The 72,089-nt window shown below is 45.1% G+C and overlaps 1 protein-coding gene and 1 long non-coding RNA gene across 2 annotated transcripts in view; both read right to left on the bottom strand.

The window, feature by feature from the left end:
* LOC134929211 (uncharacterized) overlaps positions 1-346 on the bottom strand; it is a 953-nt gene extending 607 nt beyond the window's left edge. Inside the window, exon 1 of the long non-coding RNA XR_010178385.1 lies at positions 278-346. This is a non-coding gene — a long non-coding RNA (uncharacterized LOC134929211). The remainder of the gene's footprint in view (positions 1-277) is intronic.
* A 35,576-nt stretch (positions 347-35,922) lies between these two features.
* Positions 35,923-40,197, bottom strand: SOX4 (SRY-box transcription factor 4). The gene has a single exon (XM_063923246.1). The coding sequence runs from the start codon at positions 39,736-39,738 to the stop codon at positions 38,566-38,568; it is 1,173 nt and encodes a 390-aa protein (XP_063779316.1). The 5' UTR covers positions 39,739-40,197; the 3' UTR covers positions 35,923-38,565.
* Between the last annotated feature and the right edge of the window lie 31,892 nt (positions 40,198-72,089).

Genomic DNA, 72,089 nt, shown 5'->3' with positions numbered 1-72,089 from the left:
AAGTCATACCTCTGATCTATCATCCTAGTGTGTACCCATCATAACCCAGGCTGTAAAAAACTTAAACATTATAGTTCATAACTGAGGAATATGCATGTTTGAGTCCAGCAGTTTAAATCTTATTTGAATTACTCATTTTACAAACATCTTCTTAACTATGGATAACCTTCAATAATGGACTTAAATGGCAGACATGGTTAAACTATAATCCAAAATAGATCAAAATGCATACCTTACACCCCCAGAAAACCAATAAATATTAAAATAATGTACTTACCAGCCGCTATGCGGCCTGACAACTGTTTTTCAAGGCTCTGGAGCAGTATGAGACAGGACAGCAGCATCAAAGTCCTGGTATAGGCAGTTGTTACCATTATGACATCACAGCATGATGTCACAGACAGATTGGACAGACAGACAGAAAAACACACAAACAGACCAATGCATTTTGTCTATGTATTTTCATGATTGGGGCCCTGGACCTGCAAGGGCTGGATTTTCTCACTTGAAATCCTGCCAGTATTTTAAGTTGGATAATGAAGGGTATGTGTAGCAATTTTGTTCCGGTTATAACACAGTGGGCGGTTCTGTTTCTGCTGACAGGCGTGGCTCGCTACCCCCAGGGTAGTAAGGCGAACTACTCTTTGCGCAGGTAAACCTGATTACTAAGGGCACGATATTTGCAATAATGGGGATAATTTTATACAGGAGATTGGGTGCGATATATCAATTGAATACTGCCTACTGTCTTTACTGGCATCAGACTGTAGAACAGCATACACAGGCTTAGGCCTGGACGCAGGTACAGTACATAACTGAAAAAAATAAGCAAAAAAACATAAAAATCCTAGCACTACTTCTGCTCAATACTTAGTCCATTGCAGTGGCTTGCACCAACACATGCCATGCTCTCCTGGCACGGCCAATGTCCACAGTGCCTGACACTACAAAATGTTCCCTGCTTACTGGCCTCAAACAGGCATCAGCATACAGAACTTCCCAGTGATGTGTTCCTGCTGGATCTGGGTAATCCACAAAGCCCGGAGTTATAAATCTCCATTGCAGGTGCAGAATGTACAGGTCTTGTTTTCTTCTCCCTTGGAGGGAGCTGATCCCAACAGAATGTGGGCAATTGTGGTGAGACTCAAGCCCTCTCACTACCAAGGTGTAGTCTTTCAGTTGTCACAAAAGGTTAGATAAAAATAAAAATATGTCTCATATGACACTCCCTAAATCAGTGGTGGCCAACCCGGTCCTCGAGATCTACCAACAGTTCACATTTTCCAGACAACCTAGATAGTGCACAGGTGAAGTCATTACTAACTGTCACATTTTTAAACATGTGGTGCATTAATTCCTAATGCCCCCTACACATACGGCGATCCGCTGCCGAGCTGCCCGATGGTGGATATGGCCGATGGGTGACCCGGCGGCGTGGGGGAGGAGCTGACGGGGGGAGTGAAGTTTCTTCATTACCCCCATCACCCGGCTCCATAGCAGTGCATGCTAATATGGACGAGATTGTCCATATTGGCCTGCATGCATAAGCGACCCGGCACCAACGATGAACGAGCGTGGGGCCGGACATCGTTCATCGTTGAACGAGTTCTCATTCATTAATGAACGAGAACATTCATATCGTTGGATATGTTCAGTTGGATCTTCAAGTGTGTAGGGCCCTTTACTGACACATTCTACAAATCCACAGGTTGCCTGGAAAATGTGAACTGTTGGTAGATCTCGAGGACTGGTTTGGCCACCACTGGCCTAAATAATATATATACAGGGCATCCCCATGATGAAGTCTAACTACTGACGGAATGAGTTGGAACTGCTGTACCCGAACCTCTTTATGGACAGATAAGCCTTTTTAAATTTACATTTTTGTACATTTGCATTTTTACCATTTCTTGGAAATTTATGGGAAACAGGTTATACCCTATATGGATTGATAAGCTTGAATTTCCTTTTATCTTGTACGCTTGTATTTTTACCATTTGTTTTTATATGTTGTATTAAAATTGTGTGAAAAACCTTTAAATATCCCTGATTGTGGATTTTAAATTATAGGATATGCTTGTCCTTAGAAGGTTTTTCAGATACAACTAACTTTATGGTGAAACAATGGTGTGAAAATTGTACGCGCTATGTTATTTTTGTCTTATCTTTTTTATATACCCACATTGGTCATGTGACTGAAGAAACTGTTTGCATCAGATAAGTAGTGTCCTTATACTAACACATTATATATGTTAGACACTAGAATGCGCCCTTTTCTCCACTTGTTTTATATATATATATATATATATATATATATGTATATGTATATATATATATATATATATATATATATATATATATATATATATATAGGTAGGTAAAGGATTGCGGCACTCACAGGACTTAAAACATCCAGGCATTAACCCCGCATTTTAGCAGTACACTCCATGATGCGGTGTGATAATGTCACGCCATATATTTTATATATATATATATATATATATATAAAGAACAGCCTCTGCACTCCCGAATGTTTTCTACATTTCAGGTATCTCCGCCCCTTTCGTCAGGAAATAACTCATCAACACACATCTTATATATATACAGATGTGTCCACATACATCTTTGCTACATCCCGCCATGTATGGCACAGTATATAGCATGCCCACTCAGGCACTCGCACCTGAGATGAGGAGCTAATTAAGCACAAATTACAAAAGCCCGTAAGGCACAAAAAAGCTTTCTATACACATATATATTACCCAAAAAGAAAATTATAATTAACATACACAGAGGAACTTGATGATAACAATGTTTACAATAAAGACATATTATAAGTAACAATGCAGACCCAGACTTAAGGCCCATACACACTGGGCGATTTTGAGCTGAAAGCAGCTCACTTTTGGTGTTTTGAGCTGCTTTCAGCTCAAAGCCGCCCAGTGTGTATGCCCCAGAGATGAGCGCTGATGCGCGCTCCCGCTTCATCGCTGGCGGCCGCCGTTCATCTACTGGTATTACCAGTAGATGAACGGTGGGGTGAGCGTCTTTCCATAGCGTCCTGCTATGGAAAGCCATTCACCGACATCGCTGGGCAGGGGGGAAAAGCGATCAGTGGGGGGATTTCAAATGATTGAAAAGTCGGTTGGGTGTCTGTTTTTTCCTGTCTATTAGATAGGAAAAAACAGACACCCAACTGACTTTTTAAACTTTTGAATCTCCCCCAGTGTGTATGCACCTTTACATTCAAGCCTTTAGGTGAGACTGTGTCTAACTCTGTCTCCATTTAGATTCATACTGTAGCAATAACTTATCATGGTTACCATCTTTAATAAGAGGTGGCACATGATCAGTAATCCTGTAACGAATAGCAGATTATGTTTTTGCTAGAACAGAGGATGGCAGCTCGTATAGCAGAACGATGCAATGCCACTGCCAGGTTTGCACAGGACGAGTGCCAGGGCCGTAACTAGGTGTGTGCCTGAGGTGCCTTGACCGCAGCACATATGCTCTGTGGGCGCACCATCGTGCAGCAACACCCGCAGGGCCGCTCACCACCGCCGCCGTTATCTGAAGCATGACAGCTCTGACAGGAGAGCCCCCGGCCAGCGTGTGTGCTGCTGTGCAGGAAGTGATGGTGATATACATTGTGTTTCCTGCACAGCGCCTTCCTCAAGGAAGAGATGAGGCTCTCCCTCTCCCTGTGGCTGGCAGATAGTAACAGGAGATTAGGCATGCCGTGCTGCTGGTTACTGCCCCCCGTGCAGCCCGCTGCTACACCACCACCACCAGACGCAGAGAAGCCGCTGCTGCGTGTCCCGGGCAGGTGCTAGTCACTCGCACAATGCAGTAGCGTCTGCTGGTGCTTTGTAGTACTTAGTTAGACAAGTTTTGAGAAAGTGGTATTGTTGTGTTGTCTGCTACACATGTGATAATCCCTGGAGTATCCAGTGTACATGAGCATTGTGAAGATAATTGTGAAACTTTTTTGAGTGGAAGTGTATTATCACACAGTGTAGTTAGATATATCACCTTTATTACCGAGCACTCTGCAGTTACATGCGCAATACTGCACAGCAGCTATAGTAATTGCTTTTCTCGTATGTAGTAGCAGGTGTCTGCCACCAGCTCCAAGGGCAGAGGTAAGGGGCACATAAACTGTGGGCATTAATATGTGTGTAAGCGGCAAATCTACAGTGGTCATTATGCATGCAAGCAGCACAATTACAGTGGTCATTATGTGTGTAAGCAGCACAAGTACAGTGGACATTATGTGTATAAGTGGCACAACTACAGTGGGCATTATGTGTGTAAGTTACTATACCTTATGTAACATGCATAAGGGGCTCTATTCTGTGATGTAATGTGTATAAGGGACACTACTGTGCGGTGTAATGTGAATAACAGACACTATTCTGTGGCTACGCCCTTTCTCCATAAAGCCACACCCCTATATTATTGAGCGCGCACGGCCCCTATTTTGTATAGGGGGGGCACCAATTATTAATTTGGCAAAGGGCACCAAAATGTGTAGTTACGACACTGCCTTACATACCCACTAAGCCAGCGCATGAAATGTGACGTGCCTCATGGGCTTTGCTCTGCCGACATCAAATGTAGGAGGTGGTCATAATAATGTGACTCGACCGTCTATATTTATTAAATGTATGTGCTATTGATGTAATGTGGGGATAATGAGGGCTATTAATACTTTGTAGAGGCTAATAAAGTAAATCTCTGTGCAATTGGGTTCTCTATATTAACTGTGCGAGCTATCAATTTAATGAAAGGGCTTGGCAGGGGGAAATATTTCATACATGGCCAGTATGTGGGCAGGGGCCAGTCACAGGAATGATATTTGTTACATGTGAATGCTAATAAAGTTATTAATTGAAGATAATAGTGTAGCGTGGAGGTTTTTTTTATGTAATATGGGTGCATTGTGTGACGCACGTGATGTATCAGCACCTTGGGTCTAATAATGGGGATGTAGTCAGTATCCCCGCGCTTAATCCTGGCAGCAGAATCCAGATTTTTAAAATCGTAAAGTACTGGGGTTAGGGTTGGGGACTAGGGGAAGGGTTAGGTTAAGTATGTGGGAGGGGACGATTAGGGTTAGGCTGCAGGAGGACATTGTTAGGGTCAGGGCCGGCAACAAAATCTCGGGGCCCGGTACAGTGATATCTTAAGGGCCCCCTCAGATTTTATATATATATATATATATATATATATATATATATATATGCGCAACAGAATTTGCTGTCCTATATAAGAAACTTAATAATTAAATATATATTTATTTATACACATATAAATATGTATATCTCACCTTCCTCCTCCACATACACCACTGTCTGTCTCCACACTGACTCCATGCAGCATTCCTAGCTCCCCCACTCCACCCCAAAGCCCTATATCCTCTCACCAAGCCACTTTTGCCCTGGGTGTGGGGGGAGGTGGGGGTGGGGGGTGTAGACTCACCTGCAATGCACTCCCCAGTATCCAGACCTCAACACCGCACAGCAGGTACCATGTGGCCTTTACACCCCACCAGAAGAGGCTGGCGAAGGGCACGGAATCCTGGCCAGTGGAGCTGCTGCCATGTCCCATAACTGCCTGCAGTAGAGCGGGCAAACACTCGTGCTGCACAGTCAGTGTGTGTGAGAGGCTCCTGCCACTCTGAGGCTGCGCCCACACCGCCTATAGCTTGCTGCCCTATTTGGATAAGACAGCTCACATCCCTGCCGGGCACTAAGTGGCGTATACTTGGGGACCCTCTGATCCTTGGGGCCCGGTACAGGTGTCCCCTTTGACCCCCCTGTCGCCGACCCTGGTTAGGGTTAGTCTGTAGGGGGGTGGGTTAGAATTAGGGTTGAAAAGAAATATAACCCAAAAGTGCGCAATAAATGTCACAATAGGCAGCCGTTACACATTAACAAGGGAACACCAAATCCCTAAAATACTAGAGCAGGAAAAATAATTTTTATGTGTACATAGGCGCCTTTTGTGTCAAAGATGACAAATGGCATAAGTGTTTATAAATAAAACACAATTTATTACAGAAATGACATAAAAACATATAAAACATACATGAGGTATATTGCACTGATCCCAAAAAGATATATATGTTTCTCACCCTCTTTTAAATTTGCGGTGGGCAGATAGCTTTTATAGCAAAAAAGCAATCCAGTCCCGGTGGAATTCAGATGGCACCACCGCAAATAAGCTTTTATCTTTAAGAGGTAGAGTAGGGAATCCAGCGATACACTCACAAGCAGGTATCCATATCGTCCAAACGACGCGTTTCGGAGTAATCTCCTTTTTCAAGCTTGGATGACATGGATGAGAAAGAACCAGATATATATACCCTTAACAATTAGTACAATTTAGAGCAATTTCCGCTTCCGGATTCGTCGACCGGAAGTGACGTATACATTTTGTATAGAACTTCCGGTAATTCTATTTACAATTCTCTCCTAAAGGTGCATAGTGCATATTACTTTTCACACAAAGAGAGAGAGAAAGAAGGTACATCTATACTAGTGGATGTTTCCTCAAACTCCTAGATCGATTGAAGGAGCGCTGGACTTCCGTTTTCGCTGACCGGAAGTGACGTGTGCGTTCCACCGCTGCGTTCCATATCGCGGCCATTTTGAAAGGATCTTTCCATTCATTCAGGAAGTATGACGTGCGTTCCACTAGAGATAATCGTATACGAAGGAGCACTTCCACTTTTATAGGTTATATCTTCATATATGAGTTTGATTCAAGGAGGATAATTCTGATGCCATATCTCCTCAACCTTCCTTTGCCGTACTTTATATTCCGGGCCAGTCCATCCCTAATACCGGGAGATAGGCATCTTTTGTATCTCCACAGTTATCCTCATGCATAATTAAAAAAAGGAAAAAAAGAAGTAGAAGATTAGAGCGAGTTCCACATATATGTACTAAAATGTTAATAATACAGATAAAAAGAACAAACATTTACTCTAAAAACCATCTTAACTCAAAATCTGAGTTATGTCCTTCAGGTTGCAAGGTATTCAGACTAAAAATCCACCTCATTTCACTCTGTGCAAGTTTCTTTTCTACATTTCTATATTTCCAATTGCCCTTAATCAATTGGATACCTAGGAATCTCTTGATTCCTTTTTCACATTTATTGTGAACCAAAGAGAAATGCTCTGATAATGGGTGGGTATTGAGTCCCTTTTTAATGTTATACACATGTTCTGCAGTTCTCATTTTTAGACTTCTTGTGGTCTTACCTACATAGAGTTTACCACAGTTACACTCTATCAGGTAGATCACATTACGTGAGTGACAGGTAATAAATTCTCTTATTTTATATTTTTTTCCCCCTACTTCAAATTGTGTAGTCTTTCTCTCTATCCCATTTTTCGTGGTTGATTTACACATTAAGCACGTTCCACAACGATGGAATCCAATAATTCGTTCGCTGGCCCCCTTTTCATTTTTCAGCGTACTCTGTACCAACATATTCTTAAGGGATGAAGCCTTTTTATAAATAAAACTGGGTTGGTCAGGTATAATATCGCACAAGATCGGGTCATCCTTCAAAATCCTCCAATTTTTTCTTATAATACCTTCTACCTTTTTATGATGGGCACCGTATTTAGTGATATAGGCCCATTCATATCGAGTGTCTTTTTCTGTGGGTTTGGGTTTTTCTTTTAAAAGGTCTTTTCTATCTATAGTTTGAACTTTTTGTTTTGCAGTTTCCAAAAGATGTCTAGGGTATCCTTTTTGAGCAAAGCGTGTAGTCATTTCATTTGTTTGTTCATGAAAGGTGCTTGTATTAGTGCAGTTTCTTTTTAATCTTGTAAACTGGCCCAAAGGAATATTTTCCAGCCACCTTTTGTGATGTTCACTTGATATTTCAATATATGAGTTAGAATCTGTTGGTTTTCTGTGTGTTTTAGTGCATATTAATCCATTTTCTATATATATAACCAAATCTAAAAACGATAAAGATTCTGTACTCTTATTAAAAGTTAATTCTATATTATACGTATTCTGATTAAGACTATGACAAAACGAATTAAAAGACTCTTCCCCTCCCTGCCAGATAAAAAACACATCATCTATGAACCGCCACCAGCAAACCAGGCCTGCCCCCAGAACGGATGAATGAACATCATTCATTTCCCAATAGGACATAAATAAATTAGCGTAGCTGGGGGCAAACCTGGTGCCCATGGCGGTTCCCCTGATTTGAAGATAATAACACCCGTTAAAATAAAAATAATTATTTTTAAGAATAAAATCTATAGACTCTATAATGAAATTTTGGAGATCTTCTGAATAATCACTAGTATTGAGAAAATGGGTGACGGCTTCTTTACCCCGTTCCCATTCAATAATTGTATATAGGCTAGTGACATCAGCACTAACTAAAATACAGTTTTCATTCCAGGATATTTCTTCCAACTTTCTCAACACATCTCCAGTGTCTTTTAAAAAGGAGACTGTTTTGACCACCAATGGTTGTAAAAAGAAGTCTACCATCGCTGAAAGATTGGAGGTGATACTATTCACCCCCGCGATGATAGGTCTCCCTGGTGGTTTAGTGGGGTGTTTGTGTACTTTGGGGAGTACATAGATCGTAGGAATAGTCGGATCCTGGATACATACATATTCCATTTCGTTCTTAGAAAGAATCCCCTTATTGAACGCTTTATTTACCAGTTCAAATAGCTGCTTAGTTACATTTGGGGTGGGGTCACTCCTTAATTTTTTGTATGTTTGTTGGTCTCCCAGTTGTTTATTAATTTCCTGTACATAATCTCCTTTATTCATAATGACAACCCCACCCCCCTTATCTGCTGGTTTGATGATAACTTCATCGTTATTCCGTAAAGATTCTACAGCAGTAAATTCCTTTTTAGTGAGATTTTTCTTCTTAACATTGGTGAGTTTCTTAAGTTCTTTTGTAACGATGGAATTAAAACAATCTATGTTGCCGTTTTTAACGTGTCTGGGGTAGAACTTAGATTTGGGTTTAAAAGGGGTGAGGGCTTCTGTAGTTAGAGTCTCATGATTTCCATCTTCTTTCTGTCTAAAAAACTTTTTTATACTAACCTTCCGGACATATTTCTGAAGGTCTAAAAACATCTCAAAGGGATTAATCTGAGATGTAGGGGCAAACTTAAGTCCCTTTTCTAACACTGATTGTTCATCATCTGTTAAAGGGTAATCACTCAGATTAAAAACTTTACCTGTTTCTTTGTTCCCATCTATTAAAATGGGAATTTTTTTCTTCTTTTTATGAATATGTTTATTTCCTCCCCTTTTTCCCCTATGGGTTTTTGTATGTACTACTCTCTCCTTGGTGTCCAAGGACCCCAGTTTAAAAAAGAGGGGGAGTTGGGGTTTTGTTTGTGCGGTTGGTCTTTCCTTAATGGATTAAATCTATTTCTGATGGGTACATTAAAATCACTCTCTCTCTCTCTATTACCAAACCTTGGATTTCTTCTCCAAATAGCTTGATTTCCTCCTCTCTTTCTCGGATATTCGAAACCATGATTATTCCATTCTCCTGGTTTTGAATAATCAGACCTATGGTCATTACATTCTCTTTGGTAATAATTTGTTTTGAGGTGCATATTAGGGGTTCGCTGAAGATCTCGTCTAGGGTACCTTAAATTGTTATAAGATCCGTTAGGATTATCTATCTGATAGGGACGAGAATGCTTGAAATTCATTCTAACATTCTTTTTTGCCCTATGGGTTAAGGGGGTTTTTCTGGGATTTTCCTCTATTTCACCACTTGTCCCTTTGAGGATTTCTAGATCTCTTTGAAATTTCTTTCTTTTCTTAATTTTTAAGTCTCTAGAGCTCCTCTCTAGTTTAGTGATGATTTCTTTGTCTTTTTGTTTTACTTCCTCTAAATCTATAAATGGTTCGACAAAGGATTTCAATTTTTCTATATCATAATTTATATCTTTTAGATCCTTTTGTCTTTCTTTTAGAATAAGTTCTATTAAGGATAAGGAACAATTGTGTAATATCCTACACCATTCATCCTTAAAGTCTCTTGTGGCTGTTTCAAAAGAGGCCACCTTCTGTATTTGGAGGCCCTTGGGAACCATTTTGTTTTTATAATAATGTTCCAGACTGGCAACCTCCCACCACAGGCGGTTCTCCTTCAACATCAATTTTTCAAGTTTGTTTAATATGGTACTGAGATCCTCATCCTCCATGTCTATATCATTAGATTCTTGAGAGGACAAAAAATTTGTAACCATATTCTTTCTCTGATCTCTATATGCAAACATCTTTGCTGCACTTTAAGATTAATAGGTGTAATAGACGTAGACCAGAAAAGAAATATAACCCAAAAGTGCGCAATAAATGTCACAATAGGCAGCCGTTACACATTAACAAGGGAACACCAAATCCCTAAAATACTAGAGCAGGAAAAATAATTTTTATGTGTACATAGGCGCCTTTTGTGTCAAAGATGACAAATGGCATAAGTGTTTATAAATAAAACACAATTTATTACAGAAATGACATAAAAACATATAAAACATACATGAGGTATATTGCACTGATCCCAAAAAGATATATATGTTTCTCACCCTCTTTTAAATTTGCGGTGGGCAGATAGCTTTTATAGCAAAAAAGCAATCCAGTCCCGGTGGAATTCAGATGGCACCACCGCAAATAAGCTTTTATCTTTAAGAGGTAGAGTAGGGAATCCAGCGATACACTCACAAGCAGGTATCCATATCGTCCAAACGACGCGTTTCGGAGTAATCTCCTTTTTCAAGCTTGGATGACATGGATGAGAAAGAACCAGATATATATACCCTTAACAATTCATTCATCCGTTCTGGGGGCAGGCCAGGTTTGCTGGTGGCGGTTCATAGATGATGTGTTTTTTATCTGGCAGGGAGGGGAAGAGTCTTTTAATTCGTTTTGTCATAGTCTTAATCAGAATACGTATAATATAGAATTAACTTTTAATAAGAGTACAGAATCTTTATCGTTTTTAGATTTGGTTATATATATAGAAAATGGATTAATATGCACTAAAACACACAGAAAACCAACAGATTCTAACTCATATATTGAAATATCAAGTGAACATCACAAAAGGTGGCTGGAAAATATTCCTTTGGGCCAGTTTACAAGATTAAAAAGAAACTGCACTAATACAAGCACCTTTCATGAACAAACAAATGAAATGACTACACGCTTTGCTCAAAAAGGATACCCTAGACATCTTTTGGAAACTGCAAAACAAAAAGTTCAAACTATAGATAGAAAAGACCTTTTAAAAGAAAAACCCAAACCCACAGAAAAAGACACTCGATATGAATGGGCCTATATCACTAAATACGGTGCCCATCATAAAAAGGTAGAAGGTATTATAAGAAAAAATTGGAGGATTTTGAAGGATGACCCGATCTTGTGCGATATTATACCTGACCAACCCAGTTTTATTTATAAAAAGGCTTCATCCCTTAAGAATATGTTGGTACAGAGTACGCTGAAAAATGAAAAGGGGGCCAGCGAACGAAGTATTGGATTCCATCGTTGTGGAACGTGCTTAATGTGTAAATCAACCACGAAAAATGGGATAGAGAGAAAGACTACACAATTTGAAGTAGGGGGGAAAAAATATAAAATAAGAGAATTTATTACCTGTCACTCACGTAATGTGATCTACCTGATAGAGTGTAACTGTGGTAAACTCTATGTAGGTAAGACCACAAGAAGTCTAAAAATGAGAACTGCAGAACATGTGTATAACATTAAAAAGGGACTCAATACCCACCCATTATCAGAGCATTTCTCTTTGGTTCACAATAAATGTGAAAAAGGAATCAAGAGATTCCTAGGTATCCAATTGATTAAGGGCAATTGGAAATATAGAAATGTAGAAAAGAAACTTGCACAGAGTGAAATGAGGTGGATTTTTAGTCTGAATACCTTGCAACCTGAAGGACATAACTCAGATTTTGAGTTAAGATGGTTTTTAGAGTAAATGTTTGTTCTTTTTATCTGTATTATTAACATTTTAGTACATATATGTGGAACTCGCTCTAATCTTCTACTTCTTTTTTTCCTTTTTTTAATTATGCATGAGGATAACTGTGGAGATACAAAAGATGCCTATCTCCCGGTATTAGGGATGGACTGGCCCGGAATATAAAGTACGGCAAAGGAAGGTTGAGGAGATATGGCATCAGAATTATCCTCATTGAATCAAACTCATATATGAAGATATAACCTATAAAAGTGGAAGTGCTCCTTCGTATACGATTATCTCTAGTGGAACGCACGTCATACTTCCTGAATGAATGGAAAGATCCTTTCAAAATGGCCGCGATATGGAACGCAGCGGTGGAACGCACACGTCACTTCCGGTCAGCGAAAACGGAAGTCCAGCGCTCCTTCAATCGATCTAGGAGTTTGAGGAAACATCCACTAGTATAGATGTACCTTCTTTCTCTCTCTCTTTGTGTGAAAAGTAATATGCACTATGCACCTTTAGGAGAGAATTGTAAATAGAATTACCGGAAGTTCTATACAAAATGTACACGTCACTTCCGGTCGACGAATCCGGAAGCGGAAATTGCTCTAAATTGTACTAATTGTTAAGGGTATATATATCTGGTTCTTTCTCATCCATGTCATCCAAGCTTGAAAAAGGAGATTACTCCGAAACGCGTCGTTTGGACGATATGGATACCTGCTTGTGAGTGTATCGCTGGATTCCCTACTCTACCTCTTAAAGATAAAAGCTTATTTGCGGTGGTGCCATCTGAATTCCACCGGGACTGGATTGCTTTTTTGCTATAAAAGCTATCTGCCCACCGCAAATTTAAAAGAGGGTGAGAAACATATATATCTTTTTGGGATCAGTGCAATATACCTCATGTATGTTTTATATGTTTTTATGTCATTTCTGTAATAAATTGTGTTTTATTTATAAACACTTATGCCATTTGTCATCTTTGACACAAAAGGCGCCTATGTACACATAAAAATTCTTTTTCCTGCTCTAGTATTTTAGGGATTTGGTGTTCCCTTGTTAATGTGTAACGGCTGCCTATTGTGACATTTATTGCGCACTTTTGGGTTATATTTCTTTTCTGGTCTACGTCTATTACACCTATTAATCTTAAAGTGCAGCAAAGATGTTTGCATATAGAGATCAGAGAAAGAATATGGTTACAAATTTTTTGTCCTCTCAAGAATCTAATGATATAGACATGGAGGATGAGGATCTCAGTACCATATTAAACAAACTTGAAAAATTGATGTTGAAGGAGAACCGCCTGTGGTGGGAGGTTGCCAGTCTGGAACATTATTATAAAAACAAAATGGTTCCCAAGGGCCTCCAAATACAGAAGGTGGCCTCTTTTGAAACAGCCACAAGAGACTTTAAGGATGAATGGTGTAGGATATTACACAATTGTTCCTTATCCTTAATAGAACTTATTCTAAAAGAAAGACAAAAGGATCTAAAAGATATAAATTATGATATAGAAAAATTGAAATCCTTTGTCGAACCATTTATAGATTTAGAGGAAGTAAAACAAAAAGACAAAGAAATCATCACTAAACTAGAGAGGAGCTCTAGAGACTTAAAAATTAAGAAAAGAAAGAAATTTCAAAGAGATCTAGAAATCCTCAAAGGGACAAGTGGTGAAATAGAGGAAAATCCCAGAAAAACCCCCTTAACCCATAGGGCAAAAAAGAATGTTAGAATGAATTTCAAGCATTCTCGTCCCTATCAGATAGATAATCCTAACGGATCTTATAACAATTTAAGGTACCCTAGACGAGATCTTCAGCGAACCCCTAATATGCACCTCAAAACAAATTATTACCAAAGAGAATGTAATGACCATAGGTCTGATTATTCAAAACCAGGAGAATGGAATAATCATGGTTTCGAATATCCGAGAAAGAGAGGAGGAAATCAAGCTATTTGGAGAAGAAATCCAAGGTTTGGTAATAGAGAGAGAGAGAGTGATTTTAATGTACCCATCAGAAATAGATTTAATCCATTAAGGAAAGACCAACCGCACAAACAAAACCCCAACTCCCCCTCTTTTTTAAACTGGGGTCCTTGGACACCAAGGAGAGAGTAGTACATACAAAAACCCATAGGGGAAAAAGGGGAGGAAATAAACATATTCATAAAAAGAAGAAAAAAATTCCCATTTTAATAGATGGGAACAAAGAAACAGGTAAAGTTTTTAATCTGAGTGATTACCCTTTAACAGATGATGAACAATCAGTGTTAGAAAAGGGACTTAAGTTTGCCCCTACATCTCAGATTAATCCCTTTGAGATGTTTTTAGACCTTCAGAAATATGTCCGGAAGGTTAGTATAAAAAAGTTTTTTAGACAGAAAGAAGATGGAAATCATGAGACTCTAACTACAGAAGCCCTCACCCCTTTTAAACCCAAATCTAAGTTCTACCCCAGACACGTTAAAAACGGCAACATAGATTGTTTTAATTCCATCGTTACAAAAGAACTTAAGAAACTCACCAATGTTAAGAAGAAAAATCTCACTAAAAAGGAATTTACTGCTGTAGAATCTTTACGGAATAACGATGAAGTTATCATCAAACCAGCAGATAAGGGGGGTGGGGTTGTCATTATGAATAAAGGAGATTATGTACAGGAAATTAATAAACAACTGGGAGACCAACAAACATACAAAAAATTAAGGAGTGACCCCACCCCAAATGTAACTAAGCAGCTATTTGAACTGGTAAATATAGCGTTCAATAAGGGGATTCTTTCTAAGAACGAAATGGAATATGTATGTATCCAGGATCCGACTATTCCTACGATCTATGTACTCCCCAAAGTACACAAACACCTCACTAAACCACCAGGGAGACCTATCATCGCGGGGGTGAATAGTATCACCTCCAATCTTTCAGCGATGGTAGACTTCTTTTTACAACCATTGGTGGTCAAAACAGTCTCCTTTTTAAAAGACACTGGAGATGTGTTGAGAAAGTTGGAAGAAATATCCTGGAATGAAAACTGTATTTTAGTTAGTGCTGATGTCACTAGCCTATATACAATTATTGAATGGGAACGGGGTAAAGAAGCCGTCACCCATTTTCTCAATACTAGTGATTATTCAGAAGATCTCCAAAATTTCATTATAGAGTCTATAGATTTTATTCTTAAAAATAATAATTTTTATTTTAACGGGTGTTATTATCTTCAAATCAGGGGAACCGCCATGGGCACCAGGTTTGCCCCCAGCTACGCTAATTTATTTATGTCCTATTGGGAAATGAATGATGTTCATTCATCCGTTCTGGGGGCAGGCCTGGTTTGCTGGTGGCGGTTCATAGATGATGTGTTTTTTATCTGGCAGGGAGGGGAAGAGTCTTTTAATTCGTTTTGTCATAGTCTTAATCAGAATACGTATAATATAGAATTAACTTTTAATAAGAGTACAGAATCTTTATCGTTTTTAGATTTGGTTATATATATAGAAAATGGATTAATATGCACTAAAACACACAGAAAACCAACAGATTCTAACTCATATATTGAAATATCAAGTGAACATCACAAAAGGTGGCTGGAAAATATTCCTTTGGGCCAGTTTACAAGATTAAAAAGAAACTGCACTAATACAAGCACCTTTCAAGAACAAACAAATGAAATGACTACACGCTTTGCTCAAAAAGGATACCCTAGACATCTTTTGGAAACTGCAAAACAAAAAGTTCAAACTATAGATAGAAAAGACCTTTTAAAAGAAAAACCCAAACCCACAGAAAAAGACACTCGATATGAATGGGCCTATATCACTAAATACGGTGCCCATCATAAAAAGGTAGAAGGTATTATAAGAAAAAATTGGAGGATTTTGAAGGATGACCCGATCTTGTGCGATATTATACCTGACCAACCCAGTTTTATTTATAAAAAGGCTTCATCCCTTAAGAATATGTTGGTACAGAGTACGCTGAAAAATGAAAAGGGGGCCAGCGAACGAAGTATTGGATTCCATCGTTGTGGAACGTGCTTAATGTGTAAATCAACCACGAAAAATGGGATAGAGAGAAAGACTACACAATTTGAAGTAGGGGGGAAAAAATATAAAATAAGAGAATTTATTACCTGTCACTCACGTAATGTGATCTACCTGATAGAGTGTAACTGTGGTAAACTCTATGTAGGTAAGACCACAAGAAGTCTAAAAATGAGAACTGCAGAACATGTGTATAACATTAAAAAGGGACTCAATACCCACCCATTATCAGAGCATTTCTCTTTGGTTCACAATAAATGTGAAAAAGGAATCAAGAGATTCCTAGGTATCCAATTGATTAAGGGCAATTGGAAATATAGAAATGTAGAAAAGAAACTTGCACAGAGTGAAATGAGGTGGATTTTTAGTCTGAATACCTTGCAACCTGAAGGACATAACTCAGATTTTGAGTTAAGATGGTTTTTAGAGTAAATGTTTGTTCTTTTTATCTGTATTATTAACATTTTAGTACATATATGTGGAACTCGCTCTAATCTTCTACTTCTTTTTTTCCTTTTTTTAATTATGCATGAGGATAACTGTGGAGATACAAAAGATGCCTATCTCCCGGTATTAGGGATGGACTGGCCCGGAATATAAAGTACGGCAAAGGAAGGTTGAGGAGATATGGCATCAGAATTATCCTCATTGAATCAAACTCATATATGAAGATATAACCTATAAAAGTGGAAGTGCTCCTTCGTATACGATTATCTCTAGTGGAACGCACGTCATACTTCCTGAATGAATGGAAAGATCCTTTCAAAATGGCCGCGATATGGAACGCAGCGGTGGAACGCACACGTCACTTCCGGTCAGCGAAAACGGAAGTCCAGCGCTCCTTCAATCGATCTAGGAGTTTGAGGAAACATCCACTAGTATAGATGTACCTTCTTTCTCTCTCTCTTTGTGTGAAAAGTAATATGCACTATGCACCTTTAGGAGAGAATTGTAAATAGAATTACCGGAAGTTCTATACAAAATGTACACGTCACTTCCGGTCGACGAATCCGGAAGCGGAAATTGCTCTAAATTGTACTAATTGTTAAGGGTATATATATCTGGTTCTTTCTCATCCATGTCATCCAAGCTTGAAAAAGGAGATTACTCCGAAACGCGTCGTTTGGACGATATGGATACCTGCTTGTGAGTGTATCGCTGGATTCCCTACTCTACCTCTTAAAGATAAAAGCTTATTTGCGGTGGTGCCATCTGAATTCCACCGGGACTGGATTGCTTTTTTGCTATAAAAGCTATCTGCCCACCGCAAATTTAAAAGAGGGTGAGAAACATATATATCTTTTTGGGATCAGTGCAATATACCTCATGTATGTTTTATATGTTTTTATGTCATTTCTGTAATAAATTGTGTTTTATTTATAAACACTTATGCCATTTGTCATCTTTGACACAAAAGGCGCCTATGTACACATAAAAATTCTTAGAATTAGGGTTGCAATCCTAATCAAAAGTCTGTGTGGATTATGAACGCTGGGATTCCACTGCTGGAAGTCTGACCATCAGCATGTTGAGTGCCAGGATATCGTACCCAACCCTAAAAATGTATTTATTTTTATTAAATATAGGTTCTATTGATAATGCGAGCAATGAGTGCTCTTATATACAATATTGTAGGGGCTAATGATGCAATGTGTGGTCTCTATTAAATATGGGTCTGTCTAACAATATAATGTTAGGGCTAACTGTGGAGAAGGACATCTATTTATATAAAACATGGGTGTAATGGCTTAAACACCCACTTGGTGCTGATTTGGGGAAGCCTACTGTATTAACTCCCTGCTTAGCTTTCCAGGAGGTGAATAGTACCTCAGTGGCATAACTATGGGAGACAGCGGAATTGTTCACTCCTAGACACCAGCCTGGACGGGGCACCTGGGGCCAGGGCAAACATCAGAATAGTACCCTTATTGCAGCGCCAATGATCTTGGCAGCAATTTACTAACTTACAGACAGTCTGCTTGTGATTCAGTAGTTTTCATCCGGGATCATCATCCCTAGCATAAGTGGATTAAGTAGTGGAACGGAGGCCTGGGGCTCAAGATCCCAATACTCCTACCAAGCACCAGGTTCATGCACTCTGGAGCAGCACAGCACCTAACTTCCAACATGTGTATCCTCACCCCCTCTGCCCTTCATCTGCACCTCCAGCGACTCCTTATGCATTGGTAGTATCTGTTACTGTGTACTGCATAGCCTGGACAGAAGAACACAATATGAGAACAGAAAAAATAATAGTAATGCTCATGTAGATGTTTATAAACAAAGTGACCTTTGGTAAACTACACAAATGTATCAATTGTTAATTTCTTTATTTTTAAATCATGATTTGTGTGATATGAATCTTCTATGGACTTTCAAGTTTGCATTAGTTTGCATGCTAGGTAAATTACAAATGAATTGTCTTTATGTGAGAGGGTGCCCCACGTCAGCGGGGTTCACTCACCACCGATGTGCAGTGACGGGTCCAGGCGGTGCGATGAAGCGGTGGGAAGCGGGCATGGATGAGCTTGTATCCGAAGGGATCCAAGCTCATCCAATCAGGCTGCGGCAGTCACGATCTGGTGACCTCAGTGAGCCAATCATGGCTCACGAGGTGACAGACAATCGGGACTCGTTGCGACATAGCTCCGCCCCCTCCCAGCGTCTTATATTAGACGCTGCGGAGCGGGAGAGCTCAGTTAGCCGGCGGACGGGGAGCAGAGAAGAGCTCCAGAAGATCAGAAGAGCTCCAGCGGCCGCGGAAAAGGCCAGAAGGCAGCAGAATCAAGCCAGAAGGCGGCATCTGTGGAAGAAGAGGTGGTGGCGTACTGCAGAGGACGGCGGCTGTCGGTGCAGGTCTGCGCAAAAGCTGAGGACCGAAGAGTACTGCAGTAGTGGGAAGGAAAAGAATGTAACGAACCTCCCCACTGCAGGCTCTCCCACAATCCAGGGTAAGGGGCCACAACCACCTTCTTGTAGCCTCCATAGACCACCAGGATTCGGGCATTAGGCCCGTAGGCACAGTCAGGCCCTCTTGGCCTGTAGGCATATAGTCGGGCCCTCTTGGCCCGTGGCCACACAGTGTCGGGTCCGCCAGGCCCGTGGTCCCCAGTAACCGGGCCCTACAAGCCCATGGCCCACCATTAACCGGGTGCAAAGCCTGTGGCCCACCATTAACCGGGCGCAAAGCCCGTGCCCCCCCATTAACCAAGCGCTAGGCCCGTGGCTGCATCCAGGCGTTAGGCCTGTGCCCATAGAGTCAGGATCCTTTGGCCTGTGGCTCCACACAGGCCTTTGGCCTGCGCCAACATTGTCAGGACCCTCTGGCCTGTACTCTCACCCAGGTCTCTGGCTTGTGCCTCCGTAGCCAAGCCCCTAGGTCTGGTTCATATACTTGGGGACTCACCACAGGGCGGGGTCAGAGCAGTCTCACTCTAGTTTGCATAGCAGGGCTCCACCCTTGCAATTGGGAACGAACATACAGTACAGAGCCCTCTCCGGCAGGGTCCCCGCAGCGAGTGGGCTGTGAGGCAGCTCGTTCGAGGCCTGTTGCTGGTTGGGTGTGAAGGGCTGGCTGGCCCTCACTTTCTGTACTCCTTTTGGGATCGGGGAGGCGGTGGAGAGATGGTCCCGCCCCATCATCCCGTAATCCTGAAGTGGACGGCTGTCCACGACAGGGAGCCCAGTTTGCACATGCGCCCAGGGGTTCAGCACAGACGATTGCTAGCTGGCACGAAGGGGCTGGACCATTCACCAAACCAGATTTGAAGGTAACTCATACTGTTGTTGTATATCTCTACTGTTGTCACTCTGTATGTGTATGTTCTGTTAGTTGGAGACAGGTTTAGTAGTTTGCCCACGTTGTATTTGTTCAGTACAATAGGCCAGGTTAGTTGTTAGCCTATTTACTAGTTTGTAGGGAGGCTGCTGTCATTATCTCTCCAGGAGCAGAGATCCGCGACAAGCAAGGTGACAAGAGTGGCTGTGTGAGTTGAGTATTCCCCTCTGTGTTCGTGTTTTGGTCCGCGTTGGGTGCCGGTTCGCAAGACCTCACTAGGCCGAGTGAGGCTTGCCTCCACCTGGTGCGCAAGTTTCGATAGGTGACGACTTGGTGGCTGAGGCCTTACGGCCAGTGATGATGTTCACCTAACGGTAAAGGTTGCCGCCACTCCCCGTTGTGTCCTCTTTCTCGACCGCGGAAGGAGTTTATACTCGGTGACTAGTGTTTCTCTTCCCCTAGCTCGTCTGTACTGCAAGGACGAATCACCGTGTTGGGATTTCAGAAAAGGTTCCCGGCCTATAGAAGTTCCATGGCTGGAAGGCGAGAAGGGCGACTTGCGGTAAGAAGTGGAATCACTGGCAGGTACTACACCGCACCGCCACTCTCACATTTATGTGGTTGGCACAATCTTAAATCAGGTTTAAATTCATTTTTATGAAACATGGGAGGGCAAACTCTATCTTGCCTCTAGACACTATCTGTAGTGCCTATCTTTTCTCCAAGTAGAGCACCCACATATCAGGATCCAATGAAGCAGCATTATAGCTCTACAATAGCAGCAGGTAGTCAGTGCTGCAAGAACAGGTAAGCAGAACAGCACAGTCTGCAAACTATGCTGTACTAGTAAAAGTGAGTAAACAAAATCCAACATAAGTACTCATAGTACTACTCAGTTATGAAGAGTGTTATGTGTAGAGGGGTGTGGTATGGTATGCCGGCGGTCGGGCTCCCGGCGACCAGCATACCGGCGCCGGGAGCCTGACCGCCGGCTTACCGACAGTGTGGCGAGCGCAAATGAGCCCCTTGCGGGCTCGCTGCGCTCACCACGCTGCGCTCGCCACGCTAGTTTATTCTCCCTCCAGGGGGGTCGTGGACCCCCACGAGGGAGAATAAGTGTCAGTATGCCGGCTGTCGGGATTCCGGCGCCGGTATACTGTGCGCCGGGATCCCGACTGCCGGCATACTGAAGACCACCCTGTGTAGAGCCATGGTTAATATCATTAGTGGAGTCACAAGGGGTGGTATTCATGTGACCGGCGGTCAGCAGACCAACAGTCACATGACCTCCCCCAAAATCCCGCCCCCTCACTACCCTGACGGTCGGCATGCCGACCAACAAGGACTATTTCCACTCATGGGTGTCCACAACACCCATAGAGTGGGAATTTAACCCCCACCGAGCCTGCAGTGTGGCGAGTGCAGCTAGCCCGCAGGGGGCTTGCTGAACTCACCCCTCTCCCCCGGGATCCCGGCGTCGGTATGCTGACCGGCGGTCAAGAGACCATCGGTCAGCCATACCACACCCAGCACAAGAGCTCCACTAATGATGAAGCAGCAGCTATGAAAGATGATGTGAGGAAGGCTAGAATCCTCTTTCACTGTGTACCCTGTCTGGGGGAAAGGCAAAGGCTTGGGCTTGTGGCATGGGACACACATGCATAGCCAGATTAAGGGGGGGATGCAGGGCATACTGTACCCCGGGCCCCCCTCTTTTAAGGGCCCCCCCACCAGAGCACACTGACATCAATAGCTCTCCCTCTTGTGCAGAAGCAGAACCAGGCTACCAGGATGTGAGAAGGACAGTATGCATTGCAGGCAGAGATATAGGAGTATCAGGTTTCATGAGATGCCAACAGAGCTTCCTGACCAGAGGAGAGATAGCCGAGGGGAGAAAGCTGTAAATGACCCAGGGATTCCAGCTTCTCCTCCTCCTGCTAGGTGTCAGGGTCCTGTGTAACCTGTTATCTAATGAGAGCGTTCATGTCTCGAAAGACACACACAAAGCATCCTCCTGAGTCCTGTCCCAATGTGTTAGTAGTACAGAGGCTGCTGCTATTGCATTTTTGCAAGATAAATTATAGATTTTATTTTTCTATGTGTATTTTAAGGTTGTTTAACTTGTCTTTGTTCCACTACAGGAAAACATTATAAAATAGTTGTCTCTCTATTAGGTGGAGATATAAACAGTACCTAAACTATTAGTTTAAATCTGATATACACCATTGGTTTATATTTAATATATATAATCCATACCTCCCTACATGACCCATTCCAGGAGGGACAAAATGCTCTCTACCTGGACTTCCCTGTTAATTTATGATTGTAATCATTTTTGTTGAAATACCTTTTTTATCAATGAAATTGGTCAACATGTGATACCAATCATATATTAAAAGGGACGTCCAGGGGGAGAAAAAGTTCTCCCTCCCCGAATAGGTCATGTCAGGAAGTATGCACAATCTAATACACACCCTCCCCCTCCACCAGGGCCCCCCTGTGTTAAGTGCCCCAGGCCCCCCCAAGGCTTAATCCGGCCCTGCACACATGGCAATGTTAGAATGGTGGATGGAGCCAGAGGTAAATGCAGGATTTTCCAGGGGGGTTTTCCTTTATATATATATATATATATATATACACAAAAGAGAGGGACGGCGGCACTCAGAGTCTTTCACTTTCAGGAGTATTAAAGCAAAGGGTGCATTTATTCGTCAACGTTTCGGTGGACGAACCCCCTTCTTCAGGACACTGCAAACTAGTGATTGTACAACAAAAAACAACTTAAATACCTTACCTGTACCGTGAACCTGCGTCCGCATCCACGTCCCAGCCGTCCGGTGTACGGAGCCCGCGCTTCCGGCAGCGTGTGGCGTGCGGCATCCGGAAGTCGCGTCATCCCGCCCCTCGGACCTCCCAGTGACGTGGCTGCAGACAGAGGAAAGCCGGTAACCATGGAGATGCGGCGCAGCGTCGCAACGCTGCGCTGCATCGCCAAACATATGTGACATGCAATATTGAATTAAAACCTACCAAAGCTGCTGTGAGTGAATAGTATACATGAAGAAACAAGTGTAATACAATACAATAGATATTAAAATCATCAAACAGTACTAGTGTATAAGTGAAAATGTGTATAGTTGCACAAGATAATAACTGCTAACAACCCAGCAAGGTCCTAATTGGACCATGTTGGATCCTGTCACACCAGGACTATTCGGACCGGAAAATAAATTAATATACAATGGCATAAATTAATCTAGACATCATTAAACATATGACATTAAATATATAGCAGGTATACTACCCGTCTAACCCCTAAAGCCCAACTGTCTGTACATATATTTAAAACTGCGGATGCCTCAGCTGGATTACTAAAAACAGAACATCAGCTGGATGCACAATTACATATGTCCAACCTAACTAGAGGAAACACTGTAGATTAAGGTGTTCATTGAGGCCTCTGGGGTGGATAGTATCTAGTTTAAAAATCCACCGGGCCTCTAATTGTAATAATTGGGCCGCTCTGTCCCCACCTCGGACAGAGGCTGGGACATGGTCCACTATCTTATATCTAACCGTTGCCAGGCTATGCCGCATCTGGGCAAAATGGCGTGCGACCGGTTGGTCGCTTTTGCCAGTGTTGAGGGCAGCCCTAATGGCCGACCTGTGTAAGGCCATGCGTTCCTTGAAAAGACATTGTGTCTTACCAACGTAGTATAAACTACAGGGGCAAACCAACACATACACTACATGTGTAGAACTACAGGTCAGCGGCCATCGAATATTGATTTTTCTCCCTGTATGGGGGTGATGGATGAAATCTCCCGTAAGCATGTAGCTACAGGTGGTGCAGCCTAAACATTTGAAGCAGCCGGGTGTAGACCCTATTAACGCGCTAAGTAAAAAGAGCTCCAACGTCGGGAATTACCCCCTGTTAGGTAGGGGTACAGTACAAAGATAAAAGAAAAGGTTTTCCCAAAGGAGCTTGCACTCGTGCTCTGGTATATCACAGTATAATTGTGATTCTTAAATAAGAATTTTTATTATATAAAATGCAATACATAAAACTGTTTGAAATCTTCAAATGACAGTCAATGATGCTTTATACATGAGATAATTAAGAACAATGTTCCATTTTAGTCATATAACATTATGACAGTGACTCTACTTTGAATAACATAATCGTTGTCTCAAAAACCCAACACGTTTCGTCCAACGGACTTCATCAGGGGCTTTATAATCTAAGCAGTATGAAAAACATTTATAAGCATCCAATTCTCATATTTGTGGTGTCATTATACCATCTCATAAATACATGTATACATACCAAGAGACCTCAATACAGATAATCAGCACAGTAAATCTTCAATAAGTAGACAAATTATCAGAACGGTATCAGATTAAATTTCACCTCATGGGTTATCTATAAAATCATTGTATGCATCATAAATATATCATACATAACAATACCATTAAAAAGTACCAAAATTTAGAATTCTAGTGGGGTCAGATATATTGGGGAGGAGGAAAGAAAAATAAGAAGAAGAAATTGAGAAAGGACTTGTTTGATCCTGATTTGGCTCCAAATGTATATCATTTAAATTAGCAGAAGTGTCCTTAATAATATCATAGCTATATAGAGAGTAAAATAGGGAGGTACAACTACTAATATGAGCTCTTGTTGGATGTATCATACTAGTATGTGCTGAAAACTGGTGGCTAATGATAATGTTACCACATCGATTTTACCTATATGATTATATTAACACATATTATACATACCACTTCGCTCCTTCAAAAGCTCATAAGACAATTATTTCCCAGGATTGGGCCAAAATGATTTACAGAGAGCTAGTACACATGACTGTGGCAGTATGGATATCTGGTTTTCACCTGACTGCGCTCATCCCCTACAGTTTGAGTACTCGTGAAATGATGCAAATGGATACTTACATAAAGGTGTGTTTTACTTTCACATGTATCAAATATGACACTCAATATAATGAAACAGTGCAGATAAATATTGTTGAACATGAAAAAGGTGGTAATCACAATGTGTGCTCCACGGGGAGCACCTGTTTTACTCAGTCCTTTAATCACTCAAATTGGTGATTAAATCCTTTAGGTTCTTGGCGTGTGTGTTCTGACACAAAGGCCAATGGGCTGGAAAAAATATATATATGTAATGATTAAATCTGGCTGTGTTACTTTAAAAGTCAAATATAGATTTTCCAGTGGAAATGTCTCTAGTCCTGACCGGACTGTGTGGGCTTTAAAAATCTGTCTTTAGTAATTAGATTCCTATAGTTGCAGAGGATGGCGTCCCGTACCTCTGCGTGTGGAAGTCAGGTATTCGTGCACTATCGTTGCGGCCGTACTTGTAAGATGTACAGGTGCGGGGGGCAGCGGGAACCTCCTGGCAGCTCCGGACAGACTCGTCCCTCAGCTCGCGCACCCGCTCTCCGGTTCGTCCTGTTAGGGATCTCCCCGTGTGCCTGCGCCGCGCGCTGGGTTGGTCGTGTTCGCGTGGGGGGGAGCTCAGCCGCAGGATCTAAACAGAGCCTGTGGCAGTGTTGCACCTCCCCACAACGGAGTACTTACCTGTGTGGTCCTCCTGCTGCCCGTCCGTCTGTACTGCTTACCGATGTCTGCGCCGTAGGTCCGAGGGTCTCACAGCACTCTCCTGTCCTCCAATGGTTTGATGTCTCTTAGTCGTCTCCACCAACGCGTTTCAACCGGATCGGTCTTCCTCTGGGAGTCTTTGCAGTGTTCTGATAGTGGTGGATGCCTATGATACAAAAAATATATATAATCATAAATTTGGCACTAATCATAATATACAATTGTTGTAAAAACTCATCAGAGTAATTTTCAGGATATGGAAATCAAAATCCATAATAAAAGAAATGACTGAAAAAAGTTCTTTAAAGCTATACACTGAGTAATTAAAGTACAGCCATAATTTTTCTATTTCTATTTATTTCTATAAATTTCTATTTATTTTATCTGAAAAAGAAATAATGATTTAATTAATGATTTGTGATTTGGATGGGAACAGCCACGATAGGCCCATGAGGCTTCATGCTGTTCCCTTTCTTTGTTATGCAATTTTTGAGTGTGGAGGTGGACCACCTAAGTAAAACCGTACATCAAAAAAAAATTGCACAGTTGTTTCTATGCTAAAAAGGTACATTTTAAGAATAGGGACAGCAAGCATTCCGAATGTCGGGGCGTTTGATGCACCCTAATAAATATATATATATATATATATATATATATATATACACACACACATATGTATGCATATATATATATATATATATATTTATATGTATATATATATATATATATATATATTTATATGTATATATATATATTTATATATTTATATATATAAATATATATGTATATACATGGATACATAGACAAACATCTGTACATACACACATTTCAGGGGAAATTTGCGGAAAAATTACTTCACCGAAAGGGTAGTGGACAAGTGGAATAGCCTCCCATCAGAGGTGGTAGAGGCTAAGACAGTAGAGCAATTTAAACATGCATGGATAGACATAAGGATATCCTTACAAAGAAATAAGGATCAAATAAGATTAGAGATAAAAATAATGTAAAAAAAAAAGGGGCAGACTAGATCGGCCAAGTGGTTCTTATCTGCCGACAAATTCTATGTTTCTATGTTTCATACAGCAGCATACACACACACACACACACACACACACACACACACACATAGTATACATGCACACACACAAATATAGTCACACATGTAGCACACACACACAGCAAAAGTGCAAAAAGAAGCACATTTACTAAAAAGTTTTATGTGACAGCAACTGCAGAGTATTCAAAAGTGCACACATTCACACTAGCATACAGTATATACACAAACACAAGCATAGCAAACACACACACACACACACACACACACACACACAGGAATCATCATATTTACATAAAAGTATTCACTTTCTCTGTGTTCCTACAGGAGAGGAGAAGGCTGACTGCCGGCGTTCAATAGCAGTTTGCTTGCTAGTGGAGCTACTGCTGCTCGGCATGCACAGGAGCAGCTCCCTTAGCCATCTGTATCCAGTCAGTCCAGCAGAGAGCTCTGCCATTCAGAGCTGTCAGTATGCTCAGGCAGCAGCTCCCCTTCTGATCGCAGTAGCTCACTTCTGATCGCGGGCATGGGCGGCTGGCAGCCAGTGCAGAGACAGAGACAAGGCTGTCTCCGAAAAATACATGTGGTCTATCAGGGGGGTTTCTGGGTGCTCAGAAACCCCCCCCTGCGTGCACCATTGGATGGCGCATATGTGACTTTGGAGAGAACGGCCAAACTGGCCATCTAGTACTTCTAGCAAATACCAGAAGGGCTGATGGCCTGATGTCTTGGTCCTGTGACCTTAAAGCTTGGCAGTGCTTCTCTGCCTCCTAGCGCTCTGCGCAGCCGCATGTGTGCAAACAAAGAATTTAAGACTTTGAAGAAATTATTTTATTTTACACATTTTTTTGCATATTTTTTATTGTCTTGCCATTCATATAATTCAAGAACACCTTTGTTTACCCAGAAAATAAATACTTGATGCTTAAGGCACACTGATAAAGTACTGTGCCACATCACTAGTTACTAACATTGGTCTTAAAAACAATCAGAAAGGTCTGATAGTAGCAATGTGTGCTGCCACTGATTTTTTTTTTATTCTTTATTACTTTAAATATTTTTCTTTTAATAAAAAGTATCAGTGCCAAACATTTCCTTCTCTATATGATTATCTATGTTCCTAGCTTGTGTAGTATTGTGTATTACTGCACAATTTGGGGTTAATCCAATTAGGTGGAGGTATGCGAGTTGCTGTTGCCCCAGCGTTTTAACATTGGCAAGGGTACCATATCTTACACCCCTTGCAAACCGATTTATGCCCAACTTCGCCACTATGGGACTGCAAGCAGTTATGAGCGAGTTTGGGCTGCTGAGTGTGGCTTTTGCGTGCTGACTCGCGGGTGCGAGAAACTCGCACTTAGGGGGTTATTCCGAGTTGATCGCTAGTTAAAAATGTTTGCAGCGCAGCGATTAAGTGAAAAAGCGGCACTTCTGCACATGCGTATGCGGCGCAGTGCGTACGTGCGACGTACTTTCACAACGGGCAAAGTATTTTTACACAAGGTCTAGCGAAGCTTTTCAGTCGCAATGACAGCCGCAGAGTGATTGACAGAAAAGGGGCGTTTCTGGGTTTCAACTGACCGTTTTCAGGGAGTGCTCGAAAAAAATGCAGGCGTGCCAGGAAAAATGCAGGCGTGGCTGGGCGAACGCAGGGCGTGTTTGTGACGTCAAATCTGGAACTGAATGGTCTGAAGTGATCGCAAGTGCTAAAACTGCACAATTTACTACTCTAAAACTGCACAATTTTTTTTTGTAGCCGCTCTGTGATCCTTTCGTTCGCACTTCTGCTAAGCTAAAATACACTCCCAGAGGGCGGCGGCTTAGCATTTGCACAACTGCTAAAAACTGCTAGCGAGCGATCAACTCGGAATGACCCCCTTAGGGGGTAATTCAGAGTTGATCACAGCAGCAAATTTGTTAGCAGTTGGGCAAAACCATGTGCACTGCAGAACGGGCAGAGAGAGTTAGCTTTGGGTGAGTTATTTTGTTTCTGTGCAGAGTAAATACTGGCTGATTTATTTTTACACTGCGATTTAGATTTCAGTTTGAACACACCCCACCCAAATCTAACTCTCTCTGCACATGTTATATCTCCCCCCTCCCTACAGTGCACATGGTTTTGCCCAACTGCTAACAACTGCTAACAAATTTGCTGCTGCGATCAACTCTGAATTAGGCCGTTAGTTGGATTGACCCCTTTGAGATAAATCATTGATTGTTGCTGTTTTCATTCAACATGCACACTTGATGAAAGGCAATACAAAAAAAAAATACATATTTGGCAATTATCTAGAAAGCTTTCTTTTAATATTAGCGTTTAATGCTGTACTACAAAAAAAGGTTTACAGATTAGACTGAAAACATGTAATTTTACCATGCGCCCTTCTACTAGAGAATTTAAGGTTATTAAACATTGCCTTTAACTTACTGGACCAGAATAAAAGGACATAGTATGCAGTTAGTAACATTATACAGTGCATCCGGAAAGTATTCACAGCACTTCACTTTTTCCATATTTTGTTATGTTACAGCCTTATTCCAAAATGGAATAAATTCTTTTTTTCCCTCAAAATTCTACACACAACACCCCATAATGACAAAGTTTATTTTGAGATTTTTTCAAATTTGTTACAAAAACATGTAACTAAGAAATCACATGTACATAAGTATTCACAGTCTTTGCTCAATACTTTGTTGATGCACCTTTGGCAGCAATTACAACCAAGTATTTTTGAATATGATGCCACAAGCTTTGCACACCTATCTTTGGGCAGTTTACCCATTCCTCTTTGCAGCCCCTCTCAAGTGCCATCAGGTTGGATGGGAAGCGTCGGTGCACAGCCATTTTCAGATCTCTCCAGAGATGTTCAATTGGATTCAAGTCTGGGCTCTGGCTGGGCCACTCAAGGACATTCACATAGTTGTCCTGAATCCACTCCTTTGATATATTGGCTGTGTGCTTAGGGTCGTTATCCCTCTGAAAGATGAACCGTCGCCCCAGTCTAAGGTCAAGAGCGATCTGGAGCAGGTTTTCATCAATGATGTCTCTGTACATTGCTGCATTCATCTTTCCCTCTATCCTGACTAGTCTCCCAGTTCCTGCCGCTAAAAACCATCCCCACAGCATGATGCTGCCACCACCATGCTTCACTGTGGGGATGGTATTGGCCTGGGGATGAGCGGTGCCTCGTTTCCTCCAAACATGACACCTGGCATTCATGCCAAAGAGTAAAATCTTTGTCTCATCAGACCAGAGAATTTTGTTCCTCATGGTCTGACAGTCCGTCAGGTGCATTTTGACAAACTCCAGGCGGACCACCATGTGCTTTTTACTAAGGAGTGGCTTCAGTTTGGCCACTCTACCATACAGGCCTGATGGGTGGATTGCGAAAGAGATGATTGTCCTTCTGGAAGGTTCTCCTTTTTCCACAGAGGAATGCTGTAGCTCTGACAGAGTGACCATTGGGTTCTTGGTCACCTCCCTGACTAGGGCCCTTCTCCCCCGATCGCTCAGCCTAGATGGACGGCCAGCTCTAGGAAGAGTCCTGGTGGTTCCGAACTACTTTCATTTACGGATGATCAAAATAGCAGGTATTTTTCTGCACCCTTCTCCAGATTTGTGCCTGGAGGTAATCCTGTCTTGGAGGTCTAAAAACAATTCCTTTGACTTCATGCTTGGTTCATGCTCAGACATGCACTGTCAAATGTGGGACCTTATATAGACAGGTGTGTGTCTTTCCAAATCATGTCCAAGCAACTGAATTTACCACAGGTGACTCCAATTAAGCTGTAGGAACATCTCAAGGATGATCAGTGGAAACAGGATGCACCTGAGCTCAATTTTGAGTTTCATGGCAAAGGCTGTGAATACTTATGTACATGTGATTTCTTAGTTTTTTATTTTTAATAAATTTGCAAAAATCTTAAAAAAAACTTTTTTCATGTTGTCATTATGGGGTATTGTGTTTAGCATTTTGAGGGAAAAAAATGAATTTATTTGATTTTGGAATAAGGCTGTAACATGACAAAATGTGGAAAAAGTGAAGCGCTGTGAATGCTTTCCGTATATTGTCACAATCCTAATCTATAATTTCCTACACCAAATTAATTAAGAAGTGTCAGTGGTCAGAACACCAACAGCGGCATCCCGATGGTCAGAGTACCGACACATTTTAGTATGCTATCCCTTCTCCTTTCCCTCCTCTTAACCCTCCCTACCCTAAGCCTAACACTAACCTCTCCTCCCCCCACCCCCTGCAGCCTAATCCTCCATGGCATACGTACGTTTTCGGAATGCTGACTGTTGAGATTCCAGCGTCAGTCTTCTGACCGCTGGTATCGAACTACAACATGGTTGAACATAGACATTACCTGCTTATTGCCAAGAAGCTGTGTCACTAACAATGATCTGTCATTGGTCTATATACCCAGTAAGAGCCAAGTTTCTTCTTGTGAAATATAATACAGCATTTGTTAAAACTGCTACTTTAAATGAAGCTCTTTGCAATGGGGGTAATTCCAAGTTGATCGCAGCAGGATTTTTTTTAGCAATTGGGCAAAACCATGTGCACTGCAGGGGAGGCAGATATAACATGTGCAGAAAGAGTTAGATTTGGATGGGTTATTTTGTTTCTGTGCAGGGTAAATACTGGCTGCTTTATTTTTACACTGCAAATTAGATTGCAGATTGAACACACCCCACCCAAATGTTACTCTCTCTGCACATGTTATATCTGCCTCCCCTGCAGTGCACATGGTTTTGCCCAATTACTAACAAAAATCCTGCTGCGATCAACTTGGAATTACCCCCAATGTTTTTTGTGTGGTAAAATCATTTTTTTGCAGATTGACTACTACAATAATGTACAAGCAGCATACATATTAGAAGTCATAGCAAACTGATAATACCTTTCATACAATTATTTTTCTGTGGACTAAACAAATGTAAAACTGGATTTACCAGTGTGGATTGTAACTGTTCTACAATTTGCTGCATGCTAAAAAAAATTAAATATTAGTAAACTTTTTTTATTTTATTTTTACAAATTTGGATTTAGATGAAAAATGGGTAACTAATTAATTTGATTAAAAATTGTCTAGACTGCATTATTGTCTGGTAAAATGATGTCGTTGTCCATCCAAAAAAGATATGATTTATTTTGCTGTCAATCCTACCTGGAGTTTTCAATTTCATAACACCAAGTAAAAATTCTGTCGATGTGCATTTTTATTCATTTAATTTTTAACCGTCCACTAGGTCCTCTCTAGAGTCACTTAGGTCAGTGAAGACTGAGGTTTACTAAATTATTAACTTACACATAAAGGCCTTTTTAGAAAGTTACTATGGAAGACAAACCTAGAACACTTTTTGTAATATTGTTTACTAAATTTATTTGGCATAACTAACATACCACAGCCTAGCAGCCAAATATGTAAATTGATGTTAATAAGTGTGCATTGTTTTGTTGGTCAACAAATAGCATGACAAAAGTTGATCTTTTCCTTAATATACTTGACTGATTAGTTTTACATAGACTAAAGAAATATACACTGCTCAAAAAAATAAAGGGAACACTAAAATAACACATCCTAGATCTGAATGAATGAAATATTCTTATTAAATACTTTGTTCTTTACATAGTTGAATGTGCTGACAGCAAAATCACACAAAAATGATCAATAGAAATCAAATTTATTAACCCATGGAGGTCTGGATTTGGAGTCACCCTCAAAATTAAAGTGGAAAAACACACTACAGGCTGATCCAACTTTGATGTAATGTCCTTAAAACAAGTCAAAATGAGGCTCAGTAGTGTGTGTGGCCTCCACGTGCCTGTATGACCTCCCTACAATGCCTGGGCATGCTCCTGATGAGGTGGCGGATGGTCTCCTGAGGGATCTCCTCCCAGACCTGGACTAAAGCATCCGCCAACTCCTGGACAGTCTGTGGTGCAACGTGGCGTTGGTGGATGGAGCGAGACATGATGTCCCAGATGTGCTCAATTGGATTCAGGTCTGGGGAACGGGCAGGCCAGTCCATAGCATCAATGCCTTTGTCTTGCAGGAACTGTTGACACATTCCAGCCACATGAGGTCTAGCATTGTCTTGCATTAGGAGGAACCCAGGGCCAACCGCACCAGCATATGGTCTCACAAGGGGTCTGAGGATCTCATCTCGGTACCTAATGGCAGTCAGGCTACCTCTGGCGAGCACATGGAGGGCTGTGCGGCCTCCCAAAGAAATGCCACCCCACACCATTACTGACCCACTGCCAAACCAGTCATGCTGGAGGATGTTGCAGGCAGCAGAACGTTCTCCTTGGCGTCTCCAGACTCTGTCACGTCTGTCACATGTGCTCAGTGAGAACCTGCTTTAATCTGTGAAGAGCACAGGGCGCCAGTGGCGAATTTGCCAATCTTGGTGTTTTCTGGCAAATGCCAAACGTCCTGCACAGTGTTGGGCTGTAAGCACAACCCCCACCTGTGGACGTCGGGCCCTCATATCACCCTCATGGAGTCTGTTTCTGATCGTTTGAGTAGACACATGCACATTTGTGGCTTGCTAGAGGTCATTTTGCAGGGCTCTGGCAGTGCTCCTCCTTGCACAAAGGCGGAGGTAGCGGTCCTGCTGCTGGGTTGTTGCCCTCCTACGGCCTCCTCCACGTCTCCTGATGTACTGGCCTGTCTCCTGGTAGCGCCTCCATGCTCTGGACACTACGCTGACAGACACAGCAAACCTTCTTGCCACAGCTCGCATTGATGTGCCATCCTGGATGAGCTGCACTACCTGAGCCACTTGTGTGGGTTGTAGGGAGGTCATACAGGCACGTGGAGGCCACACACTACTGAGCCTCATTTTGACTTGTTTTAAGGACATTACATCAAAGTTGGATCAGCCTGTAGTGTGTTTTTCCACTTTAATTTTGAGGGTGACTCCAAATCCAGACCTCCATGGGTTAATAAATTTGATTTCCATTGATAATTTTTGTGTGATTTTGTTGTCAGCACATTCAACTATGTAAAGAACAAAGTATTTAATAAGAATATTTAATTCATTCAGATCTAGGATGTGTTATTATAGTGTTCCCTTTATTTTTTTGAGCAGTGTATATTAGATTGAAGACGATGCAGCCTCTGGGTTGGGACAGCAAATCTGTGTTTGGGTTACTGTGATTGTCAGATATGAAACACTTTAATGGGAGACACTTGTTTGGGACCTATTAGAACAGTATAAAGCCACTTGGGGTCATTATGCATGTGTTTTTTATGTAGCGTTAAATTTAAATACATATGGTTTCATTTCTGTTAACTGTATATTATAGAATGTAAACATTTCAAGCCCTGTATTTTAAATAAAGATTTAGAAAAACATATTGTAAGTATTCCTTATTCCTTCAGGGACCTAGTGTTTATTACACACATAACGTCACATGAATTTAAAATTGATGTGTATTGTGTGATACCACACACACTCTCACCTCCAAACAATTCATTGCGTGGATAAAGCAAAACAGGGGCTAAACATTTAGCACGGTCCTACAGAGAAGATAAATCACTGGCATGTAAGCCTTATTTCTTTTTAGCTGTAAAATAATATTTTTTACTTAATAGTCAACTCTGCTCAGATACTGCGAGAGGTGTTGGGTATCACTTCAATATACTTCAAACATGTCTCCTTTATTCTCACCCTAACTATGGGGTAGATTGCGTGGGCCAGTGTTAAAAATCCATACAAGGTTTGCTGTACCTTTAAAAACCCTGCAAATATGAAAGTAGGTTTGTGTACTAAGAGGCATAGAAATCCCTGTCCTTACATACAAGCTATGCTTTCTTCCTTCCTGTGCCATTTCCTTACTCACAACAGAAATGCTGCAGCTGGAAACATTCAGCACACCATCTAACCCCTATACCATTGCAGGTTGTCGGTCCACTGGATTCCAAACCGCCTTCAGTGCAGTTCTTAGTTATTGCCCCATTCATAGGACATTTCCTGTGTATTGCAACTCTGCCTTGTTTTATACCAGTTATTTAATGACCTGGGACAATTATTATTATTAGGGTTTTTTTTACTGGCTAAGTTTGTGTATTGGACAAAATTAATATTATAAAACAAAACAGACTACTGTCATAGGAACCATTTTTTTGTTTGTGTACTATTAGTAATAATATTTATGTTTAAACTAGCACATGCAGTTTTTGAACGGTCTAGTACAATTGTGCAGCAACCAAGCTTATGCAAAAGCAGTATACAAATCGGGGATTTTCCTGGAAATCTAGCACTAAGGGAACACAACTGCTTCTGCAGACACCAAGGTCAGGCTTCGATGACACATTGTTTCTGAAGCTTCTCAGGCTGAAAAGGGGTGGAGCCTGATGCTGTTCACTGGTTGGTGGAACATGTATCATCCATGTTTTAAATCTTTTCTACTAGGATGTCTGGTACAAGACTGGTAATTAACCTCTTCAGCTGTAGTGCTTGTTGAAAGTGTATAAGGTCACATAAAATCTCTTTAGAGCAGCATATTACATATAACCGCTTCCTTGTTTCTTTGTTAATATCAACTACATTTATCTTATTAACCCTGTCCTGTCACCAGCATCATACTTCACAAACTTGCACAGGAGAAGCTGCAGAAGTGCCCATTATTTCAGACCAGTGAAGCCAATGGCTAGTATCACAGCCAGATTTACACACACACACGATTTGGTGGAGAGTTAGATATCTATCTGATTACAATAACACAATGCCGCTATGAATAATACAAAGATTATATTTATAAATTGAAAATATCTTCTTTGCATTATTTTAATCCTGTTATACTCTAAAGTTCTGGAGTGTACTGGCTCCCCTGACATCACTGTTTCAGATCCCTAGTATAACTAAAGGGACATACGTTATATGCCAAACCTCACAAGATTACTTGAACGCAGAGCAGCAAAGGCCTGTAACGTACTTACATGGTTTAATGTACCTACATTACCTATGAAACCATAAGAGTAAAGTATAAATGAATACTGTATAGAGCTAAACCAATTGATAAAAAAAGAAAACTGTTTCTCAATTAAAATGTGAATATATATATCTCCTTTATTGTACATCCATTGTAATTTTTACCTAAGGATTATCACTTTGCATAGTGTATTCCTAGAAAATTTCCTAGACAGCAGAACATGCTGTGACATTCACACATTACCTGGAAGAATGGCCTGCCAAGATTTTATTTCCCCTACTTGCACTGTACGTGTTCAGAATAGAAGTTACAATGTTATGCGTTTTTTTTTTCTTGCTTCCAAATTCAAGGACCAATACTGTTAATTTGAGTCCATAGCTCCTCCTCTGCAACAGTCCCATCTCTGGGAGAAGACTCAGCAGCCGCTTACACACGCTTACACACAATAACGACAAAACCAATCAAATTTAAGGGTTCAGTTCCAGCTGATTTTATTTCCTTTAAAAAAAAGTTATTTACAGAAGTATATCAACAATCTGACAGGCAGTGAAAGAAACATGGTTAGCTGGCATGAATGAATGCCTCAAATCTTTGTTTTGTGGCTTGATGGTTAGACAAAATTATTCTGTACGGCATATTGCACAGTATGGATTACAAAAAAGGTTATAAAAATTATGTTAAAACAGAGCTACCTCATTCGGCAGAAGTTCTAGTGCCTGTCATGTAATACATAAACACACAATCTTTTTTTTGTCATTTTTGCTTATTATAGACTTAAATGTACAAAGATGTTTTCACTTTCTTGTTTTTCATCTTAAAACACAACAGCTAGAAACCTGAATACATATGCTATCATCATGCCCAAAAGAGACTAAAACAATCATAGTTTAGCGACAAGTATAAAAGGATTAAATAGTCAAATACGAGAATGAAAACGCAGTACATAGTGTCGCGAACTCAAATCGGCATTTAGATAGGTCCAGTGGTTTAAACGGCACGGTTTGTTTTTGTATTATAAAAAAAGTGCAAAAATGTGGTCTAGAAGTTAAAGCTACAGGATCCCTTTTTTTTGCTAATAATGTGCACTGGTTGTTTTAAAGCATTTCAATAAAGACTAGCTTAGTTAACCCCTTTGGAGCTACAAGGGACAACCATATTACAAGTTCCCCAGCAATAAAAGGGTTATAATAAGCAAGCATTTGAGAATACAAAAAGGGGGGGGGGGGGGGGGGGAGCATTATAAAAAAAATACAAGTGTGTGGCTCAATGTTTTAACCCTGCATTTACCTACTTGGAAATAGGCAACTAACATTGTTCCCCATCTCCTTGAGGCGTAACAGTGCCAAATACAATGTGCTGCCATTATTCTATCAGTGAGATGGCTGCACAATAAAGAAAGAAATTAAAAAGGAAAAAATCCTTTTCAAAAGGTATAAAGCGCTATATAAATACTACACAATTAATACAAAAAATTATTTTTTGTAATTTTCAACGAATGTACAGTGTATTAAGAATACTTTGGAGGTGTGATTGCGGAGTGCACTAGGGGCTGGAAGGGATACTGTCACTTTAAGAAGCCTGCAGATTGAAATGTGTAAACATGGAGTAATAGGCTGGTTAAACTTTTTATTATTATTTGTTTGAGATATCAACCAGCCTTCCCTGTTTGTAGTATTGTCAGGAAATTCAAAACTGCAATTGACACCGGTTAAAACACCCCCTTTATAGATTTTTTACAAAAATACACTGAGAAAATAATCAAACGTTTTCATCTCTCTTCTTTCTTTTTAAAAGTGTCAAAAGTCTACATTTAAATATAAAAAATTAAAAGTTAAAACTCTAGCCCTTCAGTGAAGGAGACATAAAAAATGGTGTGGATAGGGAAGGGAAGCTACTTAACAAAAGGAAAAAATAAAAAAAGTTTGGCCAGTATAAATATGTCCACATATAAAATGGTATCTGTATACATGTACAAGAGGGGGCGGGGGCAATATGGATCACCAATGAGAAAGAAAACCCAAAGAGAAACAGTCTTTCCATTTACATCTACTGAGTAATAACACATACATACTCTGAGAAAAAATTTGGTCCTGAATTATTGGTTTAGTCCAGCACAGATTTGAGTTGCGTTTGAATCCTTAAGAGTTAAGAATGAGAAAAAAGCTGGTGATTTTCTTAGGAATCAAACATAGCGCCATCTATCTGCTTTATATTATCCTAACACTAAAACTGTTCAACAGTCTTACAGAAACCTTAAAAAGATAGACAGGATAACATGCTATATTAACCCACCAGTGAAATAATCCAACACCATCACGATTCTGAGCAAGAGAAACACATTTTTAAAAGAATCGCCCTCCCCCTCCCCAGGTACCACATATAAATATGTAACTCGGTGTAGTCCAGAAGATCTTTCTTCCTTCTCAAAAGTAGTGTCCTTAATTTTTTTTTTCCTTAATATATAAAAAGTCCATCTTTTCACGGATGGTTAAAGAAAAAGCTGGGTTACCCCAAAAAGGGTGCCATCCTTCTCCAGGCGTGCAAATCCATTACATCTATAACAAGCCTCCCCGCATCCACCGACTGCGCTTCCAGGGTACAGAGGGCGATGGGGAGGTCATTTCGGGGGACTGGTGACCCCTGTAAAAGGTGTAAGAAGTTTGTGTATCTTTGTGCTCCTTCCTCTCCTCTCCGTCTGGAAGGTAAAAGCTGCACTGGCGTTGGAAGGGAGAGTCCCATTGCTCCCTACTACAGGGGAGTGAGAGGACTGGATCAGAGCACCGCTCTCCCCCATGGCTAGATGGCTGGGAGCTCTCCGCAGATCTCTCCTGTACCCAACAGCATGTGCAGCCGGATAAGTGCCTTCATCACTGGGAGCTGCTGCATCAGAGGCGCCCACACCCCCCTGCCTGCAGTCTGTACAGGGGGGATCTCTCTCCCCGCTGGGGGCAGAGAAGGGCGCTCTCAGCCTGGGCTGCTAAAACAACAATCCCTTATATCAGTCCCGTGTCCCCGGTATGAGCCATAAAGCAGAGGTGCAGTCTCTTTCCGGGTGCTGGGGGCCTCGTATCATCTGTCTGGCTGACTGACTGGCTGGCGGCGGCTCAGTAGGTGAAGACCAGGTTGGAGATGCTGGACTCCAGCCAGTCCCCGGAGATCATCTCACTCACCTCCGGGGTGCAATAGTCCGGGAACTCGAAGTGGGAGCCGGAGCCGGGCTCAAAGTTAAAGTCCAGGTCTCTGTCCAGCGCGGAGGAGCTGAAGCTGCCCAGGGACATGCTCTCAAAGCCGGGGGTCGGGCTGAGCTCCAGCAGCTCGTCCTCCAGCTCCTCGTCCGAGGAGGAAGCCGATGAAGAGGAGGAGGATGCAGAGGAGGGGGAGGATGCAGCCGAAGAGGAGGAGTGAGAGGACGACGGGGCCGGGGAGGACGCCCTCGGGTAGCCGTCGTGCTCGGACGGGGAGTCGGGGGAGTTGTGCATGGAGCCGGCCCCATCGTCGTACAAGCTGAGCGGGTCGCTGGCCTCGCCGGAGCTGCTGCTCAGAGTGGGGCTGGCGGGCACGGCCATGGGAGAGGAGCCCTGGTAGCCTGGGGCGCCAAAGATGTACAGCCGGTGCTTGGGCTTTTTGTCCGGGGCGGCCTGTCGGCTGGAGGCGGTCGCAGTCCGGGACTTGTACAGGGAGTGGTGGTCCAGAATGCACGGCTGCTCCGGGAAGGCTTTGCCGCCCAGGACGAGCTTGGTGTGCGGCTTGCTGCACAGCTTGGCGCCGCTGCTCTTCTTCACCGGAGGCTTGGAGGAGCTGCTCCCGTTACCGGGGTTGCCGCCCCCCGGGCTGCTGCAGCCCTTCTCCCCGCCGGGTTTAGAGGTGCCGGACTTCACCTTCTTCCGGGGTCGGTACTTGTAGTCCGGGTAGTCGGCCATGTGCTTGAGCCGCAGCCGCTCGGCCTCCCGAATGAAGGGGATCTTGTCGCTGTCCTTCAGTTGCTTCCAGCGCTTGCCCAGCCGCTTGGAGATCTCGGCGTTGTGCATGTCCGGAGACTGCTCCATGATCTTCCTGCGCTCGATCTGCGACCACACCATGAAGGCGTTCATCGGTCTCTTGATGTGCCCGCTGGGCGTCTTGCACCAGCTCGGGTCGTCAGCCTTGCCCCCGGTGGAAGCGGTGGAGCCCGGGGTCGGGGAAGATGCTATGTCCAGCTCGATGTCCACCCCGGACTCCGAGCTCTCTCCGGCGAGCAGTGCCTCCGTGTTCTCGGCGTTGCTGCTCTGCTGAACCATGGTGATGCGCGGAGCGTCCCGGCTGCGGTGTCCCGGAGTGATCCAGGCGCTGGAACATCCAATGCAGCGTGTGCACCGATCAGCCCGGGTCAGGCGCTAGAGCCACGTTGTGCGCGGTTACTGGCGGATCCAGCCACTGGCGGGCATCGCTCTGGCTTTATTACTGTGTGATGGTGATTATTATTACTGTAGTGATTATTACACGGCTCCAGTCCAGGAGGCGGCTGCTGGCACCAATCACCAGGAGAATCTGCCGGGCACTGATAGCAAAATGTTCATGAGCAGAATACAATCCCAGAAAGCAGCGGGCTGTGATAGGTGTGTGCAGTCCTGAGTGAGAATGCAGGGTGCTTACACACAGACGTGTAGTATACAGGTATACAGAGGAGGACAGCCTGCAGCCGCTACCATACACACTACTGCTGCTCATACAACTCAGAGCGCTGCTCAATTCCGCCTCGCGTCCCTTTATCCCTTCCCCGGGCGCAACTCCGCCAATCCCGTGCTGTTTCCAACGCTTCCTCGTGCCAAGCCCCGCCCCTCCGGCGCCCATTGGTTGGGAACGCGATGCAATAATAATCACCGCGTGCAATGAGAAGCTCCAGCGCTGACCTCATTCCGATTCTCACAGCAAACTTTCCTGCGAGGCGGCCGGGGGAGAGAGAGGGAGAGACAGATCCCTATGCCTGCTGCCTGTCTGCTGTATGTGTGTACTGTATGTATATGTACAAAAAATAAATTAAACACACACACACACCAGTGTGTCTTCATGGAATATATACATATCTATTATATATGTATACATACACCTGCCCTCAACGTCTGCATGTATACACACCATACTCCCTATGTCTCCTTCACACTATCCGATCCATTCATCTTTCCCAGTAGTGGGTGTCACACACACATACACGCTTGTCCACGGTTCAGAAATCAGTATCATCTTTGGAAATGTGCCGCAAACACAACAGTGCTTTCAGTAGTAAAACAATGTAACACAGCAATTACTGTATATGTAGAAAATATGTAGCAATAGGTAACATCAATAATGCATGGACAGTGTATTGCCATGAGTACCAGCAAACAGAAGACTGGTGAATAGCATGCCATAAGCTTCTATACAGCATTGATTTGCAAGAGAAAACATATGTGGTAATAGGTTACTCCAGGCTGCATTTGTCTATCTGTGTTCCTGCATATGATAAAGGAATACCACCTTCGGTCAGCCTTCTGGGTCTCGGTGTGTGACTAGGTATGGGCTCATACTGGCATCTTAGCTAGGTACTGGTGACACACATTACGTACACAACTTCCAGTAAGGTGCTGGCAGATAACGCATGGCAGCTATGATTTCATTCTCTTGTAGTATGCTGCCCGCACCTTCATTCATAAAGCCAGCTCCGGTGTGATGGGCTTGCTCATGCTGCATGAGATCAGTCTTGTGCTAGAACACAAAAAGCTCATTGGGTGTGTGTGATTGCACATTAGTGTTGCTGCACAATGAGCAGTGTCCCACCAATGTGACATTTGCAAGAAATTACATTATGTTCCATGTTCCTGGGGTAATATTCTGCAGCAGCACGGTACAATGGGAGAGGACACAGCGCTGTGCCCATGCCTGGCACGCCCCCCTCTATCCCTCTCACTGCACACATGGCAGCAGCAGCCTGGCACCGTGCGATCCGATCTCCCTAGCATTAGAAGGCTCTGCTCTCCCCCTGCCATGTGCACTGACTATACTGGCTACATTACTCATCACATAGTACAGTTATACGGCGATGGTGTGAGCATTATTACTGTACGGTGCGCTCTCCGGGTGGATGGACACTGGGGAGGGGGGGCAGGCTGGTACCCTGGATGCGGCACAGGCACCGCAGCGAGCACAGCCCCTCATGTCTGCTCTATTCTAGGCACAGCCAGCACACGTGTTCCTCCATGGAAGTCTCCCCCAGGCCGAGAGCCGGGGAGAGAAGGAGGAGGAGGGGGGAGGCGGGCCGGAGCAGCAGCTGCAGAAGAGAGGAGGCGGACATAGCTGCAGCTACAAGCCGGTGAGAGGGAGATGGGCGGGCCTGTTTCTTCCATCAGCCTATGGGCGCCGGGCCTGCCTTGTGTACACAATGAGGAGACACCTCCGGGAGCAGGGGGTGTGCGCCGTCTGGCTGGCTGTCTGAGATGGGGGAAGGGCGGCAAGATTGCTGCTGCTGAACCCGAGGCGGCTGAGGTCAGCTGCAGAGTCTGCGCTGACTGCGAGGCCTGCTTGTCACTATTCATAGCACGGTGCGTGTCTGGGAGGGAGCAGCGAGACATTAACCCCTGCCGCCCGGCTGCTGTCACTCTCCCAGCTCTGCCCTGCAACAGCTAAGCGCCCCTCCACCGCCACACAGGGGAGGGCATGATGCAGGGGGTGCTAAGGGGCTGCTGTCACTTTACTGAGCATGGTAACAGGCTTTCCAGGGTCATGTTACACGCCCATCTCCCAGCGCATTGCAGGAGGGGTAGGCGATGATCAGATCCCTGTTCCCAATCCCTGGCTCCTATGCTGGCAGCAGTAAGATATATGTGTGACGGCAGCCCCCGCTCCTGCACAGAGACAGGGTTATGATTTGCTGCTGCATGTAACTGGGCAGCTCAGTACCGAAAGGGTCACACCTTGAACGGGTGACGTCATAGTGTTATGTACACTGCCTCTCGAGGATGTATTGCTGCACGACAGCATTGCGTATGTTGGAGATATTTTTTTATATATAACTATTCGTAAATATAACTTTCAAAAATGTGAATACACAGCTAGGACAATTGGTAATTGGAGATGCAGAGTGTGCCGAGCTGCACTGCTGCTTGCCCTCACCGGGCATGGGGGGTGTGACCGCCAGCAGCAGCAGATAGCGCTGTGTGTGAGCAGTAGCGGCTACGGGAGTTATATTTCCATCCCCGCAGCAGTTTTGTTGAGAGATGGGCCATTGGTCTCTGTATAACAGATCTCCTATATTGTCACTGTTGTCAGTATTGGCTTAGTGCAGTGATCTGCTCCGTCAGGGCAGCGGCAAGAGGCTGTCCCACATACTGGCAAAGGTCACCCGTCCTTATACACTGTATACAGTGGACGTGCCGAGAGAACATGCAGCAGCTATGGGGACGTCATGGCAGTGACAGAACGCTCCTCACCCCCCGCTGTGTATTTCTCCTCTGATGATTGCTATTTTAGCAGATTACTTCTGTTTGTCCCGGGCGAGGGTAAGAGTTCACCCGAGGTTGCTCCCAGTGTCCCAGCTCCGGGCGGCTGTGGAGGACATAACGCTCGCTTGGTGGCAGCGGTGAGCTTCCTCCTTCTGCTGCGTCTGCAGCACACGTGTGGCTGGGGGCAGAGAGTGAGACATAAGCCCTGGTAATAATAAGGAACCGGCCGCTCGGCAGAAGGTGCCACAGGTGTGACAGCGGGGACACTGCATCTCACCTTCAGCCTGTTTCATTTCTAGAATGCTCACGCAGCAATTCACAAACATACTATATATTACCGATATATGAGTTCCTTACATATATCCCCTGTTAAGATCCTGTTTCCAATCTGGGAATTAACGAAGTGCATTATGGAGCCTATTTATCAAGGTTATTTCTCTGACGTCCTAGTGGATGCTGGGAACTCCGTAAGGACCATGGGGAATAGACGGGCTCCGCAGGAGACTGGGCACTCTAAAGAAAAGATTAGGTACTATCTGGTGTGCACTGGCTCCTCCCTCTATGCCCTTCCTCCAGACCTCAGTTAGAATATGTGCCCGGCCAGAGCTGGGTGCTCCTAGTGGGCTCTCCTGAGCTTACTAGTAAAGAAAGTATTTATTAGGTTTTTTATTTTCAGTGAGCTTCTGCTGGCAACAGACTCACTGCTACGTGGGACTAAGGGGAGAGAAGCAAACCTACCTGCTTGCAGCTAGCTTGTGCTTCTTAGGCTACTGGACACCATTAGCTCCAGAGGGTTCGAACACAGGCACCTGTCCTCGATCGTCCGTTCCCGGAGCCGCGCCGCCGTCCCCCTCGCAGAGCCAGAAGAACAGAAGCTTGAAGACGTCGAAATCGGCGGCAGAAGACTCCTGTCTTCATTTAAGGTAGCGCACAGCACCGCAGCTGTGCACCATTGCTCCCAGCACACTTACACACTCCGGTCACTGTAGGGTGCAGGGCACTGGGGGGGGGGGGGCGCCCTGGGCAGCAATTGAAGTACCTTTTGGCAATAAAAATACATATATACAGTCTGGCACTGTATATATGTAAAAAACCCCGCCATTTTTTTACACAGAAAGCGGGACAGAAGCCCGCCACTGAGGGGGCGGGGCCTTCTTCCTCAGCACACCAGCGCCATTTTCTCTTCACAGCTCCGCTGGAAGCAGCTCCCCAGGCTCTCCCCTGCAGTATCCAGGTACAAGAAGGGTGAAAAAGAGAGGGGAGGCACATAAATTTAGGCGCAAATAAAACATATAAGGCAGCTATTGGGTAATCACTTATTATAAGTGAAAATCCCTGTGTTATATAGCGCTGTGGTGTGTGCTGGCATACTCTCTCTGTCTCCCCAAAGGACTTTGTGGGGTCCTGTCCTCAGTCTGAGCATTCCCTGTGTGTGTGCGGTGTGTCGGTACGGCTGTGTCGACATGTTTGATGAGGAGGGTTACGTGGAGGCGGAGCAAGGGCAGATAAGTGTGGGGTCGCCCCCGTCGGGGCCGACACCTGATTGGATGGATATGTGGAAGGTCTTAAACGACAATGTAAGCTCCTTCCATAAAAGAAAGGATGACGCTGCAGCCTTGGGACAGCCGGGGTCTCAGCCCGCGCCTGCCCAGGTGACTCAGAAACCGTCAGGGGCTCATAAACGCCCTCTATCTCAGATGGTTGACACAGATGTCGACACGGAGTCCGACTCCAGTGTCGACGATGATGAGGCACATTTACAGTCTAAAATTACCAAGGCCATCCGATACATGATTATTGCAATGAAAGATGTATTACACATTTCTGAGATTAACCCTGTTAATACCAAGAGGGTTTATATGTTTGGGGAGAAAATGCAGCCAGTGACTTTTCCCCCATCTGATGAATTAAATGAATTATGTGAAGAAGCGTGGAGTTCCCCTGATAAGAAGCTAGCGATTTCTAAGAGGTTACTGATGGCGTACCCTTCCAAGGGCTGTGGTCAAGTCTGGAGACTTCTCTACACATAAATATACTGGAACTAAGGGCCATTTACAACGCCCTGAGTCAAGCAGAGCCCCTGCTTCTAAACCGGCCAGTGCTGATTCAGTCAGACAACATCACGGCGGTCGCCCATGTAAACCGCCAGGGCGGCACAAGAAGCAGGATGGCAATGGCGGAAGCCACAAAGATTCTTCGGTGGGCGGAGAATCACGTGCAAGCACTGTCAGCAGTGTTCATTCCGGGAGTGGACAACTGGGAAGCAGACTTCCTCAGCAGACACGACCTCCACCCGGGAGAGTGGGGACTTCATCAAGAAGTCTTCACACAGATTGCAAAGCGATGGGAACTGCCACAGGTGGACATGATGGCGTCCCGCCTCAACAAAAAGCTAAAAAGATATTGCGCCAGTTCAAGGGACCCTCAGGCGATAGCTGTGGACGCCCTAGTGACACCGTGGGTGTACCAGTCGGTATATGTGTTTCCTCCTCTTCCTCTCATACCCAAGGTACTGAGAATAGTAAGAAAGAGAGGAATAAGAACAATACTCATTGTACCGGATTGGCCAAGAAGGACTTGGTACCCGGAACTGCAAGAAATGCGCACAGAGGACCCATGGCCTCTGCCTTTCAGACAGGACCTGCTGCAACAATGGCCCTGTCTGTTCCAAGACATACCGCGGCTGCGTTTGGCGGCATGGCGGTTGAACGCCGGATCCTAGCGGAAAAAGGCATTCCGGATGAAGTTATTCCTACGCTGATAAAGGCTAGGAAGGACGTGACAGCAAAGCATTATCACCGTATATGGCGAAAATATGTTGCTTGGTGTGAGGCCAGGACGGCCCCTACAGAGGAATTCCAGCTGGGTCGATTCCTGCACTTCCTACAGTCAGGGGTGACTATGGGCCTAAAATTGGGGTCCATAAAGGTCCAGATTTCGGCCCTATCCATTTTCTTTCAAAAAGAACTGGCTTCACTGCCTGAGGTTCAGACGTTTGTTAAGGGAGTGCTGCATATTCAGCCCCCTTTTGTGCCACCAGTGGCACCCTGGGATCTTAACGTTGTGTTGGATTTCCTGAAATCCCACTGGTTTGAGCCACTTAAGACCGTGGAACTAAAGTATCTCACGTGGAAAGTGGTCATGCTGTTGGCCTTAGCATCGGCTAGGCGTGTGTCGGATTGGCGGCTTTGTCATGTAAAAGCCCATATCTGATCTTCCATATGGACAGGGCAGAATTGAGGACTCGTCCCCAATTTCTCCCAAAGGTGGTATCATCGTTTCATTTGAACCAACCTATTGTGGTGCCTGCGGCTACTCGGGACTTGGAGGACTCCAAGTTGCTGGACGTAGTCAGGGCTTTGAAAATATATGTTTCCAGAACGGCTGGAGTCAGGAAGACTGACTCGCTGTTTATCCTGCATGCACCCAACAAGCTGGATGCTCCTGCTTCAAAGCAAACCATTGCTCGCTGCATCTGTAGCACGATTCAGCTGGCTCATTCTGCGGCTGGATTGCCGCATCCAAAATCAGTAAAAGCCCATTCCACAAGGAAGGTGGGCTCTTCTTGGGCGGTTGCCCGAGGGGTCTCGGCTTTACAGCTTTGCCGAGCGGCTACTTGGTCGGGTTCAAACACCTTTGCAAAGTTCTACAAGTTTGATACCCTGGCTGAGGAGGACCTTGTGTTTGCTCATTCGGTGCTGCAGAGTCATCCGCACTCTCCCGCCCGTTTGGGAGCTTTGGTATAATCCCCACGGTCCTTACGGAGTTCCCAGCATCCACTAGGACGTCAGAGAAAATAAGAATTTACTCACCGGTAATTCTATTTCTCGTAGTCCGTAGTGGATGCTGGGCGCCCGTCCCAAGTGCGGACTTTCTGCAATACGTGTATATAGTTATTGCTTAAATAAGGGTTATTGTTATGAGCCATCCGTTGAGTGAGGCTCAGTTGTTGTTCATACTGTTAACTGGGTAAGGTTATCACAAGTTGTACGGTGTGATTGGTGTGGCTGGTATGAGTCTTACCCTGGATTCCAAAAATCCTTTCCTTGTAATGTCAGCTCTTCCGGGCACAGTTTCCCTAACTGAGGTCTGGAGGAGGGGCATAGAGGGAGGAGCCAGTGCACACCAGATAGTACCTAATCTTTTCTTTAGAGTGCCCAGTCTCCTGCGGAGCCCGTCTATTCCCCACGGTCCTTACGGAGTTCCCAGCATCCACTACGGACTACGAGAAATAGAATTACCGGTGAGTAAATTCTTATTTTTTTATGCTGTTGTTTATTTTAATAAAATCCTGTAGAAAGTTTAGTTTCTGCATAGTTTTATGAATTATTTCTGTGTACTAATAGCTTAATGCGGGAGGTTTCACAGAAAAGGCTAATTAGACCTACATATAACAGTTCCTATTATCAAAAGAGACTACGATCAACTGGGCCCTACACATATAAAGATCCGCCGCCGAGCTGCCCGACGGCGGATAAGGCCGACGGGCAACCCGGCGGCGGGGGGGCAGTGACGGGGGGAGTGAAGTTTCTTCACTCCCCCCGTCACTCGGCTCCATTGAAGTGCAGGCAAATATGGACGAGATCGTCCATATTGGCCCGCATGCACAGCCGACGGGGAACCAGCGTTGATTGAGCGCGGGGCTGCACATCGTTCATCGCTGGAGCCTCCACACTCAAAGATATGAACATTATCTCGTTCATTAATGAACGAGATCGTTCATATCTTTGAGGAATATCGGCCAGTGTGTAGGGCCTATAACACTTATGTACAAAATGCTGAAAAGCGTAGCCTTTTGGAGCTTGGCCCCATCAGTTTACACCATCTTCAGCTGGTGTAAACCACTTTAAGCCTATGAAGGCTTACCTGCAGATGAAGGATCTTCCACTCCATGGGTGGGATGTACTAAGGGAAAAATGCCATAAAACCCCCATTTTACCGCATTTTCAAATGTACTAAGACCCGGCCGCCCACGTATCGTTGTGGAGGGTATCAACATCTTTTTATGGCGATACCCTATAGAAGCCTATGGGCTTCTTACCGCAACCCGTCGCACCCAGCGCAGCACCCGCTGACCTCCCCTCACCTGTGTCCTGGCGGCAGCCTGCTTGTTTGGCTCACAATCCCGCACCTCCTCCGCAATACAGCCATTTGTCCTTTCAGCTGCAGGGAGGAGGAGCCCAGGGACTCCCAGCACATGTCACCTCCCGGTGCTGGGAGGTGACAGAGACCCCTGGAGGCCCCCCGCACACCCTCTCCTCCAGACCCCCAGGGATCGCAGGGGTCCCTGCCATCGCAGTGCGATACTAACTGGATTTGTTAGAAGCCGCCGCCTACTGGGAGTGAATCTTAGCTTATCAAAATTGCGAACGAAAGATTAGCAGAATTGCGAATAGACACTTCTTAGCAGTTTCTGAGTAGCTTCAGACTTACTCGGCATCTGCGATCAGTTCAGTGCTTGTCGTTCCTGGTTTGACGTCACAAACACACCCAGCGTTCGCCCAGACACTCCTCCGTTTCTCCTGCCACTCCCGCGTTTTTCCCAGAAACGGTAGCGTTTTTTAACACACTCCCATAAAACGGCCAGTTTCCGCCCAGAAACACCCACTTCCTGTCAATCACATTACAATCACCAGAACGAAGAAAAAACCGTGAGTAAAATTCCTAACTGCATAGCAAATTTACTTGGCGCAGTCGCAGTGCGGACATTGCGCATGCGCACTAAGCGGAAAATCGCTGCGATGCGAAAAAATTTACCGAGCGAACAACTCGGAATGACCCCCAATGTGCCTAATTCTGAGTTGATTGCAGCAGCAAATTTGTTAGCAGTTGGGCAAAACCATGTACTCTGCAGGAGGGGCAGATATAACATGTGCAGAGAGAGTTAGATTTGGGTGGGGTGTATTCAAACTAAAATCTAACTTGCAGTGTAAAAATAAAGCAGCCAGTATTTACCCTGCACAGAAACTAATTAACCCACCCAAATTTAACTCTCTCTGCAAATGTTATATCTGACCCCCCCCCCCGCAGTGCACATAGGCGGACATTCCGAGTTGTTCGCTCGTTGCCGATTTTCATTATATTGCGATTAGTCGCTTACTGCGCATGCGCAAGATTCGCAGAGCGCATGCGCTTAGTTATTTTACAGAAAAGTTAGGTATTTTACTCACGGCATAACAAGGATTTTTCATCGTTCTGGTGATCGTACTGTGATTGACAGGAAGTGGGTGTTTCTGGGCGGAAAGTTGTCGTTTTCTGGGCGTGTGCGAGAAAACGCTGGCGTTTCTGGGAAAAACGCGAGAGTGTCTGGGCGAACGCTGGGTGTGTTTGTGACGTCAAACCAGGAACGAAACTGACTGAACTGATCGCAATGTCTGAGTAAGTTTGGAGCTACTCAAAAACTGCTAAGAAATTTCTATTCGCAATTCTGCGAATCTTTCGTTCGCAATTCTGCTAAGCTAAGATACACTCCCAGAGGGCAGCGGCTTAGCGTGTGCAATGCTGCTAAAAGCAGCTAGCGAGCGAACAACTCTGAATGACCCCCATGCTTTTGCCCAACTGCTAACAAACTTGCTGCTGCGATCAACTCAGAATTACCCCCAATAGCAGAAGATATATGCTCGACTTGACGCCACAATCTCATACAGCATATATGAAAAAATAAATAAGGTAACTCATTTATACATCCCTTCAATGTGTTGATCGCCCTCATATTGCGCAGTCCTCAGATCCATCATGTGCAGTAAAATCAATTTAATCACACAAGGACAAATACAAATTCATAAAAACAATAATAAAATACAATGTATCCCCTTTGTCCTGTTTGGATGCTGAAAAAATAAGAATTTACTTACCGATAATTCTATTTCTCGGAGTCCGTAGTGGATGCTGGGGTTCCTGAAAGGACCATGGGGAATAGCGGCTCCGCAGGAGACAGGGCACAAAAAAGTAAAGCTTTACTAGGTCAGGTGGTGTGCACTGGCTCCTCCCCCTATGACCCTCCTCCAGACTCCAGTTAGGTACTGTGCCCGGACGAGCATACACAATAAGGGAGGCATTTTGAATCCCGGGTAAGACTCATACCAGCCACACCAATCACACCGTACAACTTGTGATCTAAACCCAGTTAACAGTATGACAACAGAAAGGGCCTCTTAAAGATGGCTCCTTAACAATAACCCGAATTAGTTAACAATAACTATGTACAAGTATTGCAGATAATCCGCACTTGGGATGGGCGCCCAGCATCCACTACGGACTCCGAGAAATAGAATTATCGGTAAGTAAATTCTTATTTTCTCTATCGTCCTAAGTGGATGCTGGGGTTCCTGAAAGGACCATGGGGATTATACCAAAGCTCCCAAACGGGCGGGAGAGTGCGGATGACTCTGCAGCACCGAATGAGAGAACTCCAGGTCCTCCTTTGCCAGGGTATCAAATTTGTAAAATTTTACAAACGTGTTCTCCCCCGACCACGTAGCTGCTCGGCAGAGTTGTAATGCCGAGACCCCTCGGGCAGCCGCCCAAGATGAGCCCACCTTCCTTGTGGAGTGGGCTTTTACAGTTTTAGGCTGTGGCAGGCCTGCCACAGAATGTGCAAGTTGAATTGTGTTACAAATCCAACGAGCAATCGACTGCTTAGAAGCAGGTGCGCCCAACTTGTTGGGTGCATACAATATAAACAGCGAGTCAGATTTTCTGACTCCAGCCGTCCTTGCAATGTATATTTTTAAGGCTCTGACAACGTCCAACAACTTGGAGTCCTCCAAGTCGCTAGTGGCCGCAGGCACCACAATAGGTTGGTTCAGATGAAAAGCTGATACCACTTTTGGGAGAAAATGCGGACGAGTCCGCAGTTCTACCCTATCCGAATGGAAGATTAGATAAGGACTTTTATAAGATAAAGCCGCCAATTCAGATACTCTCCTGGCAGAGGCCAGGGCTAGTAACATAGTCACTTTCAATGTGAGATATTTCAAATCCACCTTTTTCAATGGTTCAAACCAATGGGATTTGAGGAAATCTAAAACTACATTTAGATCCCACGGTGCCACCGGAGGCACCACAGGAGGCTGTATATGCAGTACTCCCTTGACAAAAGTCTGGACCTCAGGGACAGAGGCCAATTCTTTTTGGAAGAATATTGACAGGGCCGAAATTTGAACCTTAATGGATCCCAATTTGAGACCCATAGATAATCCTGATTGCAGGAAATGTAGGAAACGACCCAGTTGGAATTCCTCCGTCGGAACCCTCCGATCCTCGCACCACGCTACATATTTTCGCCAAATGCGGTGATAATGTTTCACGGTGACTTCCTTCCGTGCCTTAATCAAGGTAGGAATGACTTCTTCTGGAATGCCTTTCCCTTTTAGGATCTGGCGTTCAACCGCCATGCCGTCAAAACGCAGCCGCGGTAAGTCTTGAAAAAGACAGGGACCCTGCTGTAGCAGGTCCCTTCTCAGAGGTAGAGGCCACGGTTCGTCCGTGAGCATCTCTTGAAGTTCCGGATACCAAGTCCTTCTCGGCCAATCCGGAACCACTAGTATTGTTCTTACTCTTCTTTGCCGTATGATCTTCAATACCTTTGGTATGAGCGGCAGAGGAGGAAACACATACACTGACTGGTACACCCAAGGAGTTACCAGTGCGTCCACAGCTATTGCCTGTGGATCTCTTGACCTGGCGCAATATTTGTCCAGTTTCTTGTTGAGGCGAGACGCCATCATGTCTACAATTGGTCTTTCCCAACGGTCTATTAACATGTTGAAGACTTCTGGATGTAGACCCCACTCTCCCGGATGAAGATCGTGTCTGCTGAGGAAGTCTGCTTCCCAGTTGTCCACGCCCGGGATGAACACTGCTGACAGTGCTATCACGTGATTCTCCGCCCAGCGAAGAATCTTGGCAGCTTCTGCCATTGCACTCCTGCTTCTTGTGCCGCCCTGCCTGTTTACATGGGCGACCGCCGTGATGTTGTCCGACTGAATCAACACCGGCTTTCCTTGCAGGAGAAGTTCCGCCTGGCTTAGAGCATTGTAGATTGCTCTTAGTTCCAGAATGTTTATGTGAAGAGACTTTTCCAGACTCGTCCATACTCCCTGGAAGTTTCTTCCTTGTGTGACTGCTCCCCAGCCTCTCAGGCTGGCGTCCGTGGTCACCAGGATCCAATCCTGAATGCCGAATCTGCGGCCTTCTAATAGGTGAGCCTTCTGCAACCACCACAGAAGTGACACCCTTGTCTTTGGTGACAGGGTTATTCGCAGGTGCATCTGCAGATGCGACCCTGACCATTTGTCCAACAGATCCCTTTGGAATATTCTTGCATGGAATCTGCCGAATGGAATTGCTTCGTAAGAAGCCACCATTTTTCCCAGGACTCTTGTGCATTGATGTACTGACACTTTTCCTGGTTTTAGGAGGTTCCTGACCAGATCGGATAACTCCTTGGCTTTTTCCTCTGGAAGGAAAACCTTTTTCTGAACCGTGTCCAGAATCATTCCTAGGAACAGCAGACGAGTTGTCGGGATTAAATGGGATTTTGGAATATTCAGAATCCACCCGTGTTGTCTTAGCACCTCTTGAGATAGTGCTAAAGCTGTCTCCAGCTGTTCTCTGGACCTTGCCCTTATTAGGAGATCGTCCAAGTATGGGATAACTAATACGCCTTTTCTTCGAAGAAGAATCATCATCTCGGCCATTACCTTGGTAAAGACCCGAGGCGCCGTGGACAATCCGAACGGCAGCGTCTGAAACTGATAGTGACAGTTTTGAACAATGAACCTGAGGTACCCCTGGTGTGCGGGGTAAATCGGAACGTGTAGATACGCATCCTTGATGTCCAAGGATACCATAAAGTCCCCTTCTTCCAGGTTCGCTATCACTGCTCTGAGTGACTCCATCTTGAACTTGAACTTTTTTATGTAGAGGTTCAAGGACTTCAGATTTAGAATAGGCCTTACCGAGCCATCCGGCTTCGGTACCACAAATAGAGTGGAATAATACCCCTTTCCTTGTTGTAATAGGGGTACTTTGACTATCACCTGCTGAGCGTACAGCTTGTGAATGGCTTCCAACACCCTCTCCCTTTCGGAAGAGACGGTTGGTAAGGCAGACTTCAGGAAACGATGAGGAGGATCCGTCTCTAATTCCAACCTGTACCCCTGAGATATTATCTGCAGGATCCAGGGGTCTACCTGCGAGTGAGCCCACTGCGCGCTGTAATTTTTGAGACGGCCCCCCACTGTCCCCGAGTCCGCTTGAGAGGCCCCAGCGTCATGCTGAGGTTTTTGCAGGAGCCGGGGAGGGCTTCTGTTCCTGGGAAGGAGCTGCCTGTTGGTGTCTCTTCCCTCTTCCTCTGCCTCGTGGCAGGTACGACAAGCCCTTTGCTCTCTTATTTTTGTAGGAGCGAAAAGGCTGCGGTTGAAAGGTCGGTGCCTTTCTCTGTTGGGGAGTGACTTGAGGTAAAAAAGTGGATTTCCCGGCAGTAGCCGTGGCCACCAAGTCTGATAGACCAACTCCAAATAACTCCTCCCCTTTATACGGCAAAACCTCCATGTGACGTTTTGAATCCGCATCGCCTGTCCACTGTCGTGTCCATAAGGCTCTTCTGGCTGAAATGGACATAGCACTCACCCGAGATGCCAGTGTGCAAATATCCCTCTGTGCATCACGCATATAGATAAATGCATCCTTTATTTGTTCTAACGACAGTAAAACATTGTCCCTATCTAGGGTATCAATATTTTCAATCAGGGATTCTGACCAAACTACTCCAGCACTGCACATCCAGGCAGTTGCTATAGCTGGTCGTAGTATAACACCTGCATGTGTGTATATATTCTTTTGAATAACTTCCATCTTTCTATCTGATGGATCCTTAAGTGCGGCCGTCTCAGGAGAGGGTAACGCCACTTGTTTGGATAAGCGTGTGAGCGCCTTGTCCACCTTAGGGGGTGTTTCCCAGCGCGCCCTAACCTCTGGCGGGAAAGGGTATAATGCCAATAACTTTTTATCAGGAGCAACCCACGCTTCATCACACACGTCATTTAATTCTTCTGATTCAGGAAAAACTGTTTGTAGTTTTTTCACACCATACATAATACCCTGTTTTACGGTATCTGTAGTATCAGCTAAATGTAACGTCTCCTTCATTGCCAAAATCATATAACGTGTGGCCCTACTGGAAAATACGTTTGAATTTCTACCGTCGTCACTGGAATCAGTGCCCGTGTCTGGGTCTGTGTCGACCGACTGAGGCAAAGGGCGTTTTACAGCCCCTGACGGTGTTTGAGGCGCCTGGACAGGCATTAATTGATTGTCCGGCCGCCTCATGTCCTCAACTGACTGTTTAAGGGAAGATAAACCATCACGTAATTCCACAAATAAAGGCATCCATTCTGGTGTCGACCCCCTGGGGGGTGACATCTGCATATTTGGCAATTGCTCCGCCTCCACACCAATATCGTCCTCATACATGTCGACACCACGTACCGACACACACCGCAAACTCACAGGGAATGCTCTAATGAAGACAGGACCCACTAGCCCTTTTGGGGAGACAGAGGGAGAGTCTGCCAGCACACACCACAAAGCGCTATATATACAAGGGATATCCTTATATTAAGTGCTCCCTTATAGCTGCTTTAATATATATATATATAGCCATTAATGTGCCCCCCCTCTCTGTTTTACCCTGTTTCTGTAGTGCAGTGCAGGGGAGAGACCTGGGAGCCGTTCTGACCAGCGGAGCTGTGACAGAAAATGGCGCCGTGTGCTGAGGAGATAGGCCCCGCCCCTTTTTCGGCGGGTTCTTCTCCCGCTATTTTTCCAGTCAGGCAGGGGTTAAATATCTCCATATAGCCCCTATGGGCTATATGTGAGGTATTTTTAGCCTTGTATAAGGTTTATATTTGCCTCTCAGAGCGCCCCCCCCCAGCGCTCTGCACCCTCAGTGACTGCCCAGTGAAGTGTGCTGAGAGGAAAATGGCGCACAGCTGCAGTGCTGTGCGCTACCTTATGAAGACTGAGGAGTCTTCAGCCGCCGGTTTCCGGACCTCTTCACGCTTCAGCATCTGCAAGGGGGTCGGCGGCGCGGCTCCGGGACCGGACTCCACGGCTGGGCCTGTGTTCGATCCCTCTGGAGCTAATGGTGTCCAGTAGCCAAGCAGCAAATCCACTCTGCATGCAGGTGAGTTTACTACTTTCCCCCTAAGTCCCACGTTGCAGTGATCCTGTTGCCAGCAGGACTCACTGTAAAGAAAAAAAAACCTAAACTAAACTTTCTCTAAGCAGCTCTTTAGGAGAGCCACCTAGATTGCACCCTTCTCGTTCGGGCACAAAATCTAACTGGAGTCTGGAGGAGGGTCATAGGGGGAGGAGCCAGTGCACACCACCTGACCTAGTAAAGCTTTACTTTTTTGTGCCCTGTCTCCTGCGGAGCCGCTATTCCCCATGGTCCTTTCAGGAACCCCAGCATCCACTTAGGACGATAGAGAAAACTGAACAATTACCAGAAGCACTGGCAACTGATGACAGAACAGTTCTCAAAAGAGTTTTTATAATCACCAAAAGGTCCACCCGGGTAGGCAATCTGGGATATCCCTCTGGTACACGTACAGCAGTCCAAACTTCCACAGGAGCTATGGGGTCTTTTCTAGATACCAACGCGTTTCAACCCTATGCTTTGGGTCTTTTTCAAGGCAGTGTAATAATTCCCTGTCCCCGGGCCTGTTTAAAAAAACCCTCTATCCAATCAGAGGCTCCTATACACAATTGCATTGTCTATCCAACCAGAGGCTCCTATACTCAGTTGTATTCTGTGAAGTATAGTCCCCGCCCCCCAAAAATGACATCTGGTCAAATCGTCTCAGTAGGAGTAATAGTCAATACTTCCGCCCGCATTCTATTGCCATTTCCGGTTGTGTGTCCCCTCCCGCTACTCAAAGCCGTAGCAGGCGGCTTCACGGAATAGACGTAACCCGCTCTGTGAATTGCACTAGGCAGAGAGAAGCCCTGTTTAACGCAAAACAGGGCTTTTCTCTGCTACATGAATAGACCCCATTGTATTTTATTATTGTTTTTATGAATTTGTATTTGTCCTTGTGTGATTAAATTGATTTTACTGCACATGATGGCATTTTGTTCGCTCCCTATGTGCTGACAAAATGGGATCTGAGGACTGCGCAATATGAGGATGATCAACACATATTGAAGGGATGTATAACTAAGTTACCTTATTCATTTTTTCTTATATGCTGTATGAGATTGTGGTGTCTAGTGGAGCATATATCTTCTGCTATTGTTCTTGAATATCTCAAAGTGTTTTGGAGAGACACTTTTATTTGATATCTGCACTGTTAGGCTGCCTAGACTGCGCAGTTGTATATATATCACTAAAGCTCTTTTTTTATTTAATTGCATATGTTAGTACATATGCGATAAGCATTGTTGTGATGGCCCGCGATCACTGTTAGTACATCCCACCCCAGCTCCGGAATTTAAAAGTGTGTGCATGCATCTACATAACATAATATATATAACACATATTCTTCTTTCTAAAGCAACACAACAGCTGTTACAGGTTGCTGATGGGGTGGGTACTTTTCTGACAGGGGCGAGCGCCTTGTATTCTTACTACACTAACAAAGTGGCCGATTAGGTAAGCTTACACACTTACTAATCAGCCACTCAATATGTCATGTTACACGTTACAACTGGGCGGGCATTTGAATTAGCCCAGCTAGCTGTGATGTCAGTTCCTGCAGTCACAGCCAGACTTGCAATACATATCCGCATTGGCTGTACCAATGCAATATGTCTGTGAACAAAACTGTTCACAGACATAGCAGGTGTTCATACCTGCCGAGCTGCTACCGAAATGTCGTTCATTGTTCTAACAAACAATATATTCCTAGCAGTAGGACATTCATGGCATAATACTGTAATTAGGAAAGGGAGAGGGACATGTCCTATTGGCTCCACCCCCTGCTTACGGACAGTGTAGGAGAGGGAAAAAAACTGTTATTAGGGTTTTTTTTTTGTGCACTCAGAAATCCCCCCTCCAGTGACATGGGTGGTTTTGCTATATATGATTAGTTAAGAACAAACATTGATATAACAGCAGTAGTTCATAGGACATATTGGACATTTCATTTGCATGGCAATGTCGTTGTGCTATACACTTTGCATGAGTTGCCAAAAAGGTGCAGTAGCCTGTAGTTTTAAAGACTGTGGGGTTTATATATAATTGGAGTCCCAGAAAAGTGTAATTCCTTATCACAATGAACTGTTGGGGCTATTTATTGTTTATTAACATTTAAATAGCACACACGTTATACAGCACTTTACACAGAATATTAAGTCACTGACATCAGTATCTGCCCAGCGAGGCTTACAATCCTATCAGGTAGACACACCCTAGGGATCATTTCTTTGTCAGAAGCCAATTAACCTACTAGTATACTGTATTTTTAGATTGTGGGAAGAAACCGATGCACATTTGGTGAGGACATTAAAACTCCACACTGATAGGGCCTTTGTTACAGTCAAATCCATAACCTCATTGCTGTGAGGGATCTTTGCTGCCCGAGGAGGAGACAGTAAATGGCAGCGACATATATATTAAAGAAACTGCTGATTTGCCAGATTTTCAGGGGTTACAAGCAGTGGTGGCTGCTCGCCATGGGCTGCAGCACAGACCACACATAGCATGTTTTTTTAATTTTTTATATAAGCATGATGTCCTGACCCTGGGGATCAGCAGCGCGCAGCTTCTCCTTAATGTATAAACCCGCCTCCAGACTCCCATTGGCTAGTTTCACAGGAGTCTGGGAGCAGGCTAATGCAGGATGGAGAACTGACACGGAATGTTGCATCCTGAGTGCAGCGGCAGTGGCTGTGAAACGCAGAGCGCTGCTGATCCGTGGGGTCAGGCAGCCATCACACATTTTACATACAACATTGGAGGTATTTGGGGTTAAATTCAGAACATGGGAACCCCTGGATTAGAATCAGAGCCGGCCCTAGACATAGGCAAACTAGGCAAATGCCTAGCATTTATAATGCCTAGGGGCACAAGCATCTTCTGATGAAAATGATATGCAGCATGCCTATATTCTGTGTGTGTGACTGTGGCTGTATCTGTATACGAAATGATATGTTACAGTGTAGTCCTGTAAATCACTGTAACGTAGCATTTCGTATGCAGATGCAGCCACAGTTGCACACAGAATATAGGCATGCCACATTTAATTTTAATCAGCAGAAGCTGCTTGTGCATCCTAGTCGCATAGCGATGCAAATAAGACATATTTTCGGCAAAAAAGGCGCCCAACATTAGCAGAGCTGGCCGGAAGCTGCATGGCATATTGAGACAAGATGTATTAGGACACATCTGTATCCATGCAGAGGTCACAGTGTTAGCAGCTGTGTGAGTGCTGTGTGCAGGTGGGTTGATTGTGCAATAGCATTCGGCATATGTGTAAGGGAAATTATGTGTGTCGTGTATAAATGCATTAATAATGTGCGGCATATGTGTAAGGGGCATTATGTGTGTCATGTGTATAAGGGCATTAATAAAGGTTGGTATAATGTGTAAGGTGCATCATGTTTATAAGGACATTAATAATGCATGTCATATGTGTGTAAGGGGCATTACTGTGTGGTATAATGTGTATAAAGGCATTACTACTTTGTGGCATTATGTGTATAAGGTGCTTTACTGTGTGGTGTAACGTATAGAAAGGGCACTACTGTGTGGTGTAATATGAATAAAGAGCAATGTGGTGTGGTGTAATGTGAATAAGGAGTAATTCAGTGTAATGTAATGTGAATAAGAGGCACTAATGAGAGGAGTAATGTATATAAGGTAAAGTGGTACTACTGTACTGTGTGATGTAACGTGAATAAGGGACACAATCGCATGATATAATGTGAATAAAATTGCACTACTGTGTAGCGTAATTTGAGTTGGGAGTACTATTGTGTGGCCATGCCCCTTCCCAGCAAGAACACGCCCCTTTTTGGGCTGCACCTCGAATGTGCGCACTGTTCCTATTTAAAATCTAGGGGGTAGGAGCACTAAAATGACGACTGCTATGGGTGAGGGGTGATGGTGCTGGGAAAGTGGTGCAGGGTCAGAGGCGGAACTAGCGGCAGTGCTAGAGGGCAACAGCCAAAATCTTTTCTAGGGCATCGTATTGGTTAGGGCCAGCTCTGATTAGAATAACTAAACTGCTTTAGAACATCATAAAATTTGTTCAGAACATTAAAAAGTGCGAACTCGCTGGCTGACCTCGCTTGACACACTTCGGGCACAGTGCCTCGCTTTGCTCGCCACAGATTACTATTCCCATTAGATGCATGTGGATAGTGAAACTCATGGCCCAGGGGTCCCATGTTTTGAACTTGAGCCAGGTATTTTTAATAATATATTGAAATATGTGAAAACATTTTTTTAAATATATATAGGGGGTGTTTTGCATCCCCCATCCCCCTGTGTCCATAAGCCCCCATTATAAAATAACTGCCGACTCCCCATTGGTCATAACTCCTAACAATACTCTTCACACCCCTTAGTAGTAAAATTATCCCTATTTTATAAAACCACCACTGTAAAAAGACCATTTTTTTACAGCCTACCTCCTACCCTTTTATTATTTAACCTCCCCTCTCCCCCTTACAGCCTCATTTGTCTGTATTTTACTGCGCCCCCCACCCCCACTCCCAAGGTGATACCCCCCCCACACACACACACACACATGGGCATGTACCACCCCTACCACAGACAGCGCACAGTTGAGCATGTGTCGTGGTGACTTTGCCCCCACCAGCTTCCTTGTACCCACTGCTCAGGGAATTAAGAGCCTTCCTATACTCTTGACTGCTTTGGGACATAAGAGATGCTTGCATGTTGCCCTTTAAGGAGTTCAGAGAATACGGTAATGCACTGGTACATATAATCTGCTCTTTTACATGGAATGCAGCCATTAGGTTGATAACAATTTTGAAAGCTGTGATGTCGACAGGCAATATGTCAGCATTCTCAGAATCACTACCAGTACCCGAAAGATGCTGCTACAGACATCAAGAGCGGGTAAGTCCCCAGTGAGCCACAAGAAATTATTACGTCAACAGTCCTTCATGTCAACTTTTTATCAGTGTCTACTTGAAGAATGTTATTATGGTCAATGTCGACATGCATTTATAACCATGTCGACAATCTCTTGTCTACATTTCATACAATATCTCTTTTACACATATTCACAGAGGTAAGCAAAGTCCATTGATGTTGTATTGCAGTGAAATATATAATTGTATCTGTATATCATTACTTGAACTCCAGGAATTATAAAATAGCAATGTTATCCAAATCGTCTAATCCGACAGAAAGCATCACTGTATATACTCTATGTATTCACCATTGTATTCACCATTATGGCTCTGATCCCAGGGGAAGAGCACTGGGTCAGAGTGAAAATTGAAACAGTGGAAATCGAAACCAGTAGAAAGCAATCTGGTGTTTTCTTTTTTTTTAAAGTATATTGCATGCTGTCAGGATCAAAGAACCTGTTGAAGGTTTCAGGTTTATGCTTGTTACTACAGGGTAAGGAGGAGATAGGCCAGATGGCAGGTGGGTGAGCAAGCAGTGAGCTTTCACAGTAGTCGCCTGAGGCACATGCTGCAACAAGAGAGTTTCAAAGCTATGCCTGACTTAACTATTACTGAAGAAGATGTAAGTGATCAAAGATCAGTTAATTTTTCCTTAGTTATTATTACTTTAATTTACTTATTGCTTTTATAGACTTCTACTTTGCTGCCAAAGGTAAAGCTAACACAGCAGTATTAAGTTAAATGAAAGTTATGTAACTAAAAAGATTTAACATATTTTATGTTCATTGGGGGTCATTCCGAGTTGATCGCACGCTGCAACTTTTTGCAGCCCGTGCGATCAGATAGTCGTCGCCTATGGGGGAGTGTATTTTAGCTGTGCAAGTGTGCAAACGCTTGTGCAGGGGAGCTTTACAAAAACATTTGGTGCAGTTTCTGAGTAGCTCTGACCTTACTCAGCCACTGTGATCACTTCAGCCTGTCAGGTCCCAGAATTGACGTCAGACACCCGCCCTGAAAACGCCTGGACACGCCTGCGTTTTCCTCTCCACACCCAGAAAACGGTCAGTTGTCACCCCGGAACGCCTTCCTGCTGTCAGTCACCTTGCGATCGCCGTTGCAATCGAAATCTTCGTTAGAAAATTCGCTGCCATGCGTTCCCCATCGCCGGGCAGCAACGCGCCTGTGCATTGCGGTCGCAGCGCATGCGCATTCTGGACTCTATCGCACGGATGTGAAAAACTGCAGAGTGCGATCGGGTCGGAATGACCCCCTGTTCAGATTATATTTGTAGAGATGTAATGTAAAAACGAAGCATTTGTGGGAATTTTTATAGTGCTTATTTATACACTAGGTGATTCATCGCGCCTTACGGGCGCTCTTCACACCATCGTAAGGGGCTGCGCCCCCTTAACCCTTGCACGCCCATGTGACGTGCAATATTTTTATTATATTGGAGTAATACCTGCAATCAAAATTGTGTGAGTGGTTAAATAATGCACGGACAAAGGGCGTGCAATGGTTAAGGCGTTGTAGCCCCTTGCAACGGTGTTAACAGCGGACGCAGGGTGTGATGAATAACCTAGTAGGTGCTGTGGTTGGCGGAGTGACATGTATGGGGGAGAGGGTCCAGGGGAGTCGCGGGTGGGGGAGGGGCTGGTGCGGTGGTGCCGCGGGTGGGGAAGGGGGTCCGGAGCCACCGCGGGTGGGAGAGGAGCAGTTGCAGGGGTGCCACGGGTGGGGGAGGGGCGGGTGCGGGGGTGCTGCGGGTGGAGGAGGGGGTCCGGAGCCACCATGGGTGGTGGAGGGGGAGGTGTGTGGGGGTGCCGCGGATGGAGCCCGGAGGTACCGCAAGTGGGGCAGGGGCGGGTGATGCTTCTCCAGCTTCTCCTCCTGGAAGCAGCTAAGCTGCTGTCCTTTCTTTGGCAGTGGCTTTCCCGAAGACTCAGCAGCCAAGCAGCCAGTCACTATTGTTAGTGCCGGTGTCCCAACGTGCCGCATTACAGGGAAGAAGATGCACTCAATAAACTACAGCTTCCAGTAGCCCTTAGCGCCTGAATGCTTCGGAGCTAAGGGCTGCTGGGAGCTGTAGTTTATTTAGTGTGTCTACGTCCCTGTAATGCGGCGTGTTGGGACACCGGCGCTAACAATAGTGACTGGCTGGCAGAACTGATTGACTCGCTGAATCAATGTAAAAGGTGAGAGTGCTGTGCATTCAGCATTCAAACATTACCCTCCGCGATATCACCCACTCTATCCGTTACATCAGCCATCTCGGGGCTTCCAGGCCGGCAGCCCTGGTGCTGTGCTGCTGAGTCAGGGCCTCTGGGGATCTGGGCGCGGCTGTGGCGGGGAGGCACTTCTGTGACATCATGTGCAGAGGAGACTCTGGGGCTCAGAGAGTATGTGGCGCAGCGAGGGCTATGAAAGCCTTCTGCTGCACCGCTTTCATACACATCTATGCCGGTGGCCGCAGAAGCTTTTGTTCCACCTGCGCCGCGGCTAGGGAGTGGGGATTGTTGATGCCGGAGGGGGCAGGCGGACTGGCAGCAGGACATAGGACGCTGCAGTAAAAGGATTTTCTCTGACGTCCTAGTGGATGCTGGGACTCCGTCAGGACCATGGGGATTAGCGGCTCCGCAGGAGACAGGGCACAAAAATAAAAGCTTTAGGACTAGGTGGTGTGCACTGGCTCCTCCCCCTATGACCCTCCTCCAAGCCTCAGTTAGGTTTTTGTGCCCGTCCGAGCAGGGTGCAATCTAGGTGGCTCTCCTAAAGAGCTGCTTAGAAAAAGTTATTAGGTTTTTTATTTTCAGTGAGTCCTGCTAGCAACAGGCTCACTGCAACGAGGGACTTAGGGGAGAAGAAGTGAACTCACCTGCGTGCAGGATGGATTGGCTTCTTAGGCTACTGGACACCATTAGCTCCAGAGGGATCGAACACAGGCCCAGCCATGGAGTCCGGTCCCGGAGCCGCGCCGCCGACCCCCTTGCAGATGCCGAAAAGTGAAGAGGTCCAGAAACCGGCGGCAGAAGACTTTTCAGTCTTCATGAGGTAGCGCACAGCACTGCAGCTGTGCGCCATTGTTGTCCGCACACTTCACACCAGCGGTCACTGAGGGTGCAGGGCGCTGGGGGGGGGCGCCCTGGGCAGCAATGATAATACCTTGTTCTGGCTAAAAATACATCACATATAGCCCCTGGGGCTATATGGATGTATTTAACCCCTGCCAGGTCTCACAAACACCGGGAGAAGAGCCCGCCGAAATAGGGGGCGGGGCCTATCTCCTCAGCACACAGCGACATTTTCCTGCACAGTTCCGCTGCGAGGAAGGCTCCCAGGACTCTCCCCTGCACTGCACTACAGAAACAGGGTAAAAAAACAGAGAGGGGGGCACTTTTTTGGCGATATTGATATTTCTCTATCGTCCTAGTGGATGCTGGGGTTCCTGAAAGGACCATGGGGGATAGCGGCTCCGCAGGAGACAGGGCACAAAAAGTAAAGCTTTAGGATCAGGTGGTGTGCACTGGCTCCTCCCCCTATGACCCTCCTCCAAGCCTCAGTTAGATTTTTGTGCCCGGCCGAGAAGGGTGCAATCTAGGTGGCTCTCCTAAAGAGCTGCTTAGAAAAGTTTAGCTTAGGTTTTTTATTTTACAGTGAGTCCTGCTGGCAACAGGATCACTGCAACGAGGGACTTAGGGGAGAAGAAGTGAACTCACCTGCGTGCAGGATGGATTGGCTTCTTTGGCTACTGGACATTAGCTCCAGAGGGACGATCACAGGTACAGCCTGGATGGTCACCGGAGCCTCGCCGCCGGCCCCCTTGCAGATGCTGAAAAGAGAAGAAGGTCCAGAATCGGCGGCAGAAGACTCCTCAGTCTTCTTAAGGTAGCGCACAGCACTGCAGCTGTGCGCCATTGCTCTCAGCACACTTCACACGGCAGTCACTGAGGGTGCAGGGCGCTGGGAGGGGGGCGCCCTGGGAGGCAATGTAAACCTATTTTTTTGGCAAAAAATACCTCACATATAGCCTCCGGGGGCTATATGGAGATATTTAACCCCTGCCAGAATCCGTTGAAGAGCGGGAGACGAGCCCGCCGAAAAAGGGGCGGGGCCTATCTCCTCAGCACACAGCGCCATTTTCCCTCACAGAAAGGCTGGAGGGAAGGCTCCCAGGCTCTCCCCTGCACTGCACTACAGAAACAGGGTTAAAACAGAGAGGGGGGGCACTAATTTGGCGTTAGAAATATATAAAAAGATGCTATAAGGGAAAACACTTATATAAGGTTGTCCCTATATAATTATAGCGTTTTTTGGTGTGTGCTGGCAAACTCTCCCTCTGTCTCTCCAAAGGGCTAGTGGGTCCTGTCCTCTATCAGAGCATTCCCTGTGTGTGTGCTGTGTGTCGGTACGTGTGTGTCGACATGTATGAGGACGATGTTGGTGAGGAGGCGGAGCAATTGCCTGTAATGGTGATGTCACTCTCTAGGGAGTCGACACCGGAATGGATGGCTTATTTAGGGAATTACGTGATAATGTCAACACGCTGCAAGGTCGGTTGACGACATGAGACGGCCGACAAACAATTAGTACCGGTCCAGACGTCTCAAAAACACCGTCAGGGGTTTTAAAACGCCTGTTTACCTTAGTCGGTCGACACAGACACAGACACGGACACTGAATCCAGTGTCGACGGTGAATAAGCAAACGTATTCCTTATTAGGGCCACACGTTAAGGGCAATGAAGGAGGGGTTACATATTTCTGATACTACAAGTACCACAAAAGAGGGTATTATGTGGGATGTGAAAAAACTACCTGTAGTTTTTCCTGAATCAGATAAATTAAATGAAGTGTGTGATGATGCGTGGGTTCCCCCCGATAGAAAATTATTGGCGGTATACCCTTCCCCGCCAGAAGTTAGGGCGCGTTGGGAAACACCCCTTAGGGTGGATAAGGCGCTCACACGCTTATCAAAACAAGTGGCGGTACCGTCTATAGATAGGGCCGTCCTCAAGGAACCAGCTGACAGGAGGCTGGAAAATATCATATAAAAGTATATACACACATACTGGTGTTATACTGCGACCAGCGATCGCCTCAGCCTGGATGTGCAGAGCTGGGGTGGCTTGGTCGGATTCCCTGACTAAAAATATTGATACCCTTGACAGGGACAGTATTTTATTGACTATAGAGCATTTAAAGGATGCATTTCTATATATGCGAGATGCACAGAGGGATATTTGCACTCTGGCATCAAGAGTAAGTGCGATGTCCATATCTGCCAGAAGATGTTTATGGACACGACAGTGGTCAGGTGATGCAGATTCCAAACGGCACAAAGGTGTATTGCCGTATAAAGGAAGAGGAGTTATTTGGGGTCGGTCCATCGGACCTGGTGGCCACGGCAACTGCTGGAAAATCCACCGTTTTTACCCTAAGTCACATCTCTGCAGAAAAAGACACCGTCTTTTCAGCCTCAGTCCTTTCGTCCCTATAAGAGTCATATTTGCCCAGGGATAGAGGAAAGGGAAGAAGACTGCAGCAGGCAGCCCATTCCCAGGAACAGAAGCCTTCCACCGCTTCTGCCAAGCTCTCAGCATGACGCTGGGACCGTACAGGACCCTTGGATCCTACAAGTAGTATCCCAGGGGTACAGATTGGAATGTCGAAACGTTTCCCCCTCGCAGGCTCCTGAAGTCTGCTTTACCAAGGTCTCCCTCCGACAAGGAGGCAGTATGGAAAAAAATTCACAAGCTGTATTCCCAGCAGGTGATAATCAAATTACCCCTCCTACAACAAGGAAAGGGGTATTATTCCACACTATATTGTGGTACTGAAGCCAGAAGGCTAGGTGAGACCTATTCTAAATCTAAAAAAATTTGAACACTTACAAAGGTTCAAAGCAAGAGGGAGTCACTCAGAGCAGTGATAACGAACCAGGAAGAAGGGGACTATATAGTGTCCCGGGACATCAGGGATGCTTACCTCCATGTCCCAAATTTGCCCTTCTCACTAAGGGTACCTCAGGTTCGTGGTATAGAACTGTCACTATCAGTTTCAGACGCTGCCGTTTGGATTGTACACGGCACCCCGGGTCTTTACCAAGGTAATGGCCGAAATGATGATTCTTCTTCGAAGAAAAGGCGTCTTAAATTACCCCTTACTTGGACGATCTCCTGATAAGGGCAAAGTCCAGGGAACAGTTGGAGGTCGGAGTAGCACTATCTCGGATACTGCTACAACAGCACGGGTGGATTCTAAATATTCCAAAATCGCAGCTGATCCTGACGACACGTCTGCTGTGCCTAGGGATGATTCTGGACACAGTCCAGAAAAAGGTGTTTCTCCCGGAAGAGAAAGCCAGGGAGTTATCCGAGCTAGTCAAGAACCTCCTAAAACCAGGAAAAGTGTCAGTGCATCATTGCACAAGGGTCCTGGTAAAAATGGTGGCTTCCTACGAAGCAATTCCATTCGGCAGATTTCACGCAAGAACTTTTCAGTGGGATCTGCTGGACAAATGGTCCGGATCGCATCTTCAGATGCATCAGCGGATAACCCTATATCCAAGGACAAGGGTGTCTCTCCTGTGGTGGTTACAGAGTGCTCATCTTCTAGAGGGCCGCAGATTCGGCATTCAGGATTGGATGCTGGTGACCACGGAGGCCAGCCCGAGAGGCTGGGGAGCAGTCACACAAGGAAAAAATTTCCAGGGAGTGTGATCAAGTCTGGAGACTTTTCTCCACATAAATATACTGGAGCTAAGGGTAAATTTATAATGCTCTAAGCTTAGCAAGACCTCTGCTTCAAGGTCAGCCGGTATTGATCCAGTGGGAAAAGTCCCGTCTGAACAAAAAACGGGACAGGTATTGCGCCAGGTCAAGAGACCCTCAGGCAATAGCGGTGGACGTTCTGGTAACACCGTGGGTGTACCAGTCGGTGTATGTGTTCCCTACTCTGCTTCTCATACCTAAGGTACTGAGAATTATAAGACGTAGAGGAGTAAGAACTATACTCATGGCTCCGGATTGGCCAAGAAGGACTTGGTACCCGGAACTTCAAGAGATGCTCACAGAGGACTTATGGCCTCTGCCGCTAAGAAGGGACTTGCTTCAGCAAGTACCATGTCTGTTCCAAGACTTACCGCAGCTGCGTTTGACGGCATGGCGGTGGAACGCCGGATCCTAAGGGAAAAAGGCATTCCGGAAGAGGTCATTCCTACCCTGGTCAAAGCCAGGAAGGAGGTGACCGCACAACATTATCACCACATGTGGCGAAAATATGTTGCGTGGTGTGAGGCCAGGAAGGCCCCACGAAGAAATTTCAACTCGGTCGATTCCTGCATTTCCTGCAAACAGGAGTGTCTATGGGCCTCAAATTGGGGCCCATTAAGGTTCAAATTTCGGCCCTGTCGATTTTCTTCCAGAAAGAATTGGCTTCAGTTCCTGAAGTCCAGAAGTTTGTCAAGGGAGTATTGCATATACAACCCCCTTTTGTGCCTCCAGTGGCACTGTGGGATCTCAACGTAGTTCTGGGATTCCTCAAATCACATTGGTTTAAAACCAGTCAAATCTGTGGATTTGAAGCATCTCACATGAAAAGTGACCATGCTCTTGGCCCTGGCCTGGGCCAGGCGAGTGTCAAATTGGTGGTTTTTTTCTCAAAAAAGCCCATATCTGTTTGTCCATTCGGACAGGGCAGAGCTGCGGACTCGTCCCCAGTTCTCTCCCTAAGTTGGTGTCAGTGTTTCACCTGAACCAGCTTATTGTGGTGCCTTGCGCCTACTAGGGACTTGGAGGACTCCAAGTTGCTGGATGTTGTCAGGGCCCTGAAAGTATAGGTTCCAGGACGGCTGGAGTCAGGAAAACTGACTTGCTGTTATCCTATATGCACCCAACAAACTGGGTGCTCTTGCTTCTAAGCAGACTATTGCTAGTTGGATGTGTAATACAATTCAGCTTGCACATTCTGTGGCAGGCCTGCCACAGCCAAAATATGTAAATGCCCATTCCACAAGGAAGGTGGGCTCATCTTGGGCGGCTGCCCGAGGGGTCTCGGCATTACAACTTTGCCGAGCTGCTACTTGGTCAGGGGCAAACACGTTTGCAAAATTCTACAAATTTGATACCCTGGCTGAGGAGGACCTGGAGTTCTCTCATTCGGTGCTGCAGAGTCATCCGCACTCTCCCGCCCGTTTGGGAGCTTTGGTATAATCCCCATGGTCCTTTCAGGAACCCCAGCATCCACTAGGACGATAGAGAAAATAAGAATTTACTTACCGATAATTCTATTTCTCGGAGTCCGTAGTGGATGCTGGGCGCCCATCCCAAGTGCGGATTATCTGCATTACTTGTACATAGTTACAAAAAATCGGGTTATTATTGTTGTGAGCCATCTTTCAGAGGCTCCGCTGTTATCATACTGTTAACTGGGTTCAGATCACAGGTTGTACAGTGTGATTGGTGTGGCTGGTATGAGTCTTACCCGGGATTCAAAATCCTTCCTTATTGTGTACGCTCGTCCGGGCACAGTATCCTAACTGAGGCTTGGAGGAGGGTCATAGGGGGAGGAGCCAGTGCACACCACCTGATCCTAAAGCTTTACTTTTTGTGCCCTGTCTCCTGCGGAGCCGCTATCCCCCATGGTCCTTTCAGGAACCCCAGCATCCACTATGGACTCCGAGAAATAGAATTATCGGTAAGTAAATTCTTATTATTAAGCTGCTATAAAGGAAACAACACTTCTGTAGGGTTGTTCCTATATATTTATAGCGCTTGGGTGTGTGCTGGCAAACTCTCCCTCTGTCTCTCCAAAGGGCTAGTGGGGTCCTGTCTTCGATAAGAGCATTCCCTGTGTGTCTGCTGTGTGTCGGTACGTGTGTGTCGACATGTATGAGGACGATGTTGGTGTGGAGGCGGAGCAATTGCCGGTAATGGTGATGTCACCCCCTAGGGAGTCGACACCGGAATGGATGGCTTTGTTTATGGAATTACGTGATAATGTCAGCACGTTACAAAAATCAGTTGACGACATGAGACGGCCGGCAAACCAGTTAGTACCTGTCCAGGCGTCTCAGACACCGTCAGGGGCTGTAAAACGCCCTTTACCTCAGTCGGTCGACACAGACCCAGACACGGACACCGAATCTAGTGTCGACGGTGAAGAAACAAACGTATTTTCCAGTAGGGCCACACGTTATATGATCACGGCAATGAAGGAGGCTTTGCATATCTCTGATACTGCAAGTACCACAAAAAGGGGTATTATGTGGGGTCTGAAAAAACTACTTGTAGTTTTTCCTGAATCAGAGGAATTGAATGAAGTGTGTGATGAAGCGTGGGTTAACCCCGATAGAAAACTGCTAATTTCAAAGAAGTTATTGGCATTATATCCTTTCCCGCCAGAGGTTAGGGCGCGCTGGGAAACACCCCCTAGGGTGGATAAGGCACTCACACGCTTATCAAAACAAGTGGCGTTACCGTCTCCTGAAACGGCCGCCCTCAAGGATCCAGCTGATAGGAGGCTGGAAACTACCCTGAAAAGTATATACACTCATACTGGTGTTATACTGCGACCAGCCATCGCCTCTGCATGGATGTGCAGTGCTGGGGTGGTTTGGTCGGATTCCCTGACTGAAAATATTGATACCCTGGATAGGGACTGTATTTTATTGACTATAGAGCAATTAAAGGATGCTTTTCTTTATATGCGAGATGCTCAGAGGGATATTTGCACTCTGGCATCGAGAGTAAGTGCGATGTCCATATCTGCCAGAAGAAGTTTATGGACGCGACAGTGGTCAGGTGATGCAGATTCCAAACGGCATATGGAAGTATTGCCGTATAAAGGGGAGGAATTATTTGGGGTCGGTCTATTGGATTTGGTGGCCACGGCAACAGCCGGGAAATCCACCTTTTTACCTCAGGTCCCCTCCCAACAGAAAAAGACACCGTCTTTTCAGCCGCAGTCCTTTCGTTCCTATAAGAACAAGCGGGCAAAAGGACAGTCATATCTGCCCCGAGGCAAAGGAAAGGGTAAGAGAGTGCACCAAGCAGCTCCCTCCCAGGAGCAGAAGCCCTCCCCGGCTTCTGCAAAGCCCTCAGCATGACGTTGGGGCTTTACAAGCGGACTCAGGGGCGGTGGGGGGTCGACTCAAGAATTTCAGCGCACAGTGGGCTCACTCACAGGTGGACCCCTGGATCCTGCAGGTAGTATCTCAGGGTTACAGGTTGGAATTCGAGAAGTCTCCCCCTCGCCGGTTCCTAAAGTCTGCTCTGCCAACGTCTCCCTCAGACAGGGCGACGGTATTGGAAGCCATTCACAAGCTGTATTCTCAGCAGGTGATAGTCAAGGTACCCCTCCTACAACAGGGAAAGGGGTATTATTCCACACTATTTGTGGTACCGAAGCCGGACGGCTCGGTAAGACCTATTCTAAATCTGAAATCTTTGAACCTGTACATACAAAAATTCAAGTTCAAGATGGAGTCACTCAGAGCAGTGATAGCGAATCTGGAAGAAGGGGACTTTATGGTGTCCCTGGACATCAAGGATGCTTACCTGCATGTCCCAATTTGCCCTTCACATCAAGGGTACCTCAGGTTCGTGGTGCAAAACTGTCATTATTAGTTTCAGACGCTGCCGTTTGGATTGTCCACGGCACCTCGGGTCTTTACCAAGGTAATGGCCGAAATGATGTTTCTTCTGTGAAGAAAAGGCGTATTAATTATCCCTTACTTGGACGATCTCCTGATAAGGGCAAGGTCCAGAGAACAGCTGGGGGACGTAGTAGCACTAACCCAAGTAGTGCTGCAACAGCACGGGTGGATTCTGAATTTTCCAAAATCTCAATTGACCCCGACGACACGTCTGCTGTTCCTGGGAATGATTCTGGACACGGTTCAGAAAAAGGTGTTTCTTCCGGAGGAGAAAGCCAGGGAGTTATCCGAACTTGTCAGGAACCTCCTAAAACCAGGAAAAGTGTCTGTGCATCAATGCACAAGAGTCCTGGGAAAAATGGTGGCTTCTTACGAAGCGATTCCATTCGGCAGATTCCACGCACAAACTTTTCAGTGGGATCTGCTGGACAAATGGTCCGGATCGCATCTGCAGATGCATCAGCGGATAACTTTGTCTCCACGGACAAGGGTGTCTCTTCTGTGGTGGTTGCAGAGTGCTCATCTGTTAGAGGGCCGCAGATTCGGCATACAGGACTGGGTCCTGGTGACCACGGATGCCAGTCTGAGAGGCTGGGGAGCGGTCACACAGGGAAGAAACTTCCAGGGAGTGTGGTCAAGCCTGGAGATGTCTCTTCACATAAATATACTGGAGCTAAGAGCGATTTACAATGCTCTAAGCCTGGCAAAACCCCTGCTTCAGGGTCAGCCGGTGTTGATCCAGTCGGACAACATCACGGCAGTCGCCCACGTAAACAGACAGGGCGGCACAAGAAGCAGGAGGGCAATGGCAGAAGCTGCAAGGATTCTTCGCTGGGCGGAAGATCATGTGATAGCACTGTCAGCAGTGTTCATTCCGGGAGTGGACAACTGGGAAGCGGACTTCCTCAGCAGACACGATCTACACCCGGGAGAGTGGGGACTTCATCCAGAAGTCTTCCACATGATTGTGAACCGTTGGGAAAAAATAAGATTTTACTTACCGATAAATCTATTTCTCGTAGTCCGTAGTGGATGCTGGGGACTCCGTCAGGACCATGCTGGGGACTCCGTCAGGACCATGGGGATTAGCGGCTCCGCAGGAGACAGGGCACAAAAATAAAGCTTTAGGATCAGGTGGTGTGCACTGGCTCCTCCCCCTATGACCCTCCTCCAAGCCTCAGTTAGGATACTGTGCCCGGACGAGCGTACACAATAAGGAAGGATTTTGAATCCCGGGTAAGACTCAAACCAGCCACACCAATCACACCGTACAACTTGTGATCTGAACCCAGTTAACAGTATGACAAACGTAGGAGCCTCTGAACAGACGGCTCACAACAATAACAACCCGATTTTTTTGTAACAATAACTATGTACAAGTATTGCAGACAATCCGCACTTGGGATGGG

The sequence above is a fragment of the Pseudophryne corroboree genome, chromosome 5 (assembly GCF_028390025.1).
Source record: "Pseudophryne corroboree isolate aPseCor3 chromosome 5, aPseCor3.hap2, whole genome shotgun sequence".
Classification (NCBI taxonomy): Eukaryota; Metazoa; Chordata; class Amphibia; order Anura; family Myobatrachidae; genus Pseudophryne; species Pseudophryne corroboree.
The sequence above is the reverse complement of the archived record's forward strand: the minus strand, read 5'-3'. Positions and strand labels throughout refer to the sequence as shown.

What these genes read in the sequence shown, in the direction of transcription:
- SOX4 (XM_063923246.1), bottom strand. Translation starts at nt 39,738, where the DNA reads ATGGTTCAGCAGAGCAGCAACGCCGAGAACACGGAGGCACTGCTCGCC.